The sequence below is a fragment of the Pithys albifrons genome, chromosome 9, assembly GCF_047495875.1.
Source record: "Pithys albifrons albifrons isolate INPA30051 chromosome 9, PitAlb_v1, whole genome shotgun sequence".
Taxonomy (NCBI): domain Eukaryota; kingdom Metazoa; phylum Chordata; class Aves; order Passeriformes; family Thamnophilidae; genus Pithys; species Pithys albifrons.
The window spans coordinates 23,087,029-23,157,763 of NC_092466.1; the positions used below are offsets into that span (position 1 = coordinate 23,087,029).

The 70,735-nt window shown below is 40.5% G+C and overlaps 4 protein-coding genes across 5 annotated transcripts in view; 2 read left to right on the plus strand and 2 right to left on the minus strand.

Annotated features, from left to right (window-relative positions):
* Positions 1-5,168: 5,168 nt before the first annotated feature.
* DUSP13A (dual specificity phosphatase 13A) lies at positions 5,169-8,483 on the minus strand. Its single transcript, XM_071563523.1, has 3 exons — positions 8,232-8,483; positions 7,718-7,935; positions 5,169-6,612 (listed from the first exon to the last, which is right to left on the minus strand). The coding sequence occupies exons 1-3, from the start codon at positions 8,390-8,392 to the stop codon at positions 6,413-6,415; spliced, it is 579 nt and encodes a 192-aa protein (XP_071419624.1). The 5' UTR covers positions 8,393-8,483; the 3' UTR covers positions 5,169-6,412.
* A 5,436-nt stretch (positions 8,484-13,919) lies between these two features.
* On the plus strand, positions 13,920-31,973 carry SAMD8 (sterile alpha motif domain containing 8). Of its 2 annotated transcripts, none has more exons than XM_071563733.1 (6): positions 13,920-14,066; positions 21,336-21,950; positions 23,659-23,754; positions 24,458-24,575; positions 25,366-25,516; positions 26,459-31,973. In XM_071563733.1, the coding sequence occupies exons 2-6, from the start codon at positions 21,376-21,378 to the stop codon at positions 26,761-26,763; spliced, it is 1,245 nt and encodes a 414-aa protein (XP_071419834.1). In that variant the 5' UTR covers positions 13,920-14,066; positions 21,336-21,375; the 3' UTR covers positions 26,764-31,973. The 2 variants fall into 2 exon arrangements, with proteins under 2 accessions (XP_071419834.1, XP_071419835.1); XM_071563734.1 differs by having other exon boundaries at positions 21,336-21,842.
* A 13,586-nt stretch (positions 31,974-45,559) lies between these two features.
* Positions 45,560-58,208, plus strand: VDAC2 (voltage dependent anion channel 2). The gene is made up of 9 exons (XM_071563109.1): positions 45,560-45,690; positions 49,369-49,440; positions 50,458-50,507; positions 52,694-52,846; positions 52,940-52,992; positions 53,441-53,668; positions 55,775-55,925; positions 56,791-56,848; positions 57,664-58,208. Exons 2-9 carry the CDS (start codon positions 49,374-49,376, stop codon positions 57,753-57,755), a joined length of 852 nt encoding a protein of 283 aa, XP_071419210.1. The 5' UTR covers positions 45,560-45,690; positions 49,369-49,373; the 3' UTR covers positions 57,756-58,208.
* An 11,510-nt stretch (positions 58,209-69,718) lies between these two features.
* The window catches only part of COMTD1 (catechol-O-methyltransferase domain containing 1), a 6,294-nt gene continuing 5,277 nt past the window's right edge, over positions 69,719-70,735 (minus strand). The window contains exon 7 of the mRNA XM_071564083.1: positions 69,719-70,102. Coding sequence (XP_071420184.1) covers positions 69,950-70,102 — 153 coding nt within the window. The 3' untranslated portion in view covers positions 69,719-69,949. The remainder of the gene's footprint in view (positions 70,103-70,735) is intronic.

The following is a 70,735-nucleotide window of genomic DNA, read 5'->3' on the forward strand; positions in this document are numbered from 1 at the left end:
CGTTGTGATTTCTGAATGTACTCAAAACATGCAGAATTCCAAGCTATTTCACTTCGGCAAAGAAATAAATTTCACTAGTTTTACAGGCTCCAGTTGACTACAGAGGCATCAGGGATTTCTGGCCCAAACACCCAAAAATGCACTTCAGGAGGTAGCTCAGGTCCTCCTATAATTGGAATTGAAATATGTAAGTTAAAAGACCATACAGGTTTTACCATAGCCTGTAACCATTTTGGCTTACCCTGTAACTGTATAATGTTTCTTTGCTGAAGTGGTATTAGCCTTGTCAGTCTGGCTAAACTCCAGTTAATAAACCTACCTGCTTAAGATCAGCATGAAGTTTGATTTCTGCAGGATGTTTTACTTACTGTGCCCATAGCACTTCAAAAAACGTATTACTTTTAAACCCAGAGGGTCTTGGCCTTGGCCTTGCATATCAGCAATGGCTGATGGACAGACAAATATTTAATAATCTGTTTGTTGACAGCTTCAAAGTCCTTCAGGATGAGAGTCATCATGTAAAGTCAACCATCCCTACTTTATTTTTGAAACAGATTTAACTTGTTTAAAGACCCTGATAATCAGATTTCTGATAAACACATAAGGAGAAATATTTCTTATAAAATACAGCATTAATTCTAGATTGATCTTTGAGTTCCAAGGAGTTGCTCAGAAACTGCACACAACTGTTTCCACAGAAATAAGAAGTGACAATATATGGTACAACTTTGGATTACTTTAGCTCTGGCACAAGTCCTGATGCTGGCATGGGTTTGCTCAGTGATCCACTGTTTATTGACTTGACTGAGAATTGGGTTGAGCCTTAAATGCAAATATTTAGTTATTAATTTAATATTCTATTCCCTATTTCTATCTCATGAAGATCCCATGAAACCTTATTGTCAGGTATTGTCCACACTTGTCTTATTGTTGTTGGCAGAATAAAGAAAATTCTATCTGTAGCACTTTATCAACTTCCAGTTTCACTGTTTGCAGTCTGTAGCTTGTATTTAAGTTGGTATTAGTGATCAGCTATTGCATTAGCAAACAAACCTGTTTACTTTTTTATTCTTGTTAACTGAATGTTCTCAAAGTTCATCTTTTCCTTACTACACATACCCACTCTTGTTCCCTATATATTTTTTTTTCATTTTATGCCCCACCATTCCTTTTTTTTTTCCTCAATAGACAGAATGTGATTGAAATAAACATCCAAGAATAGTTTGGAGCAAATATACTCACAGACAAGACGTTAAAAAGAGGCCTTAAAACTGCACTTTAAAGACTGTCTAAAATTAAATATTGATGTTAAGATAACACAATTGCAGTGATTTTTTTTAATTAAATCTTTGCTTTCACTACCTGTTGTGCTCAGTTCTACAAGTCCCTATTTCTCAAAATGGTTCTACTAATTTCCGAGTACAGTTACAAGGTTTAACTGGGAAAGCAGAGGTTGGTTTCCCACTCTCATGGCTGAGGCAGAAGTTGATTGAAGCACTGCATGTTGTTGGGTTGGCTTCTGCCTTTCCACACCCAGTGTCTGACACCACAGCCCTGTTGCTGGGTTCCACCCGCTGTGTGCAGGGCCCACCTGCAGGGTGTCACACTGCTTATTATAACTGTAGTGAGATTAGGAAGGAGGTTGCAATTTGTAAAACCAAGTTTTGTCAATGCAAATTATTTTGCAATCACCTAGCTCATTTTTTGGCTTTGCTTTTTCATAGCTCAAAGAATGCCCTCTTCTAGCTGTAATCAATGGCTAATCAAAGGATTGTTAGTTCCTCCTGCTTCTCTCATGTAGGAATTTTTGTAATTAGAATTTCCAGATACTTCAACAAGTTTGCAACCTGCTGGTGGCAAAAAAAACTTGTTTTGGCATACCACTGGGCAGCAGGCAAGTCGAGGGGAGATGATTGCATGCTTTCCCCGTGCTTCAGACTGAAATACCTATATGCACAGCTTTGAGAAGTAAACAGTGAGGTCGGCTGTCATTCAGAACATCTGTACTTTTTTTGTCAGAAATTTCAACTGCAAATCAAGTTGTCATATAAACAGCCAAAATCAGAATACTTTTTAACATGAAAATTTCCATTCTAGTTAAAATTAAACTTGAACAGGTAAAATCCAACCATTGTTCAATTTTAAGGCTGCTCAGGATCATGAGTTTGCCTTGTGCTTTATATGGTAAATGCTGCAGCATTTATAAATCTATACATTGAACAATTATAAAATAATGCAAAGCAATAGAGCCTAACTCTCTTTTTAATGATTTTTCTATTTGATAGGTTCTTTTTTTAAAGAATAGTCCTTTTGCTTCTTCTATGCTAATCTTAAGTCTATTTTAAGGCAATTAAGTTCACCAACGCTAACTAAATAAAGTTGGACAGCATATGTTAACGAGTACTGTATTTCCCAGCCCTTTAGAACAGCTCAGCCTCAAATAACACTTACATATTGCCTATGTAGAGATTAGGCCACTCTTCACCCACGTGATTTAATTCCACCTTGCAGCTGTCCAAAATATCTGGCAGTTCCTGGGCAGAGGGAGTGCCAGGCTCAGAGCATTCCCAGGCTGACGGGGTCTGACTGTCTTCAGGCGCGGACCCCTTTGGAGGGCACGTGCAGATTTAGGCAGAGGAGGGCCTGCTGGAAGGCGCTGCTGCGGAACCCACGGGGCAGGGTTTTTGCTGAAGCATGCTCTTTGCTGCTGCTTGATGTTCCAAGCAGGTGGCTGACTCTAAATACGGCATGCTCCTTGATGCCTCCCCAGATTAGCTCAGCACTACATCCCTCATGCACTGGGCAACAGCCAAAAAAATGAAAATTCTCCATTAAGTGAATCTTATGCAAAAAAAAAATGCTACTCCCCGCTACTCCCCTCCCCACATCATCTATATTGCTGTTCCTGCCACAATAGAGCTTTCTCTGTGAAAGAAATGTCGGTCAATGCAACTGAGTCACAGTCCCAAATGCCTCATGTGACCCAGTTCTAATAATAAGCTACCAGGAAAGAGGGGACAGTGCATCTTAAGGGTGAGTTCAAAATAAAGATCACGAGAGCAACTGTCCTGTGCCTGTCCTGGTTCACCAAGCCCACTATCCTTTGCCTGACTGGCTGTAAGTGGATGCCTACAGAAAATAAGAACACAGAAGTATGAATTATACTGCTTTCTAACACTCTCACAGCTTCCAGCTGACTGCAGCTCATGAGCTTCCTGACCTGAAAGGAGCTTGTAAGTATTTAGTAACTCTGAATGGATTCCTGTCCCATAAAATTTTCCAGTAGCCCTTGAATGTTTATGGGCTTTTACTCTCTGCAGCATCCTGTGGCAAGGTATTATACAGATCATGTAAACCCCCTCTGGTCATGAGTTCGAGTCTCAGCGGAGACTGTACCAGGCAGTTCAATGCCTCCCTGCCATCCAATTCCATCAGATCTTGGATGTTCAGCAGGGTCAGCCCCGGTTAGTACCGGGGGCTGTAGACAGTCCTGAAGATTTCACTGTCGCTGTCTGAGCTCGCTCGGCCATGGCAAATGGACCTCAGGACTTAAACGGTGGGGCCAGTTCTGTGCATGCTGTGCCTTCACCTAAAAAATCCACTGCGCAGGCTTGAAGGGCACACCCCCACCTGGGGAGAACCCTTCCCAAATCTTCGTTCACGAAGTTTGGCCATACATACATATACAAACCCCCTCTTGTTTCAGACCTGACTTCTAGTGACTTCATCCAATGCCCTCAGTTCTTGTACTAGAAAATAAAATTAAGGGAATTTTTCACTGGAACACCACATGGGTCCCTTCAGGTGACACTGGTTTTGTGATTGTTTTAAGCAGATTTAAGTCTGCCACTGCTGCAGCTGGGAGAGTACCTTTCACTTGCAGCCTCTTTTGAGCTGGCATTAGCCCTCTTGACCTGCTTGCTGAGGTGGCTCAGGAATTGGATCTAGATGAAAATTACTCACAGAAGAACAAAAAATTTATTTTCACCAATCCTTTTGAAAGGAGGTCTAACTCTTCTTTCTGGCATAGTCCTTTCCCATGGGAAGACCTCATTCCTGAACTGTATGCACCCTGCTGTGGACTTTGACAGATGCATCCTTCAGATGAATACTAAAAAAAAAAAGTTGAAAAGGGATAAAGGAATTAAGAACAGACTAAGGAAAGATGCAGTGATAAGGCAAGCCTGGGGCAGGAAAGTCTGTGCACCTGTAGCTCCAGAGGAGATGGAAGGTAATCTAGCTCCTGGTCAGGAAGGACCTTCAAGACTGACAGTTCCTGCAAACTCCAAGGAAGGTATGCAGGCACAGCTGCGTGAGCCTGAGTGCTTTGGCCAGCTCCTGTGTTGTGTAGACCCTCTTGACAAATGTGCATTTTCTAAATAAAATGCCAGGGGCGAGGAAGTATTTTTCCTTTGTTTTGGTTCCTCAGTCTAACTTACCAAACCAACATTCAAAATACAAGTTTTCATACTGGTAGTGGAAAGAAATGAAATATTAATGTTGTCATGTTCTGACTTGAATTATGGATACTGTAAGTGACTGGTGAGGAGGCCCCTTTTCCTCGTAGCAAATCACAGCAAACAATGCTTTCTATTTTAAGAAGTTACAGGACTAACTCTTCTGTTTTTGCTTACGTTGACTGGAGTCTCTTTCCCTGAACAAACCTGGAGCCAAAGTTAATCTGTATCTAAGGAAAGGAGCAATGCAGACAGGCAGGAAATATAAGCAACATCAACTCTACAGATTAAAAACACTTCTGTGATTTGCCAGTGCCCTTGAGAAAGGCATTAGTTCATTTCCTCCACTGAGGTAAGTCTTGCTTACAAGATCACAACCATGTCATTGTTGGCTTGGATGTCCTACTGACTCAGCTTCTCTCTGTCCTCTTCTCTCCTCTCCCCCTGCTGAAACAGTACTCTCCCAGGATGAGCAGTATCTTCGAGAGCAGGTACTAATTTACAACAGGAACAGCTTTCACAGCTGTGGCTTTGTAGGACAGATGTTCAGGGGCATGCAAAGCATTATTCTGATGGGAGGATTCAATTAATCTTGCTCACATGTGTCTAATTTTGCCCAGCCTAAAGCCATTAAGATGTATTATTTCACTCACATGAATTTCAGATTTTTTAATGCCATGTCTTCAAAAGGTTTCCAGATTAAAACCTACTGTAATGTGAATGAAGTATAAATTACAATGAAATATTAACTCATATAAATCCCTATTAATTTTAATGGAGAACTTCAAAGCAAACCCAGCTCCTCCTCCACCGCTCTGCTGCTTTGTGAGGTATAAAGATTGTCCCAAAGCTGTTGGGTTTTAAATGTGATTTCCTATTTGATCTTTTCACATGACAATGTCGTATCTTTCTCTTGTCAGTGGAGCTCTTTGGCAAGGTTTAGGAAAATCTGAACAGTCAAACTGATGTCTGAAAGGATCTTATATATGCTTATTTTGCAAAGCACTAGTATACAGTGAAACAGGGATGGATTTCTACATTCTCATAAATTTTAGGCAGAATCAGCATTTATGTCATAAATGTTTCCAAGAATTAAGGAGAATATGGGGTCTGAGTAAGAAGAGGTTCAATTCACAAGTCACCATTATTGTAGTATTCTAATAACCTTGCAAGTCTCTTTCAGCAGAGAGGAAAATGATCAGAACTGATGCTTCAAATGCAAACAAACAAGCACAAATGTATTTACTTAATCTGTCAGGGAATCTTTATAAGGTCAACTAATCAATAAATCAAACCAGTTGCAAAGGGCAAAACTAAATTTGATCATCACTTCATGGTTCACCACCAGGTAACAAGCTAAATTTCAGTCAACGGTAGCATGAATTTCAAATGCTGTTGCTGTATTAACAATCACATTGGTTTAAGTACCGATTAACTGGTGATAGGAAAAGTGACATCCTCAAAACAGCTTAAAACTAATTTCTATCAATTAAGCCAAGCCACTGATGCAAGCTAAGCTTCTACCTGATATTAAACCATGGATGATTCAAAGCCATTGACACAAAACAAATCTGGGATAATTTCGAGTGAGAGCAAACTGATGAGTTCAAGCTTACAAAATGCTTTGAAGACCTGATGTTTTTTACACATCCTCCAAATACTACACAATATACAATATCTTGCTGAAAACATATTTAACAAGAAAAGATTTGTGGGTTTGCTGACCCAGACTGCAGAGAGCTTCACAGACATTCTGCTGGTGTGGGTCTTCTGGCTGCGCAGGTCTTGGAAAAACTGAGCTATCAGAATGAATCCATTTACAGTTCTGTTGACCTTTTACTTTGATGCATAATTTTCTTCATTTTTGTAACATGCACTGGTCATAGGAAGTTGTATATGCACAATGGCTACAAAGGCTGAAACTCAGTAAGGTGAATGTAAATAGGTTTGCCCATTCAGCAGACCTTCTTTTGCCGGAGCTGAACATCCAGGTTTCGCAGGTGTTTCAGAAAGCCACGATTGGGTGATATCCATCGATGCTCCTTCACAGTTTTGATGGCTTCAACTAATGGGAGGTGGTGATTTATCATGAGATATGCCAGGACTAGGGAAGCTGACCTGCTTACTCCAACTGCACAATGCACCAATATTTTAGCTGTTTAAAAAAAAAAAAACACAACAAAAACACAACAAAAACCCAGAAACATAGGAGAGAAGCAGTACAGTACAGCAGACAAAGTTTAATTTAAAGGGAAGGCAAAGCCCTTCTGACTTCTCCAGCTCAGAGTAATGCTGCAAATGTGACATATTTCTTACCTTTTGATAGAACACATGAACTGCTAACAATTAACTCTACTCTACTTTTTACACACTCACTTGTGTAAGAAATGAGATCCCCACCTAATCTCAGAAACAGTGACAAACCAAAGAAAAAACCCTGATGAAGTAATGAAGTTCTTTCTGAGCAAAAGGAAAATTGGACCCATTGGCTTCAGAGGGCTTACTTAGGCAAAGAAGAATGCCAAAACTTGGCCTGAATGGATAGCACTAACACATTAGCCACCAAGAAAAATGACTGGCCTAATACCATTACACAGTAAGGCAATTTGATGCAACTGTAATTCTGTTTTTAAGGCAAAACCCATGATACAGAGACAGCTCCATTAATGCCAGTTTGCTCATGCTAAGAAATGGTCTTTTATGTAAAACAGGTCAATTAGTATTTTATTGCACCACTGCCACAAAGCTCAGTTTCTTGTGCAACTAACTATAAATCTCCTTGGGTAAAGGTAATTATTCTGCTTGGGAACACAGTCCTGCAGGCCCGGTTCACACAAGAAGATCATCTGCAATATATGAACCTCTTCATATGATTGATGATCATAAAAATCAGGACTTTTGTCTCTTTATTCATTTGTTCTTATAAATACAGTTGCTATAACAGGGTCTCAAAAGAGGGTGTCCATTTTAAATACATATTTATTATTATCCCTTTTTGAATGAGCCTTTCCTTCCAGATATTCTTCTCTCCTCTTTTCTCTGTCTCAGTCTCTCTCCTGCATTGTTCATCTCTTTTCTCACATCAGCTTTTTGGGACCTACATCCATGTGCATAGCACTCCCTCCTCCTGCCACCCACCGTGCAGGTTATCAGCAGCTGGCAGGACACCAGGCAGTGACTTGTCTACCACTGAGCTTGTGGAGCTGACCTGTTATAAGACGCTGCCAACTTGCATCAAAATGTGACCAATAATTTCATACCTCCTGGCGTGTTCAGGGCTTTGTGGATAAATTGTGCTGCGGAGAAAAAAAACTGGCTTATGTCAAAGTTTGGCAGGTCATGAGCTGGTACACCATAATAATCAATGGTTGCTCCGTAATAGTCCTGGCCTCCGTGGCTGTATGCTGTGCCGTGGGCAGCGTTTAAAACGTGGGTCACACCCATCTTCCACAAAACAAATCTGTTGTGAGCTGTTACTCTAAGGAAAAGACAAAAACAAACAAATCAAGATGTGTGCAGTGATATTCATAGATCAGGAGCACTGTGAGATTCCACTGCCCAAGCTGGAGCATCAGCCTGTGCATTGCTTCTAAGGGCCAACCGAGATGCAAGTACCAGCTCAGTCATCATTTAATCTCGGAAATCGTGCTGTCTGCAATGTAAATTACACCAATTAGCAAAACTATGGGCTGTCTAAAGCCGCACCCATGAGGCATACTAACATAGAGAAGGTACTGCAGAGGTGTGTCCATAAACAGAGGTGTGTGTACTTACAGGTCTCCCAGAAAGAGATTAGGCCATACTTCATCAACGTGGTTGCAAGAGGGCCGCCCGGTGCTCAGGAGCTGCTCGATTTCCTTAATGGAGGGGGTGTCCCCCGTGCCTGTCCCTGCGCCTGAAGGTGCCTGCGTGTCCAGCACCTCCGCCCCAGCCATGCTGGGACCCCGCTGCCCCGGCCGGCTCCCGGCGCCGAGCGCTGCCAGCCCGGACGGTCACGGGGGGGCTGCAGAGGGGCTGGGGCTGGGACAGGTGGCGGCGCCCGGTCTGTGTCCCCGCGCTGCAGCGGCCCCAGGGCTCCCTCCCGGGGCTGGCCGCTCGTCTGTGCATTGCCCTGACCGGCACAGCCAGTTCAAACAGATGCAGGTGCCAAACCGGGCATTACTGGGTCCTTACTGGTTCCAGTCCGCTCCTCAGGGCTCATCCCTGAACTGGCACATCAACCACATGTGGCAGCACCGTCTGCCCGCAGGACACCCCCTAACACATGGCTGTGACTGTCCTTGATATGTTATCTTGTTTTTCTGTTTTGTTCTTATTCTTTTCCTTTGGTAAACTAGTGATTTTTAAGCTGATCGATTTGTGCTCATGAATGAGGAAAACTTACTAACTGAGCATGTTAAGTTAATCAATTTAGTTTACTTTTCTCAGGTTTCTAGGTGGAGACTCAAGGTGAGACTTTGCTATCATTTTTTTTAAATGTTACCCCAGCCCATTTGTTGCCAATCAAGTTTTGTCAAGTAGGTGACATTCATGTTTACGGCTATTCCTTTTCAGCTGTAAAATTTTTATTGGCCTCTACCCCAAATGCACTGACTAAGAATTCAGAGTTCATCTGTGGCATGAAAGATGACAAATAGAAAAACGTGAACTCCAGAAAAATGATCTCCAAGTCCTGTGTGCCTCCAACATTTCTATGGCATGCAGCCATCTGCTTCACAACTCTGGCGTTCCACACTTAACATCTTCTAAACATTTAATTGTCTGCAAACATAGCTTTGGTAAAGCTGTGTTACCGACCTTTTTTATCCAGGAGTTGCCTTTGAAACAGACAGGAGGCAGAGATCTGGCTTTCAGATGAATTTGACTCTCTACATTTGTGCTTCTTTCCTGGCCCTTTTAAATCTGCATAGAATGGATGTAAAAAGCAAAAAACTGAATAGAGGCAAATTTAGCTTTCTGTGCAGGAGGCACTTTCTGAAATTCCAAGAATTTGGAGATCCTCATGGCTGTTGGAATGGTGGGTAGCTCTAAACAAAACATTTGTGTGCAGTTATATATGAACCTAAAATAGGTGCTGTTTTAGTTGAAGTTAATGCATGATTAATTTTGGAACAAGCAACAGAAGGCATCCTTCTAATTGTACAATGCCGTTGTGATTACTTTGTAGGTAGTACTTGGTGCAATAATCTAAATCAAACATTCTCTGGCTAATAATATATTAGGTGGCAACAGTGTAAACTGCCATGGAGTGCTCTAGTAGCATACAGCATGGCATTTGAGAAAAATGTGCAACAGTTGAGAACAGGAAATTCACAGTGGCTATTCTATTCCTTCCATTGAAATTACTGCTATCAGTTCTAACTGATGCCAGGCCTGGAACACCTTTGCATCTCTCTAGTGAAAATTGCCAAAATCATACTCCTTTCACATATCCTGAAAGAAGAAAGCTTTTACAGTCGAATGTTACAGAATGGAAGTTCAGCTAGCTATGATTCTATGGTATAATTTGGTCAATACTGAGACGGAGTTTTCTGCTATTGTACAACATTAATGTATTTTTAACATATGGAACAATTTTGTCTGATGTGTACATGGAGTTTATTCTTTTTTCCCCCACTTTTTTTGTCCTATCCTCCTCTAATAAGCTCATTTTCTGTCTGGAAAAATTATTATGATTCTCTAATTTGATAAAACCTTAGGCATTCCATCTATTTTTCTTCCACTATAGAATTAAGAAATTTGAAGATAAAACAGATACTTGAAAGTTCACCCATGATTGACCTAAGGATGCTTCAACTGAAGTACAAAGATTACAAAGAAATTATAAAGCAGGACCTGACCTGTGCAAAAATGACATTACCAAACCAACAACCCGCACCCCAGCCCAGAAAAAAGGAAAGAGCAATTTAGATCAATTAGCACTTCTAGTGAAAGATACCCCCTTGCCATGTAGTAGTCTTCACAGGATGAGAATTAATAAACTATTCATTCTCCGTTCAGCTGAGACCTTTTTTCCCCATGAAAGATCTTAAAATTTGAGATAGATTATTTCAAATTATTAAATGCTAACAGTTTTACTTAATGACAATGTTTAAAAAAAGCCCCATTAGATTAACACATCTCATTTTCCTTTGCTATATAACTTGAGCTAGTTGTGAATTTTTAATATAAATTTCCTTTCTTTTATTGTATTAAGTGTCACCCTGAACATTCAATCAATCTAACTATGTGAATTGAATGAATTGTTTTCAATCTAAAGATGCATCAGTGTTATTACATATTTTAAAGATTTTTTTTTACCTTGGCAATCCACAGTAGTTTAAAAAATATCTGTAGCATATAATTTGTCATAAATGCTCAAACTGACATGTCAGCATTGGCACTGCCTGTCAAACTTACATCAATGCCTTCATGTCACATGGCCTGAAGTGACAACTCAAAGTGACGGAATGAGGTTTATTGGAAATTTCTGTTAAATAAAGCACAAACTATTTAGATAATTCACCCTTTCAAAGAACATCAAATTTTAGCACTGAGAAGTAGCTTTCAGCTTTGAAGTGCAGCAACTAAGCAGCTATTATATGTCTACTTACACTCTTTATTACTTTTCTGTGCAAGCTCATTTGGTCATTTTCAAAATATTTGTAGGGTGATGAAATAGGCAGAACAGAAAAATGCCAGTAGCAGTGATAGTTTCAGATAGAAACTGACTATCAAGCCTTTTTCTAGTGCTGAGGTTCACAGAATCACAGACTGATTAGGATTGGAAGGGACCTCTGGAGATCATCCAGTCCACCAGCCCTGCCAAGGCAGGGCCACCTGGAGCAGGTTACACAGGAACATGTTTAGGTGGGTTTTGAATGTCTCCAGAGAAGGAGACTCCAACACCTCCCTGGGCAGCCTGTTCCAGTGTTCTGTCACACTCAGCATAAAGAAGTTCTTCCTCATGTTGAGGTCAAACATCTTGTGTTTCAGTTTCTGGCCATGCTCTTTGTCCTGTCATTGGGCAAATCAATGCTGCAAACCAGTCCAGCAGCCTCCATAGCCAGTGCACACGTGTCTGTCTTCCCAGCTTTTACTCTGGACGCAGCTTTTGGCCAGGGGTTCACTGCATGGAAATCTATTGCTGGAATAACATATCTTAGGGCCTGTAAATTGGAGATAGTCCTGAATTCACATTCATATCTAAATACAGCTCATATTCCAACCTGGACTTCTAAAGTCTAGAGACTGAATTCGGGAAATAATTTTTAGTTTCATTGTTAGTCTCACTATAAACAGCGTAGGGAAACAGAGTAAGGAAATTTCTGCCTTCCTTTTTTTCCTTCCTGGAATCTGGTGAGCTGGTAGACTCTACTGCATCTTTATATGAAAAAAAAAACCCCACATCACAAAGCCATAGCGCTATGAACAAAACAGCAGTTTCCTGGCACCTCCCATGAAAAAGCTAAGAATGAGAACCAGAAAGGTGAGTTGATTTCAGGACTGTCACGGTGACCTATTCCACGATGAGACAGCCCTGCAGCCTGTTGCAGTTACGTTTTCAGCCATTTGTAATTTCAGTTTGTGCTTGTTTTTACATTTTTAGCTTACACCAGTTGTTCAGATCCAAGCAAATGCAGCAATGTATTGTAAATTGTACCAGCTTGGCACCTGGAAGTGTGCAACATATTGTGACTGGCTGGCGATTGGTAAAGAAAAATTCATGTCAGAAAGAGTAAAGAATGCACATAGTAGAGAAGCACAAACTCTTATTTAACTAAATTGCTTTGCTCTCCTGTGATTTTGTTTTCCTTGTCAAATAAATGCTATGTTTGTGAATATAAATATGTGGATCTGGAGTAAGCAAAATTACCTCAACTGTCAACCAGCTTTATTAACAGATCCATTATTAACAGGAAGACAAAGTCCATTTGATTATTTTTTTCAGATTCATATGTACGTGTTCTATGGTTTGTCACCGATGAATTCAGATTCAGCAGTTTTTCGAGTGCCTGTAAAGGGAAAGAAGAGGAACATTGAGAGGACTGAAATTGCACTTGATTTCTACATTGTTTGCAGAGGCTGCTAACCTGGCAAAGAAAGTGGAACATTCCCTCCAACTTCAGCAACTCTTTTGAAAAACCACGTCATTTAGTGTAAAAAATAAAAGGAGGACAGCACAGATTGCTTAGAGATATGCACCTTTGAACCAATATCAGGGCATGTGGAAACCAGCAGTTTTCACAGCTTTTTTCTGATTTGAATATCCAGTATATAGCCCACTACAATTGGGATCTTACAACAGTGGATATTTGCATCAGATTGCTCGATGACTTGACAACTTGATGCAGCTTTGAAGCACTTTGAAATGCAAAATTTCCTGTTTCAGTACAGCAGCATATAAGCATTGCAAAAGATTTGGTTTTTCCTTTTAGAACAAAGATCACAAGGCCACATTCTCTGAAAAGTCTGATGTCATTAACTTAATGGAGCTACACTGGCATCTGCTTTTGGCTTCAACTGAAGCTATAATTTAGATTTGTCTTGCATCTCGTAGTAATTACATTATCAACAAAGCAAATTTTTAGTGTTCTGAAAATTTCTGCACAATGCTGGCTGCTAGCACAGTCAGTTGATACACAAAATACATTTATTTCTGGACTAAATAGTTTATAATTTGCCTGTGTCCTTCTACCTCCTCCATTTGTATTTCTAGGTTATGGAAATGCCGAAGTTGATGCCTTGCTGAAGGGTTCATGAGTGATGTGCTGTTGACACTGAGCTCTGGCTCAGCGTGGGTACCTGACCGAGCTGCCAGCGGTGGGAGTCTCGGTCTATCCTGCAGGCACCAGGTGCCACAGAGTGTTTCGCAATGGCTGCTCCATACCAGGACTGGCAGGATGAGGGTCACAGAATCACAGACTATTCTGAGTTGGAAGGGACCCATAAGGATCATCGAGTCCAGCTCTTAAGTCAATGGCCCACACAGGGGATTGAACCTACGACCCCGGCGTTATTACCACCAGGTTTTATCCAACTGAGCTAATCTCAGTGATCATTTAAGTTTTCTCTGTTATTTTATCTTCTAGATGAAGGAAGGAGATATTTTTCATTACTGCACTGGTGGCTTTCTAAATTATGTCATGATTACTCTGTTTTTATTGTAAAAAAAAAATCCTATTAGTGTCTTTCTTTCGTACAGGCTGTCCTAGGTTTCCACGGACGGACAGAACGATCATACAGAAAGAATATGCCATAGTATTTTCCAGGAGTACCACACCCTTAGCCTGGTCTAAGCATGTGCGAGATACCCTTGTTTCTCCCTTCAGCTGGGCTCCGGGGAGATTACGGATTACTTATTTTCGCCTTTCACAACTTCTAAAGCGCCGCTGCCCACCCTGTGCTACCCCGAGCCCGACCCTGCTCGCGGCCCCTCCCAGAACGGACCGGCCCGTCCCGCCCCTTCCGCCACCGCCTCTGCCGGCGCTGCCGTCGCTTCCGGGCGGTGATGGGGGCTGGCGGTGGTCGCGGCCGCCGCCGGGGAGAGGGAGAAAGAGAGGGAGGACGAGGACTAGGAGTAGGCACCGCACCGGGTCTGGGCGCTGTGGCACCGCCACTCAGCGGCAGGTGAGGAGGGGGGAGCCCTTCGGGTCCCCGGGCGCTGCCCCCGCTGTGATGTGCGGGCTGCGCGGCGAGCGGAGGGGAGCGGGGGCTGCACCGCGGCACGGGCTGTGCTGGGGGGAAGCAGCTTCGCCTGCCGCGGGAGGGGACGAGCCCCTTGTGCTGTGTATGTGCCCGCAGTAAAACCCGCTCCGCCGGGACTGCCCGGGATGGGGTGCCCAGTGCCGGCCGTGTCGGCCTCCACCCGGAGTCGGGGAGCCCCTCGCTGGCTGCTCGGCGGGCAGCGACAGAGCCCGGCTGGGCTGGGCCGGGCCGGGCCGGGCGGTCCCTGCGCGGTTTGTGGGGTCTGGGAGCACGGGGGAACCCCGCGGTTCTCATTCCTGTGTCAGCCTGCACAGGAGCTGATGGAAATGATGCTTTGTGTCAGTCTTACAGTCAGATAACCAAACAGCTGTACCGGGTCAACACAGATATTCTGCGATTTTACTATTTTTTTTCTGTAAAGTTGTGGGTTTTCTGAGGGCAGTGTTTAGTTTTGAGTAAAAATGCTTTTGAGCGTGTAGGATTAGAATATTAACAAGGAAGCATGGAGAGGTGCTGTGACTGCTTTGCATTGTGCTGTTCGAGTTTCAGGGGACGGATTTTGTGCGAGTGTGAGGCCTGAGCGTGCTCAGAAAGTTGGAACTGTTGCCCGCACAGTCTCTCCAATCGGTATTGCTAATGCATTAGATGGCCTCAGACCCGTCACTTAGTCATTGCTGATTTCTATTTAAAGAAAACAACTTCAGAAGGGTAGATTTTTTCATCCCTATAAGTTAATGCAAGAAGGGACAAATGACAAGCAGTTTTAATCTACTTATTGGTTTGTGTAAAGTTGAAGTGGATTTGTTGTTTTGTATTTGAGACTTCAGTTTGCAAAATTAATTTTATAAAACCGCAACACACTTTCTATGTTGTAAGATAAGTTGGTGGAAGATTCCCCTTGGCCAAGTCTGCTCTGTGTCCACAGAGCTCTCTCGTGCTGCTGGACATGGAGTCTGTGCCACCTCCACAGAGCAGCTGATCATGCTGTGCTCTGGAGTGGCAACAGCTCAGAAGACATTTCCTGGCATTTAAATGTCCCTCATGTTTTATAGGAGTTGCCTCTTGCTGGATATCAGAGGTAAGGAAATGCCTGTGGTTTTGTTCTTTTGCTTTCTGTGATACAATAAAAAGGTGGAATTGACCTGCAGGATTAGCATGCAGTGATTTTTATATCAAGTGGAAGAAATTTCTGTGTGAGGTTTTGTAAGTTTTTGTTGTGTAAGTACTGCTTAGATGTGAAGAAAGTGTTTTGTAGATTAGTAAAGCACAAGAATTTTAAATTGTCTGATGTTCTTCGGGATCTTTTTACTGGATGGTTAGAGTGTTATTTTGGTAGAATACAGGTTGGCCTAGGAGTTGCAATCTTTTGGGTTCTGTACTGTCACTTTTCTTTGTACAGAGCTCAGTTTTGCAGCCTGCTGAAACTAACCATATTACAATATGTACGTTTGTTTGACAATGGCATACCTTTTAAAAGATTTTTACTTCTTATTTATTTTAATACGTGTAAAAGTCAGGAAGACTACTAATTTTCATTAGACCAGAAAGATCAGGTTGTAAATGATTGTGGGGAGTAAGATTAAAAAAGCTTTACATCAGACGTTGTTCTAGTATTCATTTGGATGAAGAGATTGTTCATGTCTTCCCCTATTTCAGTTCTCAGATGAGGGTGTGGGAGGGGGGAAAACAAACCCAAGTTGTGTTCCTGCTAAGTTGTATAGGGATAAAGAGAAGCCAACATTCTGTTACAAGATAGATATTCTGTTTCTTGAATCTGGAGGAAAAGTACTTGACACCTGATATTTAGCATGTGAAATATTCAAGAGCTTGTACAAATATTAATGAAATACTGTGAATTACATCCTACATAAGTGGTGGAGTACTTGATCATTTGTTTACAAATCACTTGTGTATGGCAGTAGGATAAAAAAATGTTTAGTTAGCTGGTTAGTAGTTTAGGAGTTGAGCTGCTCTTAGTGTTCACTTCAGTGTAATACAACCTGTTTGGCTTAATGAGGTGTAAAAATCAGGGAGCATTATGTATTCTATTCAGTTTATTGCAATATATAATTTGCACTGAGTGGTTCTTAAGACAAGTGTGTTTGGCTTTCTGTAGTAGCTGTTGTCAGTCTTGCATGCAGGTGTTCCAACAGAAAGACTGCTAAGCATAGAGAGGTCATATTTGATCCACACGCTGCATTTTAATGAATAATTCTTGAAAAGCTCATCTTCCTTGATGGCTTAAAACACAAGACTAAATTAGTGTAACTTTAAGAGCTTTCTTATCTTACCTTCATGCGTAGCACTAAGACCTTTGAGTACAGTTAAGCTACGGCTGGCAATCTCACTTAGGATAGCAAAGTCACTAATTGAAACTGAATGCAGGTTTCACAGGAATATTTCTGCAATTGAAATTATTGTATTCTTGCTTCATGAAACTACCCAATTTTTTTGTCTCGTGGTGGGCATTGTGCTGTGTTTGGTCAATTTTATATATAGTATGGTAGCAGTTGCATTTAAAAACTCTTGAAAAACTTGGTTTGCAAGTGTTCTTGTTCTTTTTATCCTTTTGTTTATAGGATACCATGCTATATCTGTGGCATTTAGAAGTTATGGATTAAGTGACTATATGCTATGTGGTAGTGAAATCTTTGGTGCTATTGCTTTAAATAAGCACTTAAGAATTTAGAGTTTCCAGAAGACCAGATGACAAGCTTCTGATGTAAGTCAGCAGAGTAGCTGAGACTTGCTGCATAACAAGACAGTGCTGTGTGCTCTTTTTCCAGGGCAGCATTACTAAATTGGTATGTGACAGTAGCCTTACTCTTGCAGGGTGGCTCAGAACGTGTTTTTTAATATGACTTTTTTGTGCTGGGGAACTAAGGCCTCAAACATGGATCTTGTCCACATTGCAAAACAGCAGCCTTGGCACAGAACTTTTCCCCTGCGGTGTGAGATTTGCTTCTGGGCCAGCAGATCCAGCAAAGGAGGGGCTGAGTTGCAATTGCCTATATTCAAACTTCAGCTTGAAGCCTTACACAAAGAGATGTAGGTTAAATCACTTGAGATCTGCTAGTTCTTCAGCATCCTTTCTAAAATTCCTCTCAAGGATGGTGGGAGTTGAACCTAGGGGAAAAAAAAAATCAAGAGGCGTGTCAGCAAGGCTCTCCCAGGTGCATTAGGGCAGGTGGTGAAGCACTAAATGGTGCTGGTAGAGTTTTGCACGTGTGTCTGGAATAAACATAACCAATCAGCATGTGAACATAGCTAGGATCATGTTTAACCCCTTAGCTATGGTTTTGGTGTAACCAAAGTTTGTTTTTATAACCAGTTTGCAGCCTAATATTAGTGTGATATTAATGCTATTTTTCTGTGGCGAGAGGAGTGATAAGCAGATTCAACTTTACCCATTTTTACCTCAATATACTGTTCAAAATCTGTAAGGCAGGAAAGTTAAGGACTTACTGGTAGAGTAGCAGTAATTCAGTAAAGGGAAACATGGTCGAATCATGGTTAATCATTTTGAGAAAGGTTAATTTTCCATATTTAAATATACATCCAGGAAAAATATTTTATACTAGGGAATGCTCAGCCTCTCACAGGCATCCCAGTTCTCCAAATGCCCCAGCCAAATTATAGGAGTGTTCATGGCTCATAAAGTAACATTTTTCTTTTAAAACAGTGAGTACTTATGCACATGCAGTTCATATTCAGTTGTGTTCATGCTGTTAATTGAGAGGCTGGGGAAGGCAAATGGGACACACAATATGTGCTGTTGATAGGCTGGCTAAGTGTAAGTCACAGTACCAGGAAAGTAATCATCGAGCAGGACAGAGACGTTGCTGTTGTCAGGGGAAAAGTATATTTTGCCCTCTGACACTTAAGTCTGTGCTTGCTTTGTGTTACTCATGCGTGTTATTCATCTTTAAATAATGTTGTCCTTTATTTGGTTTCAACAATAAAACCAGTAATGTGGAAGGCAGAGTAGTTGCCAGTGCTGTTTTCTTTCAGAAGACAGGTACAGTTCTCTGGAAGACTTGGTCTCTTCCACCATGTTAGTCTGGCACCGCAGCCTCGTGGTGTTGTAAATGTTATGTAGCATTCTTCAGCTCTAAAATTAACAGTAGCAGCTGGACACAGGGATCTGTATTGTATTTCAGGTGCTAAGATTATTAGTGAAAGTGCTTTTTACAGTTCAAAGTATGAAAGTGGCACTAATTGAGTAGTCTGAAGGGGAAGGCAGTTTGGTGTTCAAAGAAATGGCCTTGTCATTAAAACTGAACTTAACTGTTGCTGTTGAGATGAAACTAGCTACCAGCTGTGTGTAATGTTTTACATTGGTGTTTTGTGTTGATTTCTTTGTTCCAGTTGGTTAAATGTCTTGTCATTGGCAGGGTTTAAAAACAGGAGCTGATCCTATCAGTTGCACCTTGAGGTTAACGTAGACTTTCTCCCAGGTCCAGCCCATAGCGACCTTTGATGGGTATGCTCAGTCAGTGTTGTAAGGTTAGTTTTATTGCACATTTGGTAAGGGTTGATTTTTATTCTTGCAGTGCCAGATGAAGAAAGACTAGGCTGCTGTTAGGCTACTTGACTTGTGACAAACGAGCAGAATTCTCTTAGGTTAGTTAGGGAGAGCTTCCTGCTTTTGTCCTCAGAAGTTGCTTTGATTAGACGACAAATCAGTCAGTTGATTGTGGTGAGTCTACATTCACTGCTTTTAGAAAACTTGTGGTTATTACTATGTTATAAAAACCACTGGGATTAACAACTTTTTTTTAAGTACTTCATCTGTGTTTGTGAGTAAGGAAGATGTAAGTTCACATAAGCAACTCAAGTTTGTTTCTTTTTACTGGGTATTTTGGATTTAATATAAGAATAATGTTGATAACACACTGATGTTTTAGTTGTTGTGAAGTGGTGCTGACCCTAAGTCGAGGAATTTTTTGTTTTCCTTGCTTTGCTAGTGAGGAGGTGCAGAAGAAGGGGGGAGAGAGCACAGCCAGGACAGCTGATCTGAACTAGTCAAGGGGACATTCCATGCCACAGGGTGTCCTGCTCAGTGTATAAACAGCGGAGAGGGAGGTTGGTCAGGAGGGGCCGGTCACTGCTGCGAGATGGGCTAAGCAGGTGCTGAGCAGTTGTAGCAGTTGCATCACTTGTCTTTTTTGGGTGTTATTTGTCTCTCTTTGTTATTTTCATTGTTACTATATTTTGCTTTATTTTGAATATTAAACTGTTCATGAGCAAGTGGCTGCATGGAACTTAAGTTGCCACCTGGGGTTAAACAGCAACCCTGAAGTAAGATAAAAATGTGTAGCACAAAAAAGATCAATTAACATATTACTAATTGCAAATTAAATGTCATAATTTCTTTTATTACTAGTTGTTACAGTTGTTTTGAGCCAGACTTTCAAAAATAGTAAGGTAACATAAAAATAAGAAAATACTCTTTTATATGGACAAGGAAGCATATAGTAGGTAGTAATTTTTAAAGGATTTGTGGCAATTATTTAAATCAAGGTATTAAAGCTTATATACATATTGACTGTATATGGAGTTTTGAGAACTTAAACCCATGAATCGAGTACATGTTGTTAATATACAATCAGCTCTTGAGAGAATATTTTCAGAAGTATCATGCCCTTAATTATTTTAGAAGGGCAAGTTTGATTTGCTTGCTCATTTTTCTTCTAAAATATTACTTTTGCCCTGCTGGGAAATCTCATTGAACAAACTGAATCTTCTCTGATATAGTATAAAATAGTTTGTGGTTCTATTAGATGAAAGCCAGAAGAAAAAGTTGCATGCAGTAATTATATGAAGAGCACAATAGGTACTGTACCTCCTTAAAAAGAGAAGTGAGAAGGAAAGAGCTTGTGCTTTTGGAAGAGTTGTGCCCCTGAAAAAGATACAGAACTGTGCTGAATATTCATGATGGGTTTGAGTACCAGTTTACTATATACAGAAGTTAAATAATAGATTAAATACACTGTTTCCTTGCTTTCATTCTGAAAGCCTTGAATGATGTATGTGGCACTAGTGTATTGTACTGTCTTGTGTTTTCTGAGATTCAGTTGGCATGATTGAAGCATTCCAGTTAATTAGGCTGTTTTTCGAGTACAAAAGAGCTGTGAAATTGTAGCTGTTTCTTAGATGGTAGCTGTGCATGAGCCACCAAATATAACTTATGCACAAATCCATTCTGTACTGCTGTGGGTCTTAAATATTGCATAAACTTTTTAATACTTTCACTTCACTGGTAGCCTTTCAGAGTTTTGTCATATATTCCACGTAATGTACTCTGGTTGTTTTTTCTGGTTATTGTTCTGGTGACTTGTCACCACCATGTGACTAAAATGTTGCTGAGCTGTTTCCTTCCTTCAAGCATTACTCCATAGTCAGAAACAATTACTGAGAAGTCTGTATGAAGAGAGTACATCTCTTCTGGCTTTGGTGTGTTATTATGTGATCTACTGCCACATCACTTTTAAACGTGCTTTAAAGTTAAAGCAAATGAGTCATTTATAGTAATGTTAGTTTTGAAAGCTGAGTATTTTGAAGGATTCACAACACAATAATTGTCTAAATTACTAAAATAAAACAAAGATAGAAATATGATGGTGGTAGCATCAACATACATCTAAGATACTTCTAGTCAATGTTATTGTAGATATCTAGATATGAATATACTTGGAAGGGAGGGGTGGTGGGGAAAATGTCATGCCACCAAAACTCCAGTATATACTTTAAAAGAGAGGACTATATTGGACCTTTAATGTATTATTTCAGCTTTACTTCAATTTTGCGTGGTTGCTGGCTATACTTTCTTGCATAGTTGATGAACTGCAAACAGTGGAAAAGACTAATGTTTGAGCTAGTATTTAAACAGTAGTATTTGTTTTTCATTGTTTAGTGCAATTAACCAATTCAGATTTATTTATTTATAACAAAATCATAAAAGTATACTGGATTTATCTAGGAAATATTCTGCTTCTTGGAATCTTTCAATTTCTATTTATGAGCAAATGAGACAATCTTAATTTAGTTACGCTTGAATAAGAAATTTTTATATTACTGAAGAAATTACATCTTATATAAAAAGTCTTGGGCTAATTAAGCATGTAAAATTGCACAAAACACACTGGCATTTTAGTAATCTTAAACTTTCTGGTCTTGTCTCCTTCTCAGATATCAGTGGGTCAGTTTGATTGGCGGATAAAGAAAGAGGATGGCAGGCAATAACCAGCTTTGCATTCGACGTTGGACTACCAAGAATGTGGCCAAGTGGCTGAAGGAAGAAGGCTTTTGTGAATATGTGGATGTTCTGTGCAATAGACATAGACTAGATGGAATTACGCTGCTGACACTTACTGAGTATGATTTACGATCCCCTCCTTTGGAAATCAAAGTCCTGGGGGATATCAAGAGGCTAATGTTGTCCATACGCAAACTGCAGAAGCAACATATTGACGTCCTGGAAGAGCTGGGTTACAACAGTGACAGTCATGTTGGCACAGTGTGCCCAGCTGGGTCTCTACAGGGTACAGATTGGTTTTGTAATGGTGAAGTACCTCGGGACTATGATGGACTAATGACTGACTTGAATGGTGATCAGTATCAGTACACAAATGGCAAGAACAAACATGCCACACGGAGACTGGACCCCGAGTACTGGAAAACAGTTTTAAGTTGTGTGTATGTTTTCATAGTGTTTGGCTTTACATCATTTGTTATGGTTATAGTACACGAGCGAGTACCTGACATGCAAACATATCCACCTCTACCAGACATATTTCTAGATAGGTAAGAAATGTTCTTTTAAAACAAAATAGTAACTTGATGGTTAAAATATAGGCTGTCTTTTCTTTGTTCTCAAAGTTTCATGTGCTCTAGAAGATGCCTCTGCAAAATAGTCCTTCTGCTGAGATTGAAATGCACATCAGTTAGATGCAGAGATTTGGTCTTAGGAGAAAATGAATTGAGCTGTTGTTCTACCCAGTTTAATTAACATCTTAAGCTCATCACAACACAGGAATTAGTTAATCCATCCTCACTTTCTAGTAAAAACCATGGTGGTCAGCGGGCATAGATAAGCAGCCATAAGCATTTTCTGAAGTCCAGTTCCTGCTATGAAGCTTAACATGTCTTGATATAGAAAAACTTTCGATGAAGGAATATTTTCATCTGACAATGAGCAAGGGAACTGAAAGGGAACAGCACTGGTACTGCATTTTTGCTGTCTCCCCACTGTCAGCTTGTTGAACATGGTCTAGGGAAACTGAAGTAGAATGAATAGACCAGCATCTCTTTTAACCATAGGGTATCTGTGTACTAACCACTGTTGTGACTTAGGCAGTTCCTGATCATTTTTTAAAAGAAAATATTCTACTTCAGGCAAAAAAGAGGCAAAATAGCAAAGGTCAAATTGTAGTCATTGACTACAGATTATCAAATTAAAGGATAAATGTTCCCTTTGAGGAAGTACACTTGCACAATAGAGAACTGCTTAGAAAGTTTTAAAAGATGAGCTAAACTGTTTAAAAGTTCACTCTTTGTGATCTCCTTATTCCTGCCAGTAATTTCCATTTTCATTAATGGCTTTCAAGGAGTCAGGAGTCTAATCTTTTGAGTAAGTGGGCAGAATCCTCCATAAATTTATATGTAACTCGGCAAGGATTGATCATTTCCAGCAGAGTGAAACAGGAGAGAGAACAGGAGCTCTTTTGTTCCCAGGGTACTACCATGGTATTCAGTGGGCAGGAGGATGGGGAGGTCAGAAAACGGCAGCTCACAAAGCAGTGAGGGGGGATTACCACAAAGCTCATTATTTGAGCAGCACTTTGTCACCCCTTTGTATCGGGGAGCATAAAGCTATGAGGAACAGCCTCTTCTGAAATCTGTTGATCTGGTTTTTGGTGATTGCAGAGTGAAAATTGTGACTGGTGCCATGTGTGTGTAAGAAAGTCTTAAATCTTTTGACAAGGAAGGCTAAAAAGTTTGCAGTAATGATTATCACTGAAATTTTGAAAGCAATTTTTATTTGCCCTGACACTTTCCTGTGTAGTTCTGCTTCATTACAAGTATTTAGGATTTTAGGCTTTGCAGCACTTCATGAATTGTGTTGACATGGCATTCTTACAAGCATAAGCATAATTGACATGATGCAAAGCTTGTATCAGAATGAAAAAGTTTGTTGGGAAACAGTGGAACACATCCTGTTAGTCACATGTGTAAATTGAGAGCGTATGGGAGATTTTCTCTGACTTAGTGAAGTCTGTGTAAATGTCTGCTGGAAATACATTATTAGAAATGAGATAATATAATGAAAAATACTTCAAATTCTATTTCATTCAGTCTAACAAAAGAATTTTTGGCTGTAGTTTATGCTCTTGTCAGATGAATGCAAATTAGTTTTGAGGTTAGAACTTTATATGACCTTATTTTCAGTACTGAGACTAGGGAAAAAATTAAGCCTTTGTATTAACTTTCTTGCTTTATCCTTTTTTTTTAGCGTCCCTAGGATACCATGGGCTTTTGCTATGACTGAAGTATGTGGGGTAATTCTTTGCTACATTTGGCTGTTGGTTCTTCTGCTTCACAAACACAGGTAGAGTATAAAATCCAAATGAACTGGTACTTTGATTCAGAGGAAGAACTGTAACAAGAATTTACAATGATTGTTTGAGTATCCATTCAATAAGAATCTTCTCAGCTCCTAGTATGCCCCTGTTCAAATAGATTAGGGAGGATTTAATCAAGAAGGCTGACTTGTCAATCTTTCAAAGGAATAATTTGAATTTACTTTTCTACCATATTTGTAAGTAATTTCCTTCAGAATATATATAGATATAGATACAAAGATAGAGATAGAGATATATGTTTCAGAGTTGTCAGCATATGCTGTTATACTGTAACAGTTTCGTATATAAGAAAATCCCACAAGAATGAGTTTCCACAGGATGTCTGAGCCAACCTGGCAGTTTGCTGTTGCTGAGGGGTAGAAAATACTTTTGTGTGCATGCATATTTTAAGTTAAATTTTTACTCATTTATTGATTTTTATCAGTGTGCCAACAGAAGGTCTGAGTGCCAAAGCTTTTGGTACCTTTTGTACTCTTTGGTGGGAGTGAGCTTGCTGCAATGCCTCACCCTGTCATGTGGAACCATATCGTTACAATACTACTTCATTAAAAAATAAATTGTCTTGAAACTTGCAGTAATGATGAAGGGACTTCATGGGATTAAGTTGGGGTGAGGTGAAATGTTTTTATCCTGACTTCCCTGATGCCAGTTCCTGTGTACTTTTCCCAGATCTATACTGCTGCGCAGGCTGTGCAGCCTCATGGGGACAGTATTCTTACTGCGTTGCATTACAATGTTTGTTACCTCACTCTCAGTGCCAGGCCAGCACTTGCAGTGTACTGGAAAGGTAAAAACTTTAAATGCTTTAAATTATATTAATTTCCTTTTTTTTAAAAAAAATTAAGATATGATTAAGATTGTTGCTTCCATAATGTTCGATGTGTGTTTTTTAAGAAGAGCATGTTTCTCTTCTGTTTCCTTCTGTGCCCCTGCATTAATTACCATATGTAGGCAAGCATCCTTCAGGGTCTTAGAAGCACTTGCCACTTCAGAGAGGATATAGTTTCTTGGGGAAGGATATTTAGAATATTTCACAGTGTAAACCAGAGAGAATACACCAAAGTTTTTGCACTTAAAATACTGACTACATGAAGAAAGGCTGAGAGGGGAGTAATTGCTTGTTTGTCTTTTTGAATGCATGGGTTTGGAAAAAACCAACAAACTATTATTATTTGACCCCTTCTTTTAAGGGATAGAATGTGGGATTCTATGGTTTTATCATAACTTTTAGTTAGGAGAGGTTTGAGCTGAACAAATTGAAAGCTTGACACCAACACATTGGGAGGCTCAATATATTCAAAAAAAAGTTGGCAGACTCTCTAGGTAAATCACTTGCAACAAAATACTTGCTCTAAATTCCAGTATTCATCAGAGGTATGATGAATACAATTAGTAATTGTAGTTACTAATGTGACTCAGTGCCACAATACATCCAAAGATGTGCTAACCTGCATTTTAATAGAAGACACAACGTGATAAATGGTATTAAACACACATTGTGTGGATACAAGTAACTTCAAGGACTGTTTGGGCAGTGGGGTTGGAACTTAATAAAAGTTAATGTCACTGTTTTTTAGTTGTATGGCAATGTTTGGGCAAAACTCCAGCGAGCATTTGCAATATGGAGTGGCTTTGGAATGACTCTGACTGGAGTACACACGTGTGGAGACTACATGTTCAGTGGTCACACTGTCGTCCTGACCATGCTCAACTTCTTTGTCACAGAATGTAAGTACAAAGTGTCAATACTCAAATATCTTTAAGTGTTGAGAATATGTACTTCTTTCTGCAAGCCAGGAGTGTGAGAATGTAAATATTTAAATACCCTTAAGTATTAAAGAGTTTCTGCTCCTTGACTTCCTCAAAAAGTTCAGAATGTAACATTTAAGCAAACAAATAGATATTGCGGTGCTCTTTCTCAGGTTTGTGACAGTGAACTTGCAGACAGGAAAGGAACACCACCACCTGGATTAAGGGAATAAATTTATTGGAATGGAATAAATTATTTTAATGAATGTGCGAGCCAAGAAATTAGAAAGGCTTTCTGGCTTACTACTGGGAGTGGGGAAAGATACTTATGATTGTCTGCTGCCATACACTTTCCATGGTATCTGCCACTGACCCCTGTCAGCCAAAATACTCAGATAGGTGGTTGTATGTTTAGTATAGTCTGTAAAGCCAAAATGCTAAATCTCGAAATGCTTGAGAATATAGGAAACAGTAGTTCTCTACTGTAAATACCAAGCGTGACTTCATACACAATATAACAAAGCAAAGATAATTAGTTTGAGTTCACCTATGATGGATTGATTGCAACAACAGTAATGTTTCATTCCATTTTCCCCCTTATAACACAGAAAATGCATAATTTTCATTAAAAGAAGTTGGTTGAACAAAGAATTTTGCTTTTCAGGATCATAAGCCATTTTAGGGTGCTTTTTTCCAGAAATGCATTTGTAAATGAAGTCATGAAGTAATAGATATATATAACTTGTGTAGTTGTTTTTGTTGGATTTACAGAATGTCTATACAGTATTTTCTAATGAAGACAGTAATTTCACATTTCTAGATGAAAAGTCTGTATAAAAACTTTGAATGTCCAGACCTGGATTTTGTACTGACCCAGATTTTTGAGACATTCAAGGTTTATAATTTTCTGTTTTCTCCTAGATACGCCAAGGAGCTGGAATTTCTTGCACACCTTATCCTGGGTCCTGAATCTCTTTGGAATCTTCTTCATTTTGGCTGCACATGAACATTATTCTATAGACGTCTTCATTGCCTTTTACATCACTACAAGACTTTTTTTGTATTACCATACATTGGCTAATACTAGAGCATATCAGCAGAGCAGGAGAGCAAGGATCTGGTTTCCAATGTTTTCTTTTTTTGAATGCAATGTTAATGGTACTGTTCCCAATGAGTACTGCTGGCCCTTTTCAAAACCTGCTATACTGAAAAGATTGATTGGCTGAACACCGTGTGAGTCAGTTCGGATTTTTATGAAGGATTATGACTAAGATCCTGCAGGGCTAGCTGGGAGGGAAGTCAAGTAACATTTTTCACTCCATGATCTTCTCCTCCTTGCCTTGTTTCTTAGATTCTTAGCCATAAAATGGGGTTCCCATACTTCACAGGGTTGTGTTTTGTTTTCTTTTTGTGAAAATAGAAAACAATGCAAGGACCGGTAAAGGCTATCAGTAAATTATGAATATAAACCAGAATACTGTTAACTTTAGTAAGGTTCTATGTGAATGTTTGTGGAACTTTAATCTTAAATATGTGCTTGCATTGAATACAGTACACCCTTTACAGGTCCAAATAATCTCTCTTACCTGAATGCCAGCCTTTACATAAACTGACTAAAAAATAGAATTTTATGAAGTCTTTCTTTTAAAGCAGTCAAAAATGTAATTTTCAAAACAAACTGTGTATACTTAAAGATTGAGGAGGTCTGTGTCATAATGATGAAAGCAGTACCTTGCTGAAAGGGTCTATTAACTGTTAAATAATAAGTCTTAAAGTTTAAGATTGACAGTATAAATGGTCTGCGTACAGGTTGCCAAAAATTAAAGTCTGCCTTGTGGCTATGCAGTGATGGTATTTTTTTTAATAAGAATTCATTTAGCCTAGTCTGTCAGTTGTCTGTATGGTTGTTCTATCACTTGAAAGTTTTCCCTTTTGTGTTTAAATGAGTTAAAGTAAATGGAAGATCCACTGAGAGTAAAGTTAGCTTTAGTGAGTTTAAAGCCACACAATAACTTTTGTGTGGTTTTAATTGCTTTATACCCAAACTTGTGCATGCTTTTCAGGAGCAGCTCTTTAACATTGGAAAAACAGAACAATTGTCTTTGTGTATCTTACTCTCCCACAAATGGATGGGAAAATGCATGTAGTAACTCTTTCAGGAAAAGTAATAATAGTGAATATTGGAAATAGTGCTCATATTGATGTATGTTTTAGCACTCTGGTGTCAACAATATGGTGAATATCTCTGAATATATATATACACAGTATATTTGTTTATAGATAAAAACACACAGTATATGTTTTTCTAACAAGTAGGAAAAGAGACTAGTTCTTAAATTGAGTTGCTTGTTTACTACTCTGATAGATAAAAGTACCACGTTCTGCTTGTTGACAAGAAAAACAAACCACAACCCACAACAAAACATCCAACACTCTGAGTCCATAATGCATAAGCAAGGGTCACACAGTGGGTGCTCTCTCATGCAGTGGATTGTAAGGGGACAATACCAGTGTTGGCTGTGGAGGTGTAGGCTGTTGGAATTAGATTTATGCTAAATGAAAACTGATAGGTACAAAGTGCAAATCTTAAAAGTGATATAGACCCTTTAATTGGATTATTTCAGTTTCAGAATAGGTGAGATGTGCAAAAGGTAGTGTAAGTTGAGCTTTACAAAGTGGCACAAGGCAGTTTCAGCTTGGTACAAGCTGACTGAATAGGCACAGTGTACTTGTGTGTGCATGGAAATCAATACTTTTGGAATGTGCAAGACGGTTTTGTATTTGGAGGCTTGTAATGTACTGAGGGCTACTCTGTGCTGTATTCTGTTCCTTTTATATATCTTGGTTGTACTAACTTGACTGTCTTACACTCTTCATAGTATGTTACTTTTGTAACTTAACTCCTATTTCACAAAGGAATTGTGTATCTTGGAGTACCTCTGCCATCTGTATTGAGCACATGTACATTGTACTATTCTGCAGACTTTTATATTTGTAACATTCCAATTTTCTAACAAAATTGCAGGTTTAATACTATATTGTTCAATCTGCCATAGGCTGATGGCTCTTGCCATCCACATTGGGGGAGTATGCTTAACTTAAGAAAAAAAGAAGAAAATATTTTGAAATATTTAAATATTCGTCATTTGCTGTTCTTACCTTTCTGATTTCAGAATGGCAATTTGGACATTCCTCTTGAGACTTTATAATGAAAGAGTTCTATTTGTTAATTTATATTTGCCTTTGCAATGCACACACAGTTATGAATACTATTTTTCTAAACTCTAGGAAACATCTGTTCTCAGGATGTGCAGGATTGTATTCTGAGTTGTATGGAGAGGAATGCAATTATATTTGCAAAGCTGTTGATCCTGAAAATAGCCATGTGAGTGCTAATGGGCATAGCTGTGTCTAAACTGAAAAATTATATTGCAACTTAGACATGCAGGAGAATTTTCAAGTACAGCCCAGTGTAGCAATGTTTACATAAAGTAAACCTATCATTTCAATACTATTTTTTTAAAAAATGAAGTTCATTTACTTTGAAACACAGGGATTCTCACTTTGTTCTAATTTAATTTTTCAAATTCTTTAAAGTAATTTATGTTTTAAATCAGCATTGTCTATCATTGTTTTTTAAAGGAAGTGTGTTCTTTTGTGCTGTTTCCCCTGATGCTAAATATCTGAGTCCAAAATAAGGAACATAAAGAGGTTGGTTCTGTTAGGATTGGAGTGGGTTAGAACATTGTCAGGATAATTGTCCTCTGCTATTTTGGAAGCTTATTTTGTCTGTCTATAAACATGCAAGAAGAGGAAGGCTTGAAATGTTTAGAAGACAGAAAAATCTGATTTTGCATGCGAAAGAGCACAGGTTAGTCTGTAAAGTTGGCAATGTAAGTTGTATTGTTAATTAGATGGAAACAAGTTGCAAGTAACTGAGAGGCATAACATTTTGTACCTCCTTTTGACAGAGTGTTAAAAAAACATTTTGCTGCTTCTGCTGCTGACAAGCACTTTTAAGTAAGGGCAGCAGAGCATCACTGGGCCTGGGATTTAATGCTGAGTATGTTTAGGGTTGTCCTTCTCCTTTATGTTCATGCACTGATTGTTTTGTTGTCCTTTAATATGTTGCACCTATTTTGTGGTAAGTTGTCTTCTGTGCTCTGTTTGAGTGCCCACATAATCTGAATTCAGAGTAATGAATGAATTCCTGTGTAATGTCAGCAAGTGTCTTAACAACAATCATCTAGTACTATGAAATGCACAAACTAATTAGGTTTAAAAGTCTTAAATTAGTAACAAGATATACAAAAAAAGGGGAAGGTCCCTTTTTTTTTTTTGCTAAATCTAGTAATATTTGAGACTTGACGATAGTCTTGAGCTCTTCCTTATTAATAGTTCTGGGATATGTATGCACATACCTGCAAGTATGTGCAAGTACCCTCCCTCCTTTTTCTTTGTTTTGTTGTACTTTATGACACAGTTTTTTGTAACAGCTTTCCTAAACTTTTTGCCTTTAGTGTTTAATTTCTGAAAGATCCCTTAAGTGAATTTGGCATAACACCTGCACAGAATCAGACTTCCATAGATGTGATTTTTAGCAAGTTCTGATTGCCTTGACAAAAACTTATGCAACGTTCCTCCAGCTGTTCTTGAACAATGCTATAGAATAATATCTTCATGTCCTGTGGCAAAAATGGTAACACGTACACAAAGTGTTGATAGAGAAATGTAGATAGGCCTGAAGTATTTAAATGTCCAAGACTAGCAAGAATTGCATTCCATAAGTGTACTGCTTGACTTGTATGCTTAACTTTAAGCAAATTACTGAATGCTCTTGAATGCATTGAGTGTTACCATTTAGGTTTTAAGCATTTTCTTGGATAAGGTCAAGTGCATGCTGTGTGTGGTATATTGCTACAGCAATAGGAAGAGGTAATGTCACTTGGTTTTTGTTTTTCTCTGATGTTTCCCCTCTGTCTATTATAGAAGAAAACATGCCAGTTGAATTTCAAAAAAATTACTACTTAACTGGGTTCGGAGAGAACAAATTTGTAAAAAAAATTAAATACAACCTTAAATTTAAATTAAGGACATTTAAATTATTTGGAAAAAAAAAAGAGTAATTTAGAAGTACTGAGACCCTTCAATGAGGGTAAAAGCACAGGTTCGTATAATGCACTTTTCTGTACAGCTGTGTTCTCATACAGTGCCAAACAGAGAATTGAAGGAAAAGAGGAAAGAGTTGAACTCAGACATCAGTCAGTACAAATGTTTTGCAACAATTAATACCTCCTTGTTTTTTTAATCAGGGCTTGCATATAGTACTATACTTGTTCTTTACTGTTTAGCCAGTTTTCTTATGTACAGAAGTCCACTAGGTTTTCAAGCATCATAATTGGGGGAAAAAAGTAAAGTAAGTTTTGTGGACCTGGAGTGTAACAAAAGTAACAACTATGATAGTTTTTCATGCTGTCCATGTAGTTCTGATGGAAGAGTTGGGGAGAATTTGCAGTAATCTATAGACAATACTGATATTTGTTTGGGGTTTGGGGGGGTCTTTGTTTTTTCTTCTTTTTTTTTTTTTTAATAATCTAGGGTACTTTTTTAGAAACTTGACCTGTAACTACAAAAATCACCATAGTCTTGTCAAGTTGGAGGTATATTTGACAGAAGTCCTAACAGTGAGATGGCTTACCCTCTGAATTACTTTATGCATGTAGACTTCAACAATTGATAGACTACCAATTTATAAAATTACTATTTGTGATCTGTCTTTGATCTTGTCACTGTTCTAAGTGAAATAGCGTTTCTGAGGGAAAAAACAGCCCTTTGGAGTGAACCTACAGTTGTCTTACTCATTATATGAAGAAAACCCTCCAAGATGCCTCACAACCCCTCAAACGCTACAGTATTGTGAACGCTGAACTTCTCAGTATCCTGCAGAATTACCGTTTGTGTCCTAATAAATTTGCAGTGAGTGTTATGTACATAATTTAGTGATATGCACATTTTAAAAGCCAATTTGTAATAGGTGTGTAAGGATTTAAGATGATAAATGTGGAGCACAGTAACCTGACTTAGAGCCCTGTGACTGTGTAGTTAGGAAGACTAACTTAGTTTTGCTCTTTTGATTCAGTTTTGTCAAATATGAGAAATTTGTCAAATGTGAGAAGCCACAAACTGCATTGCACATGGTACTTAATAGGGATGTAGAAACATGATTTTTCACATTGAACACTTACTTCAATTTTGTTCTGACAGAAAATAGTGTTATCTGACAGCTAGAAGGTATGCCAGTGAAGTTTAGAGTATTGTAAATAAGTAAATACTGTTTTGATTCTAAACTCAGATTGAATTAATATATTGTTTTATATCTTTGTTGTGTTAAAACATATTTAAAAGTACTAAAATAAAATATTTGAAAGATGACAAATGCTTGATTTATTTTATATGTAAAATGATGGCTTCAGCTTTTGTAAAACCACAAATGTTATTTTGCACCACACCAGGCTTTGGCCAAACTAAACTGTCATCAGTGCCCAAATTGGGCCTGGTTTCTTGCAGCCCTTATTTTGCTTCCCAGTGGATCTCAGTCTATCTTAGCAAGCTCTGCCTTTTGGTGTGAAATACTGACTTGGCTCTGGGGGATATTGCCTCAGTTAAAAGTGCCATGAGGAATCATTTCAAGGTGTGCTCTGCTGCCTGCCCCAGCAAACAGTGCTGCAGGGCACTACGGGGGGACTGCTCACTGAAACTGCTGCTCCTGAAGAGGAAAGCAAAGTTTGTTAGCCAAGAGCTGTAACAAGGGTGCCAAAAAGGGATTCAATTTGTGGGTAACCGAGGGTTGCAGTGTACTTAGCTCTATCTCTGTCCCGCCAACTAAAGATAGACCCCTGGCTAATGCCAGGAAATGGAACAGCCACACATGTGACAGGTGCAACTGTCCATCATGAGACTGGAAATACCTAGAAAAGTGTTTTCTCTCCTGCAGGCTCTATGAAGTGAACAAGAGGAGAGAGTAGAGGAAAAGGGAGAGTGGTTTGCAACAGGCTCTGCTAAAGGCAGTCCTTGCAGAAGGTCTCTGATCACTCTTGAGACGACTCCTTCACAAAGCTGGTCTTCTGTTTGGTTGTTCTGCTTTTCTGTAAATTGGGCTGTTCCCCAAGCTGTGTTTCAGTGACTGAAAACCAGAGCTTTAGCAGAAGGCTGGTGTCTGCTTCTGGCCAGCAGGAAGAGCACTCGGGTGCCATCTGTGTCCCAGCACTGCAGAAGTGCTGTTGTGATGATTCAGACTGGGATTTGGGAAGCAGAGACAGGCTGGGTGATGGCCTGACTGAGTTAGGGCTGCACTAATGTGATGTGCATGCTGGCCAGGAATGGACAGGGGTTTATATGCCAGAATTAACTTACTCTGTTCCAGGAACTGCTGCCTACAGGACAGAGTTACACCAGTAGCTAGATCCACAGACAAATTCCTCCTTGGGCATTATCTCTACCACATCCAAATGCATCTGAGTTAAATTCAAACCTGTGGTATCTGGTGTGGTTGGTGGATGGTTCACCATCGGTGTCATTTTCATTTTGGCTTTCCAGGGACAATGTGGACTGTATTATCATATGGCTATTGATTTGCCCATGGTTTCCCACTTACTATTTATAAGTACAAATCCCTCCTCTGCTTTTTCTGAGGCATGGGAGAATGAGCAATGAATGGCAGACTAGCCCAGCTCACTGCAGCACCACTGGAAGTCACAGCATCTTCCCCACCAGCACGTGGTGTGGTGAGCACATCACCTATAAGATGACAGGTAGCCTGAGCTTACCTGTATTCACATTTTGCCTAGGTGTTTGAAGACCAATGGCAGCTAATCCAATACTAGTAAATGCTACCACATCAGATGTAGGAAGAGTTTACACCTAGAGTTGCACAAAGATTAAGGAATCTGGCTCAGCTCTTTGACTTGATCTTAAGAAATCCCTTACATAAGACTAAATACATATTATCAATATAATTCTTTATTTCAGCTCTTAAGAGGCGCTGGCCCCCGGTCTCCAGATATGCAAGATGTGGGAACTGCAACCCCTTTGGATCCTGGATCAGTAGGTGGTTAGGGATGCAGCTCCCTGGTATCCCAAAGTCCAATCTAACCACTGAAGAACTAGAATTCATTCTCAGAGAGGTAAGAAAGTTGCTGTGTTAGAAAGCATTGGTAAGAAATGAGGGAGCTTTACTGAGAGTGCAGTGACAGACATACAAATTCATCAGTATTTCTGAAGGCATTTATTGGGAGTAGAATAAAAGTGTTTTGGGTTACTAAATCAAATGTGCTGACTTCCTTAAAGATTTTATCTTAATGATGAGTAAACTGTGGTGTTCTTGAAAGGTTTTCTCTGTTTTAGATCACCAAGAGGAATTTAGTTTTGTCTAAGGATTTTTGTGCATTCATGTTTCCAAGTGCATGAAAGAAAAGGCTGAAGCTCAGTTGGATTCAGATCCATGTTTTCTTGATTCCTTTTCTTCCTTTTCCCCCCTCAATCGTAGAAGTACTAAAAAAAGCTTGTACCACATTACCCGTCTTCTAATCATCCCTGTGATACTGTTCTGCCAGATCTGTGCTAGGCAGCAACTAACTTGTCAGCTAGCTACAAACACAGGCAGGGTAACTGAGGACCAACACCCTATGTAGATAAACCTAAGATGTGGTGTGGCTGACAAGACTCTTGAGTCTTCCAGGAGAGACCTGTGGGGAATCTCATGGCAAAGAACTCAGAATCATGCTCTCTGTTGGGCCAGATCCCTTCTGGCACAAACCTTGTATGCTGCAATATCCTTTTTGCTGCCTGAGTATAGGCCAAAGGTGAAAGATCTTTGGAAGGCCTTTTCTTCTGCCAGAAGTGATTAATGGAAAGCAGACGGCCAGCAGATCGGAATAACAGCTTGAATGCCAGGATCCTGCCAAAAGAACTATGCTTGTGCATTAAGATTACTGAGCACTGGCTTTTGTCACTTGAACATCTGTATCCTGCTCTGTGAATTTCAAAGGACGTCTGAGATTCATCCTCCTGGAAAATGAAAGCACAGAAGTAGTCCCAGGCATGCCAAAGATGGCAATGGGCTTAATCAGACAAACCTATTATACTGCCTCTGGCTTCTCAGAGAGCTTATTTAAAACAGTGGGAATATCTTCAAATCATAGTCTCCAATATATAAATTTCCTTAGCTGTAGGAAATCAGGAGTACAGTCAAAGAAGATAAACACACTAGTAATAAACTGCCTGTTTGTGCCTGCAAGCAACATCAAAGTAAAACTAAAAAAAAAAAACAAACAAACCGACCAAACAGAAAAACAGTGTACACAATTGTTCTTGGTCCAGCTCACAGAAACCTGGTGAGCTATGAGCTGCTGTCAGTGCCAGCTGTAGAAGCATGGAGAAGACAAGGCTGTGCGTTGATTGGCATGTTGCATACTGCAGAGAAAGGTTAGGCAGGCAGATGTATCAGAAAGCATCCACAGCAACACTTCACACTACTTTAACTGAAACCTATGTCAGAAGAAAGCTGCCAAGTATTTGAGAATGGTGCTGCAAGCACAAAAGCCTATAATAGAATGTTTTCCTCACAGGAACAACCACAGCTCAGTGAGATAGCTCAGGATGGGTGAAGCTCTACACAATATGACTCATGTTATATTTGGTGCTTGGCTCAGTTAATCTTCTGCTATAGAAGTGAGCAAATGTTAACAGCTGTATAATGGCACAAAGTTCAGAAGTCCACAGTGTCACTGAATCAGTCATCCTGGACTGTACTGGTGGATATACAGCCTGAAAACACATTTGATTAATGCAAAGGTCATCTTTATTTTAGGATTTTTTTGTTTCAGTTTTCTTTTTCAAAACCTGAGACACTATCAAAAATGCTGGATATCACAGGGTTTAACTTTCAAAGGGTAGATTATTCTGCCCTTCTTTGTTTCAAAGTATTTGAAAAAAACCTTGAAGTGATAGAGCTCACACTTTCAAAGTGTAGGGGCTTCCATTTACTACTGGTGGGTGAATTGTCAGTGATGGCATAACCCTGGATGATAATGTCATCAAGCTGAGGCATATTAGGCTGCTGTTTGATGGAGCTGTTTCCTGTGTCTAAACAGAACAGAGATCTCCATGTACAAGCAGCTTGCAAGTTTTATTTTTGTGATTCTCTATTTTAGTATACTGTATAGCAAATATTATGTTGTTATCTTCCGATCTCATTACAACTTTTTCCTATGAATATCTAATCTTGGTGGATGAACCTAGCATATTGAAGGATGACTTTTGGGTACCTATTGATTTAATTATACTAGAAATGCAGGATTGCAAACACCAACCATTAAACTTCCTGCATAGCTGAATCTCTGCTAGTGCTATGATTTGCAACCTTGGTATGGGACAAACTTTTTTTTCCTTTTTTTTAAATCCCTGAAGGAATTAATATATCTAGGTTATTCTAATTAGTAGCTTTCTGTTATAGTCATAAAGAGCTTTAAATTTTGTCCCTATTACCAGGAGAAATAGGGAGAGGCTGTACTGATAAAGAAAGCACAATAGTTGAAGCGTAACTCAGAACTATAATTACTGTGGCTTGGCTGAATCTCCAAGCCTGTCTACAAGAAGAATGGAAGTGTTAAAGCAAAATAAGAGCATTTGTTTTAATCCTTTCCATGAGGATACTTGGGGTGGGATAACTTAATGCAGTTTGGCACACAGGACTGAAGACCTGAGAAGCCAGATTTAGTGCAAATACACAACAGAAAGGAAAGTTTCTGGGTTTATCAGCTTCTGAAATGCATAAAATCAAATATTTGGTAACTGATCCATCAATTATCAATTTCAGGTATCCTGTCAGACTAAAGTGTGTGGATTCACACAAGGAGAACCTTGGACATATTGGAGGACTGTGATACTCCAAATTCAGTGTCATTTAGGAAGCTACTGGTGTTCACCTTGATAATACATTTGTAGCCAACCACTGCAGAATAACATGGTTTATAATATGTTCCAGCAGATTTCTAAAATGTGGGAAGCTATTACAGAAAAAAATACACAACTCGTTTCAAGCGATATTTTTTACTACATTTGTAAACTTAGGTACACACTTCCTATTTTTTGATCAAAATGCACCTGGAAATGTGAAGTTTAAATGTATGTAAGAATTTATTTAATTGAATTGTAGTTCTTTGTTATATTTTATTTCTTAAGGTTATATTTTGTGTTTTAGTCATGTGAATTGCCTGGAAACTTTCCCTCAGGGTCTGAAAACATCCTTCCAGAAAACTTTATCTCTACATGATGAAAAGGGAGCAAAGGTTCACTTCTCTCTCTGAAAGGACTCCTTCCTTGTGAACACTCCTTATGATCCATGAACCACGTGCTATTTCTCTATATATGTCCTCTAATGTGTATTACTTCCTTAATGTGTTGCTGGGTTAATTGTCTCATTGGCCCATGTCCTGCTGTGAATGCTCATTGAGTGAGAGGTCTGCTTGGTTGACAGCTCTCACTGATGTAATTTTTTAGAAATATGCATTTTGTGGGTTGTTACTAACAGATCTTTGCCCTGGAAGATCCATCTTTGGTTCCGGTTGTAACTGAAACTGATGAAGTGAGAGACACTGAAGTTTTCCACAACCTTGCACCTGTGAGCCCATCTGCAAACATACACCATCTATTTTCCCCAGTAAAGGCTTTTTAAGTCTCTGCCGAGTGCTGTGTCTGAAAGCCAGTGATTTTTAGCAATAACTACTACTACTTAGTTTCATCTCACATTTGGTATATCTGGCCAATGCAGGATAACTTTTTGAAACAAAGTTAATGCCCCTTTGCCTCCCAGGGTACATAGACAGTAATATTGTGGTCGTTAGAATAGTTCTTGATATTTTTCCTTGGTTGGTGCATACTGTCTAGGCTAGTTTTGAAAACACTTTTATATACAGATAGCCATATAAAAAAGTATTTATTCCTGTTACTCTATTAAAATACAAATTTGCAAAATTTGCCCATTTAAAATTTAGCCATGTACTAAACTTCATGCTCTTTGATCATAGCCATTTATATTAGAAAATTGTTTTCTTTTCAGGAGCTGCTTGGCAAAAAGTCTATGTATAGGCTGAATAAATTTCAATTTTCACTTTATGTTTGAGGATCTAACTCAAAGTAGTCATGTGCGTATTTCAACTAAAGTATCAGGTATTAAAGATGGGGTCCTCTATTCTGGTAAAAATCTTTCAGATATAACTTGCTTTGTGTGTTGTTTTGCTAGAATGGAATCTGCTGGGAAAAGAAAGAGAGACTGTGACAGAATAGAAGGATCAGCCTTTATGTGGCATATCTTGTGAATGTCCAGATTATCTATGTCACCTGAACACCACAGGAACACCGTGGTTTCTCTCTACTCCGAGCTCAGAGAGATGAAGCTGTTTGTGGCTCTAATAAAGCAGCACATCTGTATGTCCATCTTCTGCCATGCAAGGACTCTTTGGTGACCTAAAATTTATCTCAACTTCATTATTTCAGAAATTGTTTATCATTTGTGTTTTAAACACTGAGAACACTTTTTAAGACAAATAGGCAGCAGTGTCTCCAAACCATAGCATAGGAGACATTTTTTTAAATGCCTCAATTATGAAAATGTGGGGAACATGTTCTCAGGACATTAAATAGGTATGCCTAGATACATCGTCCTTCCAAACAGGAAGGGGATGGCTAAGATGATGTTTAGTTTTATTTTAGAATGGTGCATGATTTCTTTTGGTGGTTTGTATACAAATTAGACGGCCTCTTTAGACTGTGATAGGCCACATTTACTGTGCCTATCTTGTCATCTTTGAATATGGAGGATTTTAGTCTGTGTAGATTTTTAAGCAGTATCTTATCCATCTTTCTATTACATGCTCTGTTAGTTATACACCTGGGTATGCAAGTTTTTCAATGTGACATTAAAAAATAAAAGTTGTAGTTATGTAATGGTTAGAAAGCAGGACAATTTTTTTCAGTGTTCACTTTGTGCTGGGTTGTACAAAAGAGGTCAATATCATTACTTCCTTTTTGCAGAAGGACAAAGAATCTTAAAGAGAATTGAAATTAATTGTTGCAGGTAAACCTGCAGTAAAGCCCTGATTTCTTCATTCTTGTCAGCAGACACCTTTGCCCTCATTCCTGTCACAGTTCGTTATTCCTGTGTATTAGTACTTACTTGTGCTTCTGTCTGACTTGCCTTTTGTTCTTATACCTTTTTCTGTTCTTTGCTCTTGAGCACAGAAGACATTTAGGGTTCTTATGCTCTTGAATGGTTACCTGTAGGGACTCTCCATTCTGCTCAGTACCACAGTCAAGTTTACAATATGGGGTTAAAATGGTCAGAAATCTCATTGCACTTTTTTCAGCTGTGGGATGAAGTATGCACCGTTACTCCTGGGAGATGGCTTAGACCAATTACAGTAAGTGCAGAGATTACGCACACTCGCTTCATCAGTACACCCTTTGCAGAAATCAGTTGACAAATCACACCATGGGAGATCCTCCTGAAGTTTATAGATTGAGTGGTGAGTTTATTTACTAGACAGCCAAAGGGCAACCCTTTTCTGTGATGTCTGAAATACCCCTTTCAACATGAAATGCACAGACCCATCTCAATTAAATCATTGTAAGAACTCTTCCAATTAGGTAAATAGCATCTCTCCCTTAAAAAGCACTGAACATTTTAATCAAAACTTTTGAAAAAATGTTCAGGCTGACAGAAAAGTCTGAACTAGAACTTCCAATATGAGTAAATAAAAATGAATCAATGAAATAAGGTATTACTAAAATTAGACATTTTACTGCTGGTGATTAGGCAGATCTGATTATGAGAATTACTATCATCAGTTCTGCTGCAGTGAGACTTGCACTGAGAATCGGGCAGTGAATTAGAACATGATTATACACACACATAGTCACTTTTCTGTGAAAGAGGAAAAATCCACCATAGAGAGTAGATTACCCCACAGTGTTGGTTTGTTTTTTGCTTTTGTGCTTTTTATTTCCCCCTTAATAGCCTATATTCAGATGAAAGTGCAATGCTTAGAGGACTGGATGATTCACATATGTTGGCAAAGGTTGTTCACTTTACACATGCCATTTGAGGGTGTGGACTATGCAGTTTTCCAAGGAAATCATGCAAAGCGGAAGAAGCAGTTAATTCACTGCTTTTATATTTGTTAGCATGAGAGCTTTCAAAATAGATCTGTAGTTAAATCACTCTTTGAAGGTATTTTATTGTTTTATAATGGGTTTGTTCTATCAAGATAACCCTCTCCACTCAGATAACCAGCAGTGCCAGATTGCTCCAGTGAAACTCCAGCTCATCACAGATCAATCGGGTTTAGGTTAGCTCCCTCTATATCGTCTGCTTCCTCCCGGGATGTGCTGCCGGGCGGTGCAGGAGCATTCAGTGTCACTTTCCTTTTAGAAAGACGGTGACAAGAAACTGAGCTCCACTCTCTGCCCCTCTCTCGTTTTTTTCGAAGCCTGGGCTCTCTCAGCATCGCCCGCGCAGTGTCCCCCTGAAGCGCGGCGGTGCCAGCCGGCCGGGAACACCTGCCCTCCGCTGCCGGCCCTCCCGAAAGGCACCGGCCAGGGAACGAATGAATGAGTGGCTCAGCGAAGGGCAGGGGCTGTGGGGCTGCCGGACAGAGCGGCCGCGTTCACCCGGCACCCCACACTTCATTCCTAGGTGCCTGTAGGATCAAACTGGGGACACCCCACACACTTGAAGGGTGGGCCAGGGCTGGTCCCCAGCTCGCTCAGGGGTCACTGGTATCGCACCCGCTCCCTGCGGCCAAAAGCTGCATCCAAACAAACGCAGCTGCGGAGCATGTGCGGGACACACTGACCAGCTCAGTCTCGTCCTGCCACTCAGCACCACTGTCCTGACCCCAGCACATCTGCTTCCAGAAATCTGCTGCTTTCTCTTTGTTTAAAGACCCCTGTTCCACAGCGTGTCCCTACTCCGAGTCAGCCTGCCTTACCCATCCAGAGGGGATGGTGGCACTTGACCTCCACGAGCCAAGACGTGCTCCGTGTCGAGCTCAGCCAGCCTGGCCCCTGCTGAAGCTTCCTCAAAGTCTGAGCCATTCGGGGCAGGAGCTCAGGTTACAGCTGTCTGAAACCCCTCCACCTTGGCTATTGCAAATGGCCTGCCATCATTTGCCACTTGAAAATCCTGCTACAAACACCCATCCTAGAAAGAGAGGTCTTACGAAAGACTTAGTTTCAGGAAGAAATTGACTGAAGTGCAGGTTGGTATGACAGCAAATATTGGTAATATTTTTACATTGTTTATTTGTTGAAGAAAACAGTCTCTCAAAAATCAAATGGCCAACAACACATGCTGTTACTGTAGAGATGCTCTTGGTTTTAGAGCTCTGTATCCAGAGCAGTTTACATTAAAGCCTAGCATTAGAATACTCTGGGGACAACAAGGACACACTATAAATACTGTGAAAGGTCATGAAGCCAGGGTAGCACATTTTTTTTTCTCTGGGAGGGGTTTGCTTGGGGGCAAGCTGTTGTCCATTCCCTGTCTGCAAGACTCCTGTTAGCACTTCTAAACATAGTAGAAAATTTACCATGTCTTGGACACAGCCCTCTGCATATTCCTCCTCCATGGCTCAGCTTTGCTTTGTTTTGTTCTCACCAACATGTCATTTACAGCATTTAGGCCTAAGCCTGGAGTGGCTTCAGTGAGAGACAGGGCCATAAAAACATTGCTCAACATCTTATGCACCTGCGTCCCTCACTGTGTCAAGCTTTACAACGAGAGAAGCAGTTTCATGGAGGCAATCAAATTCTTTTCAGCTAGGAGAGTAAAGTCTTGGAGGCCTGTTGCACTGCAACGTAATTTCTTTGGTGTAAAATGCACTGAGTTTCTTGAGACATGTAATCCTCATGCAACTTTTTATGAAAAATTTGAGATAATTGAACGATCTCTAACCTCTAAAACTAAGTGCCATGCATTCATTTGACAAAGTAACTGCTACAGTACACCATGAGCAGAAATGTCAACAATACAGCAGAAACGAGTAGTTGTTCTCATATTATTTTAGGTGAGAATTGTTGCACCCATCACTCAAACCTATTGTTCCATGTAAGTGATTTGGAACACTGGGTGTATCTCTGAGTTTCTCAGTGAGTTTTGCATTAATTGTTTTGCTTACGGGTCAGCATTTGGTTGCATGATTGCCCCTCCCTTTCTAGGACTTATTTCCTGCAAGGAACTAAGCCTATTAATTAACTTATTTCAGGGTATCAGGATACCTTATGGTATCTATCAGGTAGATTTGCTAAATCGTTTCTTAATCTTTGAAGATAAATAACCCCACAATCAACCAAACAAAAAAACATCCTAAGGCAATGAAAACTGCAACAAAAACGGAGGAAAAAGATTGTTATCAACCAAAGAAAAATCCAAAAGAGTAAATAAGGACAAGCCTTTCTGCATGGGGTTTGTTTCAGTTTCTCCTTGCTCTTTTAACAGAACATTTTCCACATCCCTCTTATTATTTATTTGGGAATGGGGTGCTTTAGCACTGAACATGTACTAGAGGAGTGTGCAGTATCTCCACAGGCCAAAACAAGAATCACTGGATTTTCAGTTTGCTTCGTCTGTAAAGCTATGGGAAATCAGCTTTCATTAGCTAGGTAGTTGTAAGGTTCTCTGTGGCTGCATCAGCCTTAGTAGGGATGGCAAACATGTTGGTTCCCTTGTTGACTTTCTCAAATTTGCTGTTTGCCTTCTCAGCTCTAAAATCACAGGTTAATATTAGTTGGTGTTTCTCTCAGCTATCATCTCTATCAGATTATTTAAATTTGTTACCTTCTGTGTGGACCTGTTTTAAGTGTATCTTAGAATCTGGTTTAAGTTAAATGTCCTCCTAATAGTTCAAGATAAATGGAATGAAGGCTACCTAAAACTCCTTGGGAAAAAAATGAAAGGCATTAAGTCTGTCAATCTAAAGGATCCTGGCAGTATGGGCCTCTTCTGGTTGTCCTCTTGGGCCTTTCCAGATGCCTGGTTTGCAAATGGGCAGTTAGTTATAAAGTATGAAACAAAAGCTGTAGGTATTCTAATATTTCTGCCTCTGAGATAATGAATTAATAAATAATTTAGGCAACGCATGCCTAAAGAAAGGGTGTAAGACCAGGATAAACTTAAATGATACCTCCATTTGCAGCTCAGGGATTTTCTGACTCCAAAAAGGCTACAGAGCCATAGGTAATGGTTGAATGCATTAGTAACTAGCAATCCTTCCTGGATTTCTCTTCCATAAACCTGTCTAGTTTCTCTGGGTGCCCATATAAACATTTAGACTCTTGTGCCAGGTAATTGCACTGGATGGCATTCCCTTAGTGGAAAAAAACCCTTTGCTTTGCTTGTTCTAAAGTTCTTTCCTGCTAGCTTCAACTATTTTCCACCCTTTCCCTGCTGGGTTACACTTTCATAATCTTTGCTATATCCCTTAAGTCAACTTGTCTCAGAGTGAGGAGTCCTAATTTACTTAGTCATTAATTTCTAGATGTTTTGTAAGGTTTTTTTCTCCACTGAATCTTCAACATCAAGGTCTGCATCAGGAGGGGTGAGCAGACAATGACTTCAGGCTTATGTTAGAAGTGAAGGTAACTTTAAACTGTTTGAGAGACACTGGTATGTACTGTAGCCATCTGCTCTCCTTTTGTTGCTCACATACATTACTCCAGTAATTATCATTGGTGGAGAGAAAAGCAGAGTTTGTGTTCAAATGGCAGTAAAGTTTCATAGTGATCTGTGAGTTGTTTTTTTTCCAAGTGGCACCAGTAGAACAGGTGACTGCTGTCAGTTGTGCACACACACAGCCCTATTCATATGAAGTGGTAACAGTTCAGCTGCAATTGGCACAAAAATCGAGAGTGCTTAGTTCCAATGGAATACCAGTCCATTTAGAGTGCACCTGCACAGGAGGTGTGTGCATTGAATGCCATGAGGAGAGCTCTTAGAGGAAAGGTCCAGAGTAGTTAAGATAACTTGCTATTGCAGCCCGAAGATGTGTCTTTTTGGTGCTCTGAGCTTTAGCAGAAATGCTGAGAGGAACAAGGCATGGCTGTGTAAGAGTGAAAAACCGTCAGGCAGAGGCTGTTGCTACGGAAGCCTGGAACAGGAATGCTGAGGGGTTTGTGTGCTGTTGTTTTTCACAGATTATGTCTCTGCGTTGTCTCATCAAACAAGTGATTCATTGTTTTGGTTTTTTGTTTTCACTCAGGGTGGAGCAGTAGTTGCTTCCCTGGATAGCTAAAAATAAAGCCAAGCCATGACTAAAATATTAATCTTTAAAGGAAAGAAAAAGGCAGAAAGCTGATATCTCCTGCAAGTAGCCAAACCTTTATTCAGACTGGGTTTGTACTATTAGTATGAATAATAAATGCTTGTCTTCAAATAATGAACATCCTATGCCACAATCTATTTTTACTTAATCCAATCTCTATGTAGTCCTAATGTATGTTTCCCTGAACAATAAGATACTCTAGTTTTCTTTTCCTACTGCTATTTATTTTATCAGCATGTGGCTTTCTTTCTTGATTCATCACTACATATGCCTATGTGGAATGCCAAGCTGCCCTAATTTAAAAATATCGAAATGAAACATGCTAACCTGTTGAGTCTTCTGATGTGAAAGTATTTGACTTGCACAAGGGGAAAAAAAATATAGTTTACCTTTTGATATAACTAGTAGGCACTGCCTGGCATTATGTTGGGCATTGCTGCTAATCTGCTCTTTTCTTAATAACTTGAAAAATTCCTGTTGTACCATATGGTCTGGAAAATTAATTGTGTCAGATGTTAATATGTATTTTTCATATTATGAAAATACAATTTGTATTCGTAAATGATTTTTACTTTCTTGAGGAATTTTGATCACGTCACAATCCATGCAAAGAGGGGAGAGCTATGAATTGCAGCAATGCCTATCGTGCAGTTCCTCGGCCTCGCAATGGTCTGCACTGGTGACTCAGTGGTTCCTGCTGCAGAGCTGCGCAGGGACTGCTGCACAACAATCGTGGGACTGTTTTCTCCAGCAGCTCTGACTTATGGTCAGACGGCACTATCTAGGAATGCTTTCTAAGGGTTATTGCTACTCTTGGCCCGAGATACACCGCCTTCTGTTGTGGGCTGCGTGGGCATCTCCTGGTGGAGGGTGACCGGAAGGCAAAAATGGAGTTCAGGCAGCTGGAAGTCTGTGGTAACTTGTCTGCAAGGGGCAGCAAGCCTGGTTAGGCGGAGCTCAGCTGCCAGCGCAGCGGCGGGACACTCGTCCTGCCGGCAGGCACGGGGGTTGCGGGTTTTCGGCAGCAAAAGCCGAGCACGGTGGTCCAAACGTGTTCAGATGTGGTTTCAGAGGGAGCACCGGGGAGAGCACCCCTGCGGAGCGATGCCCGGCACCGCGGGCCCGTGCGGAGCTGGGGAAAGGGCCTCGGGGAAGAGCTGCGGGAGCTGCGGGGACCGAGGGCCCCGCCCAACAGCGCCTCTCGCACACACACCCCGGGCTGCGCAGCGGTGTGAAGGGCCCCCCCGACCGGCGTGACTGGGATTGTCTGGGGAAGGGCAGAAGGGAAGCGGCGCTGGGCGCGGCCCCTCCTGTACGAACAGCCCCAGCCGCTCCCCCCGGCTCCCCAATGGGCAGGCTCTGGGTGCGGCCGCAGCGGGGCCCGGGGGCGGCCCCGCCGCTGGCCCCGCCCTCCCCGCCCCGCCCCTCGCAGGCCCCCTGCGCCGCCGGGGCTGCCCCGCCGGGTGCCTGCGGGCCCGCGCCGTGCCGGCCCCGCCGCTGTCCCGGTGCCGCGGCCCCGCCGGTCCCGCTCGCTCGCGCGCACCGGGCACGGGCCGCTCCCGCGAGGCGGGCGGCGCAGGGCGCGGCGGGCGGGGCGGGCGGCGCGCGGGGCGGCCCCGGCGCGCCGGGGTCCTGCGGGCGGCGCGCGGGCGGGCGGATCGGTGTCTCCTTCACTTCGCCCTCCAGTGCCCGCGGCTGCAGCAGCGCCGCCTCCGCACCGCCCGACCCGCACCGGCCCGGCCCGGCCCCGCTCCGCCGCCAGCCCGACACACCCAGGTGCCGGCCCGGGCCGCCACCGGCCCCGCGGGGCAGGGAGGGGCGGGTGAGGGTCGCGGCGCTCGCTGCCCCGGGCCGGGCGGGGCGGGCGGCGGGCCCGGGCGGGGGCCCAAGATGGCCGCGCCGAGCGGGTTCACCTTGCGGCGGGCCGGGCCGGGCCTGCCGCGCTCCCCCTGCGCCTTCCCCGCCGGAGCCGCCGCTTTGCTGCCCCCGCTTTGGGTCTGGGCGCCGAGTCATTCCCTGGCGCGCTCCCTGCAGGCTCTGCCTTGGCCCGGCCGGGGCTGGGCTCGCGTGTCCTGCCCCGAGCCGGGACAGGGAGAGCTAATGCGAGGGTAGCGGGGTGGATTTTCGCTGTTTTGAGCCGTGTGTAGCATCAGCGTAATCCAGAAGAGCAGTGTGTGTCTGATGTATTTTAACAAACTATATTTTAAATAATACCATTTCTTCTGTTGCTATTGTATTGGGATAGTGGGATATTTTGGGGTAGTTATTGCTGCTCTTTTAAATAGCATGAGTACTTTAAAAAGAAGTTTTAATCTGATTTCTAGCCTGATTTCAGTATCCTGAGATCTTAAAATTGCTAGAAATCTTAATAGATGTGTGTGGCATTCCTTAATTGTAGGGTGTGAGGGTTTTGAAATAGTACCTGGAAGGAAAGCTATGATGTAACATTTCCGATAATGTTAATACATTTTTTCTGTTCTTGGGGTGATGTGACTATTTTTTCTTTTTATGGAAAAAATATGATTGTTGAGTAACAGATTAATTAAACTTTTTTTTTCCTTCCTGTGGCATGAAGCAAAGATGAGGGTGGAGCTCGTACTTGCTTCAAGTGTATTCTGTAATTCAAGTAGATCGTTTTACAGTTGTTTTTAGAACAAACCTCCAGTTGCTAAATGGTATTTATATTTTAGTCACTTCTAAGTAGTTTTTAAGTGAAAGACACTTCAAAGAGGGATTAAAGATTATTTCTGATTATAAGAATTTGCAAACCAAGCCAACATTGGAGGACACAGGATTGATTTTTTTTAAGGCCCTGTTTTCATTTAATGAGTTTTCTGATGATGAGAATACACTGACTTATCAGGTATTTAGTGCATCCACAATGAACTCTTCGATTCCTCTTTTGTCCTTGTCTGCCCCTGTTAGTATAGAATTAGAACAGCAATGTGACAGTTGTACTCTGTTTTAACTTTTTATTACAAAACTTGCATGTGTAGGCTGGAATGTCTGACAAATACTCGCTGGTTTCCTGGAAGTGGGAAGAATACTTAAGTAGGCCAGAGAAAACGGCAACATCCTTTTTACTGCAGTAATCCTCTGAATTTTGGCACAGATAGAAGTTTGTCGACTTCTCAGGGTGTTCCTGCTTAGCATAAATCTCTTCTGGAATGGTTGTTTAGTCAGATTGGAAACACTGAAAGGGAAAAGGTCATTTATTTGCACGGTAAAATCGTGTCTGTGCTGAAGGCTGATAGACAGTTGTAAAGCTGGAAATAATTATTCTTCTGAAGATGGTAGTTAGAAGTGAGCTCTGTTCATTAGAGGGAACAAATATAACCAGACCTTCTCTAAAATATTTTAAGCAGCTAAAGAATTGTGCAGTTACTATGCAGCAAAAATTCACAGGGGAAAGAGCAGCGTCCCCACAGTGCCTTATAACTGGGTCTATCATTTGCATCTTTTTTATTGAATAAATAATAATGATTTAGTGGCTTGTCACTGAGATTAGGATTTGTTATTCTATAAACTTGAACTTGGGTTAAACGTTTTTAAACTTAACATGCTCTAAGTAATTTTTGTTCTTTTTAAAATTTAACATTTAATTTAACTCCCTGGAAAAACACACAAGTTCTTGAGGAAGTGATAAATGTCTTACTGTAGTGACCTGGTGATAGAGTTTAGATGTCTCTGCTAAAGTAGGTTTTTTGTGGTTTTTGTTTTTGGGGTTTTTTTGTGTGTGTGTGAAACTGAGTGTGGATGTTGTTGGCTCAGAGGAGGCTGAAGCCTCTTATGCCCATAGGCAGGTGGAGTGAGGTACTCTGGAAAACAGCATTATGAATTGTAGTAAGATAAGGAACAGTCTTAGGCCTTTCCATTGATTGCTGAAATAGTGGTGTTTTTTGTTTGGTTGGTGTTTTTTTTAATAGTAGCAGTTCATACAATTAGGTTGTGCATGGCAGGTGTAATTAGGTTTGGGTTTGGTTTTATTTCATGGCGATGCTGTTCTGAAACAGCAGCCTGCTTAGTGATATGGTGCTCTGAAGGAAATGTTTTCTAAATTGGGTGTTCTAGGAAAGGTTTCCCTTACACAAATATGGCTGTGTAAAGATGGGAAGAAACATTTTTGAGAAGGAAAAAAAAAGGCTTTCCTTGATTATTGAGTACAGGTAGGACCTTGTGGAGATCTGCAGAAAATAAGCAATTCTATAGCCAGATGATGGAAATTTAAGTGTTGGTTAAAAGTACTATATGAAAGTGAAGTAATCACGTTTGCTTTCAGTTGCAAAACCTGTGAGATACTGCCTTGGTTATTGTTCAGGTTCTGAGGATACATTTTCATTTACCTAAACAAAAAACCCCAAAGAAATATCTCCCCAAACCCCCACCACAGGAGAGCAAGATAGACAATCATGTTAATTTGACTTTCTCAGCTAAACAAATGTGACCAGTTTGAGAAGATAGGATTTTTGTTTCCTTATGTTTTGCCTTTTCATGGCCTTTTCTAGTTCACGTCATTGTTTCTCCCTGCCCCGCCACGCCCCTTCTCTCCCCTTTCACAGCTTTCTGTATTTCACAGCTTTAAAATACGGGGCCTCTGTGACTGGCCCTTTGATACCGAAATCATGAGAGCACAGTCCCTAAGAAAGGTGCAGATAGAGCGTATCGTGGGGAGGACAGAACAGCGAGACAGGCGGGGTGAGACCTTAGCCCGGGGTGTCCCATCGGGCTGGGAGGCCGGGGCAGACAGAGCTCGCCCTGCGTGTCAGGCTCTTGGGCAGCCGCATTGCCAGAGGCTCCCTCGGGAGGAGGCGACTGGGAGAGAGGGACTCGGAGTAAGGAGAGCTTTTCCTCCCGTGCTTAAACTCCTGTACGCTGCAGGGAGGAAAAACTTAATCAGATTGATTCCTAGTTAATGGCATTAGACTTCCTTTTTAATTTAAGTATTTTTCTCTCTATATAAAATATGTATGTATATTAAATAAAAATAATAGTGGCGTGTCTACCATATAAAATACGGGGCAGAAATGATTTTGCAGAAGAGATATGTCTTTTTACAGTTTTGAATATACAACTTGTAGGACTTTCAGGTAGCTTTCATGGGTGTGTGTCAAATTTGACTTTGTAGAACTTCAGGGAATAACTGTCTGCATTGTAATTTTTAAGTAAATTTCTGGTAATTAAAGGTGCATGGAGAAGCAGACGTGAAAAATTAACAACTGGTTGGTCTTGTAATGCCTCTTCTCCATCTAAGCCAAGACATCTGATTTTCACAGTGACCTTCACTGAAAATCTGTAGATGTTTCACTGAACTGTAATTGGCTGAGCCATTATGTCTATTAACTGCCTTCATGTAGATGAATCTGCCTTAAAGAGTATCTTGAAAGAGTTGTGGTAGCACTTTGTTATGTGTGCAGTGGTAAAAGGTTCACTATTAATTAGCCCTTTATCTTTCAGCTCCAATGGCGGTTCCTCCATCATATGTAGACCTTGGCAAAGCTGCCAGAGACATCTTCAATAAAGGATATGGTAAGAATAGTACCTTTTATAAAATATGGTGTTTGAAGTGCAACAATGAATTGCCTTTTTAAAACTGTATGTAAAGTTGCATGCTTCAATACCTGTATTTTGGGAAGGGAGAAGGTTTGCTGTTCTTATGTCATTGCCATCAGTTAACATCATTGGAGGGTTTTGTGGGCTGTTTTGATGTAAAGTCTGTTAACTCTTACTGCTTTAGCCAAATAAATGTCAGAGGTGTGCAGGTATGCAAGAATGTAAGCAGCAAGTGTAGTTTAACTTGGGAGTACTCTTTGTTTACCAGTCTGTGCCACAGCATTTGTTGATATAGAAAGGGTTATATACTAACGTAATGCTACAGCCTTTTTTGGACTAGAAAGAGGAACGGCTGTTGGGATAAAGAATCCTTCCACATTTTAAAATGCTTTAATACCAAACAGTTTCATAGTTAAATTATTTGTTACAGTGCTGTTTCTTTCTGGTCTTTGGGAATACGTGTAGGGGCTTTTCCACCAAGACTATTGCTGAGCTATAGGGGTAACAATGTGAGTTGGCACTCCCATAAAACCCACTTTTATTACAGTTCCAATGGTTGTCTATTTCCCACTGACTTCACTTTTACAGTTTTTATTTTGAGATACTTTGTCTTGGTGTTGAGAGGAAATTTATGCATTGGGATAGTTCTTTGACTATGAAAGCAATTCCATTACAGGAACAGAAAATAATGTATTTCCTCTGTCACTAAGTTTACTCTTGGAAGGATCATTTGGTGGTTAAGGGCACAGTGTCCAACGGAGAGGCTCCTTCCCACTCGCTGTGTGGTCATGACCGAACAGAAGCCCTGGCGTGTTTTGGAGTGGCCTCCTTTACCTGCCACAGCATCAGAATTTAAGTGTTGCTGAAGTCAGTCTGTTGTTGTTTGTATATATGGGATGCACTGTTGAGACTGCTCAGAAGAGCAGCTTGTTTCAAAATGTGCAGGGCCTTAGTTAAGGCCTAATCCTGTAACTTTGACTTCTGTTTGTTAAGGTTTTGGGCTGGTGAAACTGGATGTGAAAACAAAATCTGCAAGCGGAGTGGTGAGTTTAAATAACTTTTATTCATTATGTTTTCTTTCTGGATATATTCTGATGTTTAATTAGAAGTGATGCTTTGCAGATGCTGTTAAGTGCTTTATAGGTTATATGAATGATAGAATTTTGGTGTAAAATAATTTCAGAAGCCCCTGAAGATCTGAACGTAATCTTTGTAAAATAAAAGTGTTTACTGATTGTTGCTGGTCTTATGTCTGAAGGTGAACAAACAGCTGACACATTTTTACCATATTTTAATATAATGCATATAATAGAATTTATTTCTGAAGTATCTTATGATATTGTTTGTATGTAATGGAAATTTCTGCCATCTTAACACTTGTATGAAGTAGTTGACATTGAATTAGTATATTGAGTATTTGGTTCCTCCAGGTATTAAAGCGTTGTGATAGTGTTCTGTGCAACATATCTTGGTCATGCAAGCAGTGCCCCGTGTAACTTTCTCTATTTCTAGAGCAGACTTTGCAAGATATAAAGGAAGGTAGTTTCTTTTATTTTCCCCCATAACTGGAGCTTTAGCAGTGTAGCTTGCTGTTAGAAACAAGGTTTGTGGGTTATATGCTCTTTTTTTTTTCAGAGGGCTGTATCCTGGCTGAAGCACAGTTGGCAAGAGCCCCATTATAGATGCAGGTGTTGTTATTTTAGCTTGTGCTTTTTGAGAATACCAGGTTATGCTGGTAAAACTCTCTGAGAAATCTAAGCCTTAATATGTGTCCTGTATCAGTTGTAAGCCATCCTTCCCAGGAGGAGAAACTGCTGGCATGAATGTACTGCAGATATTTTAAAGCAGAGATAAGAGGTAGTGTAATAATTTGCTGCTCCTGAAGGTATTGCCACAGTAGTGTCTGTGACACAGTAGGAGAAGCACAAAGCAAGAAGTTAAAGCTGAAGGTATTTGTGTAGTCCCTGCCCCTTGCCAAGAAACAGACCTTACTGGAATTATGCAACTGTATGGATGAGTTAGTGTTTCACTAAGGAATACAAGTTAATGTCTTGGACATGGTTAAATCTGATCAGCACCATTATGGAACCGTCTCAGGCGTGTTTGGTCTGTGCTCTGGGCTTGGGCTGCCAGAGTGCCTGAGGGCTTGTAATTTCAAATTCGTGTTGCCTTCTGAGGGATGTGAACGTGACATATCTATTTGTAAATAATCCTGTGCATGGAGGAAGACAGATCAAAATATTTATTTTATAAAGTTGAAATAATAAACTTTTTAAATCATGAGGGCAGTAATATTTCAGTGGAAAGAACCCTTTAATGTATGGTTAAACCTGGCTTCCACTTCTACCTTGTATTGCCTTTCTGAATAGTGGTATATAGAAACTATTAATTTTGTTCTTTGTGAGAATCCAAATAGTGAGAAACATGAGTGGCTCTGTCCTTTAATAAAGAGATATGAGTGATATTGGTAACTTCTAAGTACTTTCAAGCGTTCCAGGTAAGACCATACCCTGCTGTAAAACCAGACTGTTCCCTGAGCTCACAATTCAAACGTGAATGTTACCCCTGTGTGTCATTAAACCAAAGTGCCAGGGAATAGGACTTTTACAGATGTTGGTAAAACCGTGTGCCTATGGCTAGTGTGAAAGGCTGCTGCATTGGTTACACTAATAACTATCTTTAAAAAACAGTCAAAAATCCAACCAAAAAGCCAAATCACCTACCCCAGTTTGAAAAATGATGCCATTCTATGACATTTTACAGTTGTACATAATTTATCTTTGGGGGATGGTTGACAAGAATAATGAAAATGCATATGTGATCCTTAAACAATTTTACTGGAGTCGCATGATGTGCCTTACAGTGTTCTTGGCACTTGGTTTGATTTTTAAGTTGCTCTTTGGGAGTATCAAACTTAGCCTTACACTTAAAGAACTTGTTTCTGCTTTTAAGGAGAATACCTCTGGTGACTTCTGCCTTGCTTTGGAGTTAGGCTGCAAGCCTGTACAGTTTGTAGTAGTGGCAGGAACATTGCAGTTGAGGTAGGGACTGAAGGATGTCTCCATGGAGGCATCAATCATATAGTTCTTGGCCGTGCTGTTCTCCCTTCTCTCCCTGCAAGTTGTCTATTGATTTTAAACTTGTTGTATAGAATAACAAAATCTTAGTGTTTGCTGAAGAAATACTGTATAGTGCTTTCAGGATTACATGTGTTTTCTGTCCTTCTTAGGAATTCACAACATCTGGTTCATCAAACACAGACACTGGAAAAGTGAATGGGAGCTTGGAGACCAAATACAAGTGGGCTGAGTATGGGCTGACTTTCACAGAAAAATGGAACACAGATAACACTCTGGGAACAGAAATTGCAATTGAAGATCAGGTAATAGATTACGAGAGTGTTTATTAGTTTTCTTTATCTAACAAAACAGAATTTATAGCTTTATCTTCTCTTTTGTTCTCCCCCTTCAATTAGCTTGCCAAAGGTTTGAAGTTGACATTTGATACAACTTTCTCACCAAATACAGGGTAAGAATTCTTAACCTTTTTACCTTACTTAGGGCAATAACAACATCCATGCTCCATTCATCTGGTCTGTGATATTGACAGAGCTGTTTGTATGTTTTGCTATGGACCCAAATTAGCAAATCCCAATGTTAAAGGTTTCTACTATTTATTTTATTTATTCTGCTCTCATCACATCACTAAGGGGTTAGTATTGCACATTTCACAACGGCCCACTTTGCTTATTTTCTGGGATAGAAATTTTTTGAAGGTTGCAGGAGGTGTGGAAATGCTTCTACTGGATCAGAACGAGCCTGTTTGTTGTAGCCCCCTGTGCTCTGGGGGCGTTGCCTCTACTTTGCCTGGATGCAGGTGCACGGCATTTAGATATGTTATTAGTCATGTGGCCTGACTTTGGCAGCTCATTAAGGAAGATCATGCATGCCTTATCTTAACTGTTTCTCTGTTTCAGAAAGAAAAGTGGTAAAATCAAGTCAGCTTATAAACGTGACTACCTAAACCTAGGTTGTGATGTTGACTTTGATTTTGCTGGACCTGCAATCCATGGTTCAGCTGTCCTTGGTTATGAAGGCTGGCTTGCTGGTTATCAGATGACTTTTGATAGTGCCAAATCAAAATTGACAAGAAATAATTTCTCTGTGGGTTACAAGACTGCGGACTTCCAACTGCACACTAATGTGTAAGTACCGAAAATTTTGTCTAGCTTTACAAAAGTAGGCTTTCTCTACCTTCTAGTCAAAATACAAATGCTTGTAATATTAAGAAGTACTTACAAGGCCATTAAATGGAATGTATTTTTTAATGGGAAGCTCTAAACATATATAAAGGATACTTTGTATTTCTCTTTTTTAAAACAGTAAACACCTGTGCCTTGTTAGCACTTGCAGCATGATGCAGTTTGCTAAATACTGAAGTACATGGAAATTGGAAGTGCAGTAGTTCAGTTATCCAGAACTTGTCATAATGCTTTTTCCAGCTCTCCCATTACATTGAATTAATTGTATCAGACTACAATTTAAGGGCAGTAGATTTGTTAGGGGTAGTAATTAGTGTTGCACTGTTTTAAGTAGGCCAGTAGTAGCTTCTGGGGCAAGACTAGGTGTGCTGGTTTGAAGGTGAACCAGCGAGGGAAAATGAACTCACCACGAGAGAGATTATAAGTCAGAGCTAAAATTTAATAATAATATTATTATAACAACACTGACACACAAGGGAAATTGCTTTCAACTCACAATACCCCAGCAGTATAACCCAGTGTCCTGGGGCACAAACCCAAGGGGGTTTGTTTGCCCTTGTGCTGAGACCCCTGTGGCTCCCCCAAGTCCAGAGCAAAAGGAAAAGAAAAACCTGTTGGTGCAGGCGAGGGCTGTGGTCTGGGCGAGAGCGGTGATCTCCTGCTGTCGAGGTCCTGCTGCTGCTCTGGATCCGACGAGAAGTCCCCGAGGTCTTCTTACTCACCACTTATGTACCCTCAGGGAGCACTCAGTCCCTCCCCCTGGGCGGGGACTCACACAATGGGTGATTGACTCTGGGAGCCAGGGGGTGTTGAGCTGTTGATGGCCCATTAGCAGCTCCACCCCCCTCAGGCTGGGTGTGAAGGTGATAATGGCTCCCTGGGCAGCTGCTGCTAATGGCCCATTGTCCTTGGGGAATGAATAGAGGGGGTAGAATACACAGCTTTGATCACCCCCACACAGGGTTAGCTGGTCCCTCCTGCTGAACTAGGACACTAGGGCTTTCCTTTTGGACATTTTGAGTAGGTTCACCTTCTTGACTGTCAAGGGGGAAGAGTTCATGACGCAGTGTAACTACACAAGTGTAAGACATTTTGTTTATGAACTTTCTTCAGACTTCCTGCCTTCAGATCTTAGGTGCTTCAGAGCAAGCTGGGAAAAAACCTGCTGAAAAACGTGGTGTTTTCAATCTAGGTTAATAAAAATTGGTACTATGGCCATGCCACCCTGATAACTGATCTCATCTGATCTTGGCAGCTCAGCAGAGTCGGGCCCAGTTAGTACTTGGATGGGAGACTTCCTGGGAATACTGGGGGCTGTAGGTTCTAGTCCTGAGGACTTCACTGTCAGTGTCCAAGCTCGCTCGGCTGTGGCAGATGAACCCCAGGAGTTAAAGGGTGGGGCCAGATCTGCGCACGCTGTGCCTGACCTGAAAAATCCACTGGGCAGGCTCAAAGGGCGCACCCATGTGGGGAGAGCCCTTCCCCAATCTTTGTTCATGAAGCCAAGCCACAAACAAATAAAAAATTGGTGGAGTTCTATTCTAGTGCATTTAGTTAGGTAGAAGTTTGTGCTTTTGGAGGGGAAGGATGATGACTGTATCTGCCCAAAGTCATGGACATTGAGGAGTATAGGGGAAAGCTGCAACATACTTTATAGTCTAGACTGTAAGAATTCCATTTCAATTTAATAATGAAAAATATTGTGACAGATTTTTAAAAAAGTCATCTAATTCTTTAGGATTTTCATATGTATTCAATAGTCATGTAATTCAGCTCTATAAGGATATGATCTGGAATTTCAAGGACTGTGTTCAGCATTACTGTGAGAATTACAAGTAATTCAAAGTAGCGCTCTGAAACACCTCTTTATTTCCATGAATTATTTCAGTTTAATTTTGCGCTGAAGCCTTTGTTAATCTCCCCTTCTCTCATAAAAAATTGTGAAACAACTCAAACTTTTGAAATTCTCCTTTTAAAAAAAGTTTGAAGTAAGAAAGGTGGGTATTATGTAAATATAGGAAACTAACTTTTTTTCCTTAATTTGTGCAGCAATGATGGTTCTGAATTTGGTGGGTCAATTTACCAAAAAGTGAGTGACCGTCTTGAAACTGCTGTAAACCTGGCCTGGACAGCGGGTAGCAACAGCACTCGCTTTGGTATTGCAGCTAAATACAAGTTGGATTCCACTGCTGCTATCTCTGTAAGTATGGCTGTAATCTGAAGGGTACAGTGCATTTTCAGTTTCTGCAAATCTCTGTGTTACTAGTACAAAAGAAGATAAAAGGTCTGTAAGACTTGTAGAAATTAGTCTTACAATCCAGGCAGTTATAATTAAACCAGCAGTGTTTAAATTCTGTAATGTCTGCAGAGCCTCTCTTAGAACCTGACTGTCAAATGTCTGGCCTACTCTAGGAAGCTTACTGTTTATTAAAAGAAAAACACAATTGAAAAAAAAAACCCAAAACCCTTCATGTCTAGTTCTCTTTAAGTTTACAGAATTTTTTTAAAACCAGTTTTTACAGAGCTCTGGTACAGTCTTATGGTAAGAACTCCTGCAAAACTGATGAAAAAGGTGATAAGCGCAAAAGTTTTCTGTATGTTAAAAAGTTAGGATTGAACCTGGATCATTGGAATCATGTTCTTGAGGAAGTGGTGCAAAGTGAGATGAATAATTTTGCACATAGTGTTTTATGATGATACTAGGAAATGTTTGCTGGTTTGCTGATTGGACTTGTAATGCTAATTCTTCTGTAATAATACAAACATGGAGGATTCTTCCAAAGTGGTGTGTTTTGGGAGACTGAGGTGGTAAGGGCTGTGGCCTTCTGAAAAGGGGGAAGTGGGAAAGTTCACCTGCAAACCCATGTTTGAGTAACAGTTCTCCCTGCCCTTAAATATGTTACTACTTCAGCCGGAGAGTTCAGGAATCTCAGAGATATTGAAAGAACAGGTAAAATTTGGTTAAACTGGTAACAGCAGTGTTGCCATGGTTATTCTATTTTCTGAATGATAACTAAGAATCAATTAGTTACATTTCAATTGCTTTTGTCTTGTTTTTTTAATAGGCAAAAGTGAACAATTCTAGTCTAGTTGGAGTGGGTTACACCCAGACGCTGAGGCCAGGTAAGAGTTACAACATGAATTATGTCACATACACATCTTTCATGCATGACAAAGAATAATACTTAAGATCTGTGCATTTATATGCAACTATTTTCCTTCTTCAGAATTTTATCTTGAAGGCAAAGTAGATGTTTTTCAGTAGTTGCATATCAAACCTTTATCTAAATAAGACTAAAACCATTTTATCTAATGGTATTAATGCATTATATTCCTCACTGATTTGTACAGGAATGGACTACTGTGTTTGACAGCCTAGCTTTAGGCTAGGCAAGGTCTTTGTTTTTGGTATTGCTTTCTCCAGTCATATGACGTTGAATGATAGATTGTGAAAGAATCCTTTTGATTAATTGTCAAAAAACCATGTTTCCTGCTCTTAATATTTAGTAAAAACACGCTCCAGGACTTAACCTTGTTCTGCTAAAATATGAAAACACCTGCTAATGCTACATTGCCATTGGTTGGTCTTGTATTTCAGAACCAGTAAAAATTGTAGTTACATTCCAGCATTTCGTTGATGAAAGTGTCTTACTCATGCACAATTTACCTCCTCTGCACACCTTAATGCAGGACAGGAGAGCTCTTGTGTATTTAGCAATTAGAGACTTTGTGTATCCATTTCATAACACAGGATTTACAAAAATCATGTAGCTTGGTTCAATGACTAACTTTCAGTGTATTTCATGGGTAAATCTGTTGTTCTGTAAAAAAAGTAGTGAAATGGAAAAGGAGCTACAACTGGAACTTGTAGTGATGGGGGCTGAGTTGCATGAAAGCTACTGTGTGTGTTGTAAACATGCGGCTTAAAAATCTTACAGGTGTGAAGCTTACCCTGTCTGCCCTCATAGATGGAAAGAGCATCAATGCTGGTGGCCATAAACTTGGTCTTGGCCTGGAATTGGAGGCTTAAAAAGGTGAAGAAACTGCTGCAGAGAAGGGATATCAGAAGAATTTGGCCTTAAAATGTGTTTCCAATGTGACCAGCAGGCTTTTTTTTCCAAGAAGGATGACCTAGAAGAACAGCTGTATTTGAAGTATTTAGACAGTTACTTGTTAGCTGGTTTCTAGTTAAATTGGTTACCCATCTAGTTAAAATTCTGCATTAGTGCAGTCACTTAAACATTATTTAAATGTATTTAACTGTTAAATGCGCTACCCACAAATAATGAAATAGACGTTTATGAAAACTGTACAATTGTCTGCATGTTTTTTTTATGTTCCTTTTAACATTCGATATTGCCATTGAATGAAAAATGGATCAGTGGATGTTTTGAAATGAGGTCAACAATTTTGTTTAATCACCTGAAGTAGAAGTATATTTGGTATCCCGAGACAAATTATGAATAAAACAAGTACACACACATACTTGTGCCTCAGGTATTTTAAGAGTGAAAATACGAGGGTAGTGCTCAGTTAAGTTTTAAGTAATCCAAGAAGTAGTGCTCTGTACCTTTGTGCAATTAAGGACCCCCACCCATGACAATACTGAATATAGGTGGACAGTTGGATTCCTCAAGCAAATTGAATGTGCTTTTCTGTCAGGTAAGGTTTGTCATGACACAATAGTTTAATTTCCCCTGTGTTTCACGGGTGAGATGTACTGTGTCCCTAGTTGACCTCTTGATGCAAAGTGTGCAGATCATTGTACTTGGTACACTGAGACATTTTAGAACTGCTCCTTGAAAAACCTCACCACAAACACACCTTTTGCTTATATTTGTATGAAGTGAGATGTATCTCTGCAATGGAATGTAACAGTGTAATGGTTTAACAGCCTGCTTATCCCCACTGCTGTGAGAGGTTTCTGCTTAAAATGACTGAAATAAAGACAATTTTAAATGGAGATGGAGGAAAATGCATCTGATATTGCTTTCCCTTTAACAAATAAATCCTGGCAGATACCCATTTTAAGTCCAGAAACATGCAGAATAATGAGAAAACTCATGTTTTCCAGGGTAGTGTTGAGAGAGAATAGAAGTGCGAGGGATATTTGGTCTGTGAACCTAACAGCCCCTAAGGTCAAACACAACTATCTGTGAATGCTTTTAATGTGGAATTTATTAAATGCATGTTAGTTGCACTGCTTACATTTAAAAATGGCAATTTATTGAGTTCAGGGAAGTGCCAGGAGCCTACTTCCTAGAGTCCCCCATAGCTGAGAAGAGTGTCTTGTCTTGCAGTCTGTGGTTCACAGCAGCTTCCTTCATAGAGCCTGTGCTAGCTTATGAAAAGAAAGTTTTCTGTGTTTTGATACTGGATTAGATTTATTGACTTGTCTGGGGCCTTGTTCTGACCCACGTTGTCACCCTCATACTGAAATTCTCATGTGAAGTACTCTGTTGTGAACTGCCCGTGTTTAGGCTTTAGCTGTGGAGTACCTGAGCCACCTTCTTTGCAGAAGACAGAGCAGAGCTTAAGCTTCCAGCTTAGGCGTTTGAGCAGGCTTGCTAATATGTTTGACTGATTTTCTTACTCCAAAGCACAAATGCTTTATCATGTACCTTTACTGCTGTCATCACTAAATGCCCTTTTCTGAGGAGCAGTTCCACCTCTTATTGGTGGAAGAAGCATGTAGGTAGGTGCAGTTTGTTGCTCTTACTGCATGTCAAGGTCCATAATATGTATTTTTAGTTGGAGATGTTTTTATGTGCTTGACCACAAAAAAGCTGGAGACCATGCAGCCAGACATTTAATTTTAGTACCTGTTCTCTCTGTTCTCTTTTTAGTCTAACCAACTTTGTGTGCCTGTATGCATTGTCCAGCTGCAGCACCCAGGCAAATAATGGACTGTGTCTTGTGCTTATGAATGATGCCTTTTTTGCATCCCTAAACCAGTGTGGCTGCAACACTGTTTCACAGCTTTTGATAGGAGTGTTGTGGTCTGACACTATTTTTTTCTTGATAGTGGTATTTTGTGGTTGTTTTTTGTTCTTAAGAAACAAGTACTCAACATTTTTCTTCCCTGCCTGCTCCTCTAGCTGTTTTCCTGAGATCACAAAATAGGTAAGTGAAATAAAGACACATATGGCAACTCTTAAAAACGAGTAATGGAAAACTTGAACCTACTCATTTTACTTTTTTATGTGCATGACTTTAGTAGTCCTCAACCTTTAAACCTTAACTAGTGTTATTTGTTACAATGCTGATAGCCAACTGGAGAAATAAAAGGGCTCTGCAGCAGTTAAGAGAACTGTGAAAATATGAGATTTCTTAATATATTCTGTCATAAATCACTACTTTGAGCATGAAAAGGAAGTTCAGTGTTTATTGACATCTCTCAAGGCTTATAAAAATGGACTTCAAGCTTTATTTTCACTTGTTACAGAAGCTGGTGGTGTAATTGGAGTTTTGTGGTAAGCAATGTCGGTACTTTCAATAGCTCCATTTTATTAAAACATGTGAAAAGCCTTAATGATAACTTTCAGTGCCAGACAGCCTTTCCTCAGGTGTCATTCTGAATAAAAAAAAAGCAAAACCACTTGAGATAACCAATGACCAGAATATCATTCTGCATCTTGTTTGTGTGAACTGTAGCATTGCTGGTACAGCTGGAGTAGGGGTTGTCTGTGTATATTGCAAGGAGACTTAATCACGCTTTCATAAATAAAAATCCTTTCACATGAGATTATGGTGCCCTGGATTTCACAAGTTACTGTCAGTGACATAAACATTTATGTTCTTGTTTTGTAGCAGTTCTCCAAGTTGGTTAAATTAACCTTGCACTATTATGGTTCAGCTGGGCGTGGGATATTCCTAGTTCTGCCTCTTGCAAGCTGCAGTCATTCAAAACCAGGAAATTTGGAACTATATTGGAATGTGCATGGAAACCTTTTGACCCAAAGCGTTGTGACAGAGGTGTTTTTACTTTTCCCTTGGCTTTGGATAAAGCCAGGCAGCAGTAAGTGTGCTTGCTGCCCTCTAATGTCCTGTTCGGGTGTTTGGCCTATTGCTGCAACAGTCCGTCGGGCCGGGCAGAGACCTTTAAATCCATGGTGACTGCAGTCCTAGGGGAAGCAGAACAGAGCAGATGGAACACAGCTCACGAATGGAAGAGTCGGCCCTTCACATATCCTTATTTCCTTACCATACCGGTGACCAAAGACAAGCAATTCTATGCAAGACAAGTCACTAGTGATAAAACTGGGTCATACCTGTAGCAGCACTGTCTTAATGGCAGAAAGGAAAACAAATAAAAGCTGGTGAGCTTGTTAATGTGGCATGAAAAGGCTACGTTGTGTAAGTGGTTTTATTGTGTTTGTCAGTGTCCCTTTTCAGTGGAGTGTTTCTGTTCCCAATCTGGAATAGAAATAAAACCATGGATTATATCATTTAGTGTAGTGTACGTTCATTGTATTTTAGTGATACTTCCCTTTTCATCATTGTTCCTGGACTTGCTTTTTAGTTGCCTATTGTATCCATCTTTCTATGTGCTGCTGGGTCAAATGGAAAGCAGTAAGTGAATTTTTGTAAGCATAATGTACAGCATCTTCTACCGAGCTGCAAGTTTGATACAGATGCTCATATAAAAAGGGGATTTTTTTTTGCACAGTATTTTCTGAGAAACAATGTACAATTAAAACTTAGGGAAATGCTTTTAGACAAAAGGGGGCATGTTACATGCTGGGATTTGATTTATGTCTGCTCATTTATTGGTGTAAGGAAAAGTGCTGATACAACTTCAAAGATGGCAAGCATGGATTGTTTCTGCTCCAAAGACCTCACCTTTACTACAGTGTCTTTTAAAATGAGAATTTGCTGAGCCCAACTCCACAGCCATACTTGCAGTACACTTGCTGCTGGTTAACAGCAGCATACACATAAGAAATCTCCAGGGTTTGTGGGTGTTTTCATGGGATATTCTTTGTCCTGGATCCGTGGGAGAAGGTCCTAATGCTGAAGCAATGACTGTTTAATGATTCGTCATTCTTAGTAGTCGGTACCTTTTTTCCTGTTTACTTTGCTGTGCTCCTATGGGCATTAATACACTAAATGGCTATTACAGAAATCTCCCTGATCCCGCTCGGTGTATTCTGTGGCTGGAGTCAGAGCCAGCGGAGCTCCACCTGAGAGGGGCGTGGCAGGAGCTCGCAAAGAACCCATGAGCTTTCTTGCTTACTTTATTGGTCTAGGGTGGCATTATTAAAAATACGCTTTAACTGACGCTCTGGTACGCACATGCAGCTCCTTCGTTTAAGAAATGCTACGTTTCGCTGTGCTGTGTGTAGGCCTTGGCTGCGGTGTGGGGAGCGGGCTGGGTGCGGGTATTTCCTCCCGCACAGTGCGGGATGTTTTCCTTGCAGCTTCTGCGACAGCTTGACTGCAGGTCGCCCTTCCCGGTGCCGCGGGGCGGTGACGTAAGGGGGTGGCAGTGCCCCCTCGGAGCCGGCCGGGGTTCGGGAAGGGGTCGGGAAGGCGGCAGTGCCCCCGGAGCCGGCCGCGGGCGCCGCCTGGTGGCCGCTGCTGCCCCTCCCGCCGCCGCCGCCGAGCCCTGCGGAGCAGCCGCGTCCGGTCAGAGCTCCTCCTGCACCGTCCTCAGCCCACCGAGGGAGGGAGACAGCAGGAAATAATAAAGGCAGCGAGCCTGAGCCTGATTCTGAGCTGAGGAAACAGAATCAGACGAGAAACGCCCCCGCGTACGCGGCAGTCGATGTGCTCCAGCCCCGCGATCCGTGGGCTCGGGGAGCAGCTTTTCAAAAAAGGCTTTAACTTAATACTTGCCTTTACAGGGTAACTTTCCTGTTGCATAGGCAAACCTGTCCTTACTTCTCCTGTTTTTCTTCCCTTGATAGTCTTTCTCTTGGAGAAAAAGTACAGGGAATTAACTGAAATGACTTTGTGTTGCTGTAGCTGTTACAGTCCAATTTTCTTTTATGGAGATGAACTAAGATAAACCCAAAGCAGAAAGAAAAGATAATTGAACACAGAAAAGGCAGTTATAAATTCTGCTGGTGATTCCCTAATTTTGTCTACTTCTGCTAGAGCATTGTGACCACAGCACAGAGGCTTGGCCCTTCTGAGACCTACGAATCCTCCACCAGCACAGGCTGCCTAAAGCAGCTATTTTTCTGTTCACAGTATATTAGCCTGAAGGCAAAAGAAATAAAAGGAGACCTAATATGGTCAGGAAGAACCACGTAAAAGGTTGAATGCAGAAATGCTTGATCATAAAATCAAAATCTTATTACGCTTATGTGTAATAGGGGTTATCAAAATTAAGATTGCTAGTGCAAATTTAATTAATGTCTTGCAGCATTGTCAGTGCTTAACTTTGCAGCCTTAATCATGTGCCTTTAGTGCTGTTTGTGGAGGAGACCATAAATGCTTCCCAAGGTCAACAGGCAGACCTTTGCTACTGTTTTCATTAGGACTTTACCACAGTCCTTCTCTGGAAGTTTAAATACACACTTGAAGTTAAGCTTGAGCGAAAGGGTATCACTTAATATATGGTATGTGATTGTATTGAAAATGAAGAAAGGAAAACTTGGTAGCACCCATCAAAGCTGTGTGAGGGGAGTGAGACAGGCTTCATAGTAGCTGTGACATCTGTAATATGAGAAGGAATTTTGTGGCCCCAGCTCTCTGGGTGTTAATGAAATGTATCTGTGCTTTTGCCTCTTTCAAGTTAGTCTTCAGTGATACCCTGGATCAGTCTCAGACTGTGAGGATAGGTCTGATTCTATGCAGCAGTCCTTGATAGGGGGCAAGGGAGCTCAGCTTTGATACTGCAGCCCAGCCCCTCCACAGGACACCTTACTGGCTCTATTGGTGGGAATAACTTCCAGGAATGACTATGCCTAAAATCCACAACTGCTGTGGAAGACCCAGAGGCAATATAGAAGCTGGCTCTACACATCTTTGTAGTCTCTTAAGTGTGGAGAAACTGCAGCTTTTTGCACAGGAGCAGTTTTGCCAGGAGTTTGACCTAGTGCATATTGTTTTATAATTGCATTCAATAGTGAATTAATGCTGTTTTGCACTCGGGATGCCTTTGAGGCTCACTGGAATATAATCTGGCTCTGCTGCTCAAAGGAAACCAAGGAGGGCTCTGCTATTTCTTTCAAGTTGTAGTATTCTTTCTGATATAGTTGCACAGTTAACTGTGGCTTTCTTCTTTGGAATGACCCCACTAATTACATTGAAAAGACGGATTTAGTGTCTTTAGAGAGCATTTTATACAGCTGACATTTAGATGGCTAGAGGATATTGAAGGTGATCCTGGAAATGACACACCAATACCCTGCTGATGTGCCCAGGAGGCTGAGGAGACACTGGTAGCTGGGTGGAAGCTGCAGTGAAGGCACCTGAGGAACCTTTTCTCACTTTTGTCTGTGGAACAGAACCTCCTCAGAGGTGGAGGCAGAGGCGGGTCCCTCCACACTGAGCAGCACAGAGGTCTCACTGCCCACTCCCTCCCTTCCCTGACCCTATGTAGTCCTCCCAGCTCTGCTTGCTTTCAAATATGTCCATTGCCATCTGACAGAACTTTCTAGTTCTACTGGTTGGAGCAGCTGTTCCTGCTCTTGCTTTCCAGGTTTTGACCAATAGCAGATATCACTGTTGACTTCTAGTAGAAAAATGCAAAAATATTTTAAAGAAATGAAGTAAGCATTGAGTTGCAAGCTGGTGTGAGTTTCACTGTTACAAGGAAAAAGGCAGGACATGCAGGGTAAAAATAACACTCAGAAGTCAGCATTATGGATTTTGCTAGTCCAAGGAGCTATGTGTTTTGCTTACCTTTAAGTGTAAACTCCTAATGTTTGCTTCCTAAAAAATGTACATTAAAGAAGGTGACATCATGGACAAGCATGAGGTTCCTTACAAATAAGCCTGAATTTTATCTCCAGCTGTTACTTCTATTTGAATTTGCAAGCATCCCTTTCCCTTCTTTGTTAAGGTCTCTTTGGACCAGGTTTTTTGCACCTGTTTTAATATGCCTCTGTCTTTTTTGGGTTTGCTTCTTTTTTGTTGTTTTTCTTCTCATGCCAGAAGAATCCCACTTTTCTGTTGTCAAGGGTTGTGCTACAGGCCAGTAACATCTAGGCCACAACCCTATGGACTTATATGGCCATGCCATGTGACATGGTACACAGAGCCTGGATATCCTGTGGACCAGTTCTGAGAGTGAATTTCTTTTGTTGATGTTTTACAATTGTGGATTTGATTAAAATTCTTAGTGTTGTGAATGTAGAGCTAGGCTTTATCTTTGGTAATGAATGCTGTGGTGTTGTATGGGTTTGCAGTACTTAGGCATTGCATTTACTTTTGACAGCTGCAATAACACTTTCTCATTAACTATCTTCTGAAATCTCATTTCATGATGTCACAAAGTTACTACTTTCAGCTCACCAATATAACCCAAGTCCCTACTACAGCATAACTCAAAAGATTGCTGTAAAAATGTACTATCTCTTGGTTTTTCAGTAGGTGAATAGGAATAAAATTATGAGCCTTTAAACTAAATAATAATTTTTTCCTTGTAGCCTGAGATCTGTTCAATCAATAATCTTTCTGCTAACTCTGGGGAGAATTTTAGTTGCCTCCATAAAATGTTTTAATTATTTAAAATCATAAAATATAAGTAGGCACAATTTGCTTGGAACTCATTAGGGAAATATATGAATAAGAAGAAAAGATAATGTTTTCATCTGCATTAATTTAAAGCAGTCTCTAAAATACGAAATCTAATCCTGGGAAGCAGTGACTTATCAGCAATGTTTACTTTTCTTATAATAGGAGTAAATATTAAAGCAGCTAGTTATGTGCTTATCCCTACAGTACTGCACTGAGCCAAAAAGGAAGATAAATAACTTGTCTGAAATCCCACATTAATTTCCCTCTTTTGCAGGTTTTATGTTTGTTCATTTCCTTTTTCAAAACATTGCTTTTAAAATTATTATAAAACAGGTGACTTGGAAACCATGAGTAGCTGCAAATGCATGAGACCAATTTGTGTGTGATTAGAATTATGCAGAGGTAATGCTTTATACTTGGCAGAGCCTTTCATCTCAGTGCAAATCACAGGCACAACATGCAGCAGCAGAGAAATGCCACAGCCCCGGCATAGGGCTTGGCAGACCAGAGAGCAGAGCAACTCATGGGCGAGGAAAGAAAATGATTCTTTAAGTTTCTCTGAAGAAACTTCAGTGCTCACTGTTGCAGGAAATGCTCATTTGCAGGACTTAGGTGTGCAAAAGAGGGAAGAATCGGCTTTGTCATTTCCTTGCTCAGTACTTGTCTGGGATGTCATCAGCAATTCTTCCCCAAAAGATGCTGCTTCTTTCCACATTTTCATTCTGGGAAGGACCTCATACTGCTTCCTCTCCAGTTAAAATGAAATGAGCAGTAAAATCAAATGTGCTGCAAACCTTTCAGAGATGGGCCCAGATCTTTTTTTTTTGTGGGGGGAGCTTGTAGTTTATTTGAATGTGTTGATCTAGCTGTTGTTTGGAAGAAAGGGTAGAGCTGCTCAGCATGGTCACATTCCTCAAGGTGAGGAGGTGCCAGGGATGGAGTAGAAGACCTGTGCAGTTTCAGTAGATGGGAACGATAAAACCAAGCAGTATTAATTCTTCACTAGTAGGGTGTTGTAGTTTAATCCCAGGTTGGCAACTAAGCCCCACACAGCTGCTCACTCACCACCTCTGCTGGGATGGGGAGCAAATTAGAAGGGTAAAAGAATACTTGTGGGTTGAGATGCAGACAGTTTAATAAAAAAAGGAGAAGCTGTGCATGCAAGCAAAACAAAATAAGGAACTTGTTCACCACTTCCCATCTGTAGTGTGAGTAGTAGCTCAGGCAAGTTATCCTAGTTCAGCAGGTGGGACCATTTAACACTGTGTGGGGGTGATCAAAGCTGAGTATTCTACCCCTTCTATTCATTTCCCAAGTACAATGGACCATTAGCAGCAGCTGCCCAGCCTGAGGGGGCATAGCTGCTATGGGCCATCAACAGTTCAACAACACCTCATGGCTCCCAGAGTTAATCACCCATTGTGTGAGTCCCTGCCCTGGGGGAGGGACTGGGTGCTCCCTGAGGGTATGTAAGTGGTGGGTAAGAAGGCCTGGGGAACCTCTCCTCGAATCCAGAGGAGCAGCATGACCTTGACAGGAGGAGACCACCACTCTCGACCAGACTACAGCCATCACCTGCACCAAGAGGTTTTTCACTTCCTTTTGCTTTGGACTTGGGGGAACCACGTGGGTCTCAGCACAAGGGCTAACAAACCCCTTCGGGTTTGTGCCCCAGGACATTGAGTTATACTGCTGGGTTTTGTGAATTGAAAGCCGTTCCCCTTTGTGTCAGTGTATTTATTGTAATATTATTATTAAATTTTAGCCTCTGACTTACAATCTTTCTTGTGGTGAGTTCATTTCCCCTGCTGGTTCACCTTTAAACCAGCACACAAGTGTATTACCTGAGAGGGGTGGGCAGACCTGTGAACTTCCATACATGATGTCTCCATTGGAGAGATATAAAGACTTGCATTGCATTATTAGGTGGTCCATTCTCATCACCTAATAAAAGCCTAAATTCCCATTGTCCCTATAAATTCCCCAAAGCCGATTCACCACTCGAATTAAACCATAATCGTATATTATCAGCAGTCACTTTATAGTAAGGTTGAAAGATTAAATGCAGTTAGTGGTGATGGATTCCAGATGCACAGGACAGAAGCCTGAGGAGAAGGCCAGCTTCTGAGCAACTACAAGACAGTGTAATGTATTCTAAATATTTGATTCAATTAAGCTTCCTTCTGCTCTTTGTTTCAGCTTACAGATGGCTCATCAATCTATAGTTTAGGGACACATTGCTATTCTTTCTAATGGTAATTAGGTGATCAGGATGGAGACAGGTTTGATGAAATGCTCACACTATGCTCTGCATATTTAAAAAGGAACAGAGTCCAAAGCAGAGGCAAAATGCTAACCTGCTGCTGCACCTGGCTTCAACCTCAGGCACTCATAGGTCTTCCCCTAGCACAGGTAATGGGGACTTTGCCAGTTCCCACCACTCAAGAACAGGAGTTTTTGAATTCATGAACTATGATTGTTTGTATTGGTTTTGATTGTTGCTAAACTGTTATTTGACAGTTTCTTGCAAAAATACTCATGATACCTGCCCATTTTTGGCTCAGTTTTACCAAGAGGGTTCTTACAACTTGGAAAGAGTAGCAAAACAGTTGCAGATCCTGTGATCAACCTTCCAGTGACTTCTGCATGTTTGCAAAAAGGCCATCTTGGTACTTTTAGGGCAGGGTATGTATTCTTAACAGCGTGTAGCTTACTCACGATTATCAGCTATAGCCCCTGAAAGCAGGAATATTTGAGAATACCTCAGCTGTGAAAGTGTCCCATTTTTATGTTTTTAAACCCCTACGATTTTTTTGTTATCTACTGACAAAATTGTAAAGTAGAACGTGGCTAGAAGCTTTGCATGCAAATGTATAATTATCCTGTACATTCCTTTAGCCACTCCATCTGAGAGCTGTTATAGTCATTAAGAATTTAATAAGGTGTTATTTCTTTTATGCGTATAAGAAATTTGAGGCATGCAGAGGTTTGAAGCTCTAAGGGTAAAACTGCACTCGGGGAAAAGAAACTGGGCAAACTTTACCCTATTTAAATTCTCATTTAAGAGCCACACGCACCTAGTCCTGGCCTTCTCCCAGACATGGATTTTGCAGTCAGTCCTCAATGCAGCAAAGTACTTAAGCACATCCTGATACCCTTTGCTGAATCAGGGTTTTAAGTGGAAGTGACAGAAATAGAATTGATCTCAGTCATAACCTCACTCTGAAGCCATCAGGCAATTCTTCCTTTCTTCACTGTTCTCCCAGTGCAGTGTGCTAGGACAAGTGTCTGAGACAGGCAAGACCCATGCCATGAACACTAAGCCACCCAGCTGGAATTTCAAAAATAGGAGCCAACTACACAGTTGTAAAAATTCTGAGAACTTTGTCCAACAGTGCCTTGAGTCATTCAGGTGCATTATTTATGCAAATGGAAGAAGGATTCTCTTAGCTGTGACACAGCTTCCCTACAGAAGGTCAACAAATCTAAAGATCTCTTTCCTCTATATATATGGTACCCTTCTACTGTTACCAGTCCCCCCAAACAGTTACCAGTGAAGCTTTTGTCTGTACCATTTTACTTTTGGTTTCTTGTTTAATTAATTAGGTTTTATCTAGTAAAGATTTCAGGCTGAAGTTTTGTTACATGCTGCCTGGGGAAGGGAATTTTTGCTTGCAGTAATAATTTGAATAGCCAGTTAACATCTGTACTGCATCCTTATACAAACATAATCCTTCTGTAAACTTGCCACCAATGCTCTGTGCTTGCAGATTTCTAGGAAACTAGCACCTAGCAAGTTGCTTCTTTGTGGGCAAATGGGAGGGAGAAGTGTTTTGTTTTACTTCTTCTTCATCTGCTCTTCTCCTTCTGACTTCAAAAAATTCTACCTGCACTGATACTTAGGTTAAAGAAACCCAGTCCTTTTGCACAAAGGTTTCAGAAAGTGCAAATACTGTATTATAAATATTTTGCAAATACTGTTTGTCCTTTGGCAAACTTTTAAAGAGAACTTTTTTTTGTCAGATGGTGTTTATTTGAGGCTTTTTATGTAGTAACCAAGGATAAAAAATGACTTTCAATATTCTTAGTTTGAGAATGCTAGCAATCACTTTGATGTCATTTCATTAAAATCTATTTTTCTGTCATAACTATAAACATTAGTAAATTCCACTTTGCCTTTTGATTATTCTGCTACTCAAGAGCCTCTTTTAGGATAGAAAATTACTTTGTTGCATTGACTCACTTGGAACTCACACATTCTGTGGAGGGAGATTTTTTTCGACCACTGTCTTACAACAATGATTTCAAGTAACTTTGTTTTATTACAATTAAGAAATCACAGTAGATCTCAAAATAAATCTCTTTTCTCTACTTAGGCGCCCTGAGGACTCTGCTGCTCTAAAGTCTGTTTTCCCAGGCTATGCTATCCAGTGGCAATATAGGATAAATTACCACCTTTGATACTGCTCCAACTGCATTTTTCCTCATGATCCTATGCTGCTTGTTACTTCCCATCTGCTGGACTTCCTCGAGTTACAGCTTGAATGCTAAGGTGACTCCATCCGCCATGGGGAGCATGCTGATACTGACGCGGGAATCTCTGAGCAGCTTCTCGTTGAGGCGGTGGATGCTCTGCACTGCCAAGTCATCCTTACTTGGTTTTAGCACCTTTCCACTAAAAAGGACCTATTGAAAAAAGAAATGTGATGCACCTCATTTATTCCAGTATGGTCCTTGGACCACAAAGGAAGATTTGGAAAAAGTCCTGCATAATTTTTAGAACTTATTTATTTTATTTCAGAATTCTAATGGCTTCTGACATGGAACTCTCATTAGTAAGTGGGATTGGAGTCCACAGAATTTGCTAATTGTACTTCTACTATAGATCAGAAGCCAAAACAAAGATGTTGTTTAAACATAGGGGTTTTTTTAAAGCCTCTATTCAGCTGCCACCATAACCCTAAAGGTGCCTGAAGTTTAACATCATCTGTTTCTAGTAAATGTTATCAATTAATAACTTATTGGTAGTTACTGATTAAAAGTACTACTTTTGATCTTGTGTAAGGACTGTACAAGGTACTGTACATTGTAATGTAAGTATGGTACAATGCACTAGAAGGCAAACCAGAATAATATAGAGTATTCTCTGTAGTGAATTGCAAAAAAAAAGTTTAAGTTTCTGTTATCACAGACTGTTTATGTACTAACATAAATTTAACAAATCACTTTTTACTTAGTGTTTTATTCCTTGCTTATATTAGTGTTTTAAATAGCTTACTTTAGGTGTTTATGTTGAATTTGATTTTTCTTTGTATAACA

Bases quoted from the DNA above. Each gene is read 5' to 3' on its own strand.
- DUSP13A (XM_071563523.1), bottom strand. From the start codon at position 8,392: ATGGCTGGGGCGGAGGTGCTGGACACGCAGGCACCTTCAGGCGCAGGG. The intron at 7,936-8,231 runs GTAAGTACACAC...TCTTTTCCTTAG, and splicing joins AATCTCTTTCTGGGAGACCT to AGTAACAGCTCACAACAGAT. The intron at 6,613-7,717 runs GTATGAAATTAT...TTTTTTAAACAG, and splicing joins AGCCCTGAACACGCCAGGAG to CTAAAATATTGGTGCATTGT.
- SAMD8 (XM_071563733.1), top strand. From the start codon at position 21,376: ATGGCAGGCAATAACCAGCTTTGCATTCGACGTTGGACTACCAAGAAT. The intron at 21,951-23,658 runs GTAAGAAATGTT...CTTTTTTTTTAG, and splicing joins CCAGACATATTTCTAGATAG to CGTCCCTAGGATACCATGGG. The intron at 24,576-25,365 runs GTAAAAACTTTA...ACTGTTTTTTAG, and splicing joins ACTTGCAGTGTACTGGAAAG to TTGTATGGCAATGTTTGGGC.
- VDAC2 (XM_071563109.1), top strand. From the start codon at position 49,374: ATGGCGGTTCCTCCATCATATGTAGACCTTGGCAAAGCTGCCAGAGAC. The intron at 52,847-52,939 runs GTAATAGATTAC...CCCTTCAATTAG, and splicing joins AAATTGCAATTGAAGATCAG to CTTGCCAAAGGTTTGAAGTT. The intron at 56,849-57,663 runs GTAAGAGTTACA...AAAATCTTACAG, and splicing joins CACCCAGACGCTGAGGCCAG to GTGTGAAGCTTACCCTGTCT.